We start from the raw sequence: 72,089 nt of genomic DNA on the forward strand, positions 1-72,089 counted from the left end.
TATAGGGTGGGGCAAAAGTAGGTTTACAGTTGTGAGTGCGGGAAACACAGAGTTTATTCTTGCATTATTATTTATTATTGTGTTATTTTCCATATGAACAACTGTAAACCCACTTTTTCCCCCCTCTGTATAGTTTTACATTTCTGAACTTGAGTGCACATTAAAGATTTTCATAACAACAAAACAAAAATCACATCATTTTAAGTATGTATAATAATCGCTTGGTGTATTCATATTTTCCTCATCGGTATCAGTCAATTCAGTGAGAGATTTCAAAAATTAAAAAAAGAAAAAGAAAATTGGAAACCACAACACTGTTATGGCTACAATGAAGAGAGTGTTTTTGGTAAGGGATTAGCATAACCCTGGGTTGTAGGTAGGTTTCATTAAATGATTTGGGAAATATAAGCCAAAATAAAATAATTTTTATTTAGTATGCATTTAAAAAGATGGAATGTGGGTGGACACTTTCTTATGAGCAAAACTTTAGCATTAAAGTGACCCATATGCCAAGTGGAATGTAATGCCTTTAATGGAGGTATAATGAGTAGTAAAGTCAAGAAATGGATATACTCTATATTATTTCTTAGTAAAGGACAGACTTTTTTCAACAATAAAGATTTTTAAACAGTAGACAAAGAGAGCTAGACTGGGCTTTTATTTTATCAAGTATCATCAAAAAGTATTTAGAAAGTTTCTAATAGGACTGTCTCATTAATACTGCATTTGTTTTTTAGGGACTTTGAAGGTTGGGAGGTGTTCTCTTTTGTTAGTGAATTATCTCCCCTGTATGTTTATGCTCACCCTACTAAAGCTTGTTCCTGGCAGGAGCAGACATCCTCTGTTTGAGCTGCACAGAGCTGGACCTGTGCACTCTTTGTCTAAGGAAATGATCACTGGGGCCAACGGGTTTCTACAATGATGTGTCTCTGCTCACAGCAAGAGAGGAAATAGGAAATGACTCAGAGCAAGTCTTGCTAATCTGGAAAAATGAATTAGACGAACTCCTAAATAGAATCGGAAGGCATTATAGTCAGAAAAAGGATATGAGAAAGGTTGCTTACCATTCCTTGGGAACTGGAAAACAGTGTAGTACCTCCTAACAGCTCCAAGTTTCTTTTCAGTCATGTTAACTAGAAAAGGGAATCACCATGGAAGATATATTTTTATTATTTCCATTGGTTCTGCCTCTTTTATTTTAAAAATATTACTAGTTATGAAAGAAGGACTGTATAGCAGAAACCAAAATTAGTGAGTTTGACTGAAGTAGCATTTCCCACTTAAAATGTTGGGAAATTAAACATGGCTCTGACCTCAGAGGCACCATCCTTTATTATATCCAGTGTAAACTTGGGCTGCTCCATCTAACATCAGATTTATGAAAACAGAAATTTCTACAATTGAGTTGAAGGGTATATGTTCTTAAATCATATTATTATTTTGTTAAGGCAGTGGAAGGGAAGCTAGAAAAGCAACTTTTATCTTCTAGAAAAAAATAAATCTCTGTATAGTAGCTTCTGCTGGTCTTCATGTTACTCTAGTATATTTGTCCATTTTATTCCTTTTTAATTTTAATTTTTAAAAGTTACCTTTATTGTTGAAAATATTATCGATGTTAACCCCCCTTTTCCCCATTGACCCTCTTCACCCTGCACCCGCCCCTCCCAGGTCTTCACCACGCTATTGTCTGTGTCCATGGGGTTATGCATATCCTATCCTATATAATAAAAGCCTAATATGCTAAGTGTCCATTCATTCAACCAATCAAAGCATAATATGCTAATGATATGCTAAGGCCGCTCAACCACTTGCTATGATGTGCATTGACCACCACAGGCAGATGCTCCAACCAGTAGGTGAGCTTGCTGCTGGGATCCGGGCCATCCGGACTGAGCGAGACATGCCAGTCACGCCCTGGAGCCCTCCTGTGGTCCCTCCCCAGCTGGCCAACCTCCCGTGTCCCTGGTCCTGATCATGCATCTTTGGGGTCCCTCAGCCTGGCCTGCACCCTCTCACAATCTGGGACCCCCTTGGGGGATGTTGGATAGCTGGTTTTGGCCCAATCCCACAAGCCAGGCTGAGGGACCTCACTGGTGCATGAATTCATGCACCGGGCTTCAAGTCCTAGATAATAAAAGTCTAATATGCAAATTTACCGAACAGGGGAAACACTGGTTGCTATGACAAGCACTGGGGCAGCCAACCACCAAATCTGCCCCATAAGCCCCTCCCCCTGGCCGGAGGCCCCCCTGGGATACCCCACACCTCAGGCTCAGGCTTTGAGTATCTGCCTTCCCCCAGCTGCATGGTCTCCAAGCTGAGGCCACTCCAGTGGGTGAGCTGCACCTACATCTACAACGCCCTGGGCCAGACAACCTGCAAGATCAACCTGGCCAAGTTTACCCATGGCAAGTGCTCCACCCTCATCATGACTGACCTGGCCGCCTGGGGCCTGGACATCCTGCTGCTGGACAATGTCATCAATTTCAGCTTCCCCACCAAGGGCAAGCTCTTCCTGCACCACGTGGGTCGTGTGGCCCAGGCTGGCCCAGATAGCACGGTCTACTCCTTCACGGCCCCAGATGAGGTCCCCTACCTGCTGGACCTGCACCTTTTCTGGGCCGTGCCCTTACCCTCGCTCCCCCCACGAGGAGCCCTCAGATGTGGTCAGCGTGGACGGCATGCTAGGCCGGGTGCCACAGAGCATGGTGGATGACGAGGACTGTGGCTTGTGGAGCACCCTGGAGGCATCGCTGGAGCTGCGGGCCTGGGTTGTGTGGGGACAACACCCAGCAGTAGTATGTGTGCTCGCCAGAGTCCATCAAGTGGGCCAAGGAGCTGGACCTTGTGGGCTGGGCCTGCACCCCCTCTTCAATTTGAGCTTCAAGGAGGAGGAGCTGCAGTTGCCGAGGCTGGTGGACAGCATCAAGCAGTACCCCTCGCAGGCGACCATCTTTGAGATCAATGCCTCCAGCCGGGACCTGAGCAGTCAGGTGATGCAAGCCAAGGGGCAGCTTCTGGTAGGAGCGGCAGGAGGGCCTGGCTGGCCCATACCTGAGCTGCCCATCGCCGTAGGTGGAGCAGCCTGGGAAAGAGGAGGAGGAGGAGGTGGTAGGAGAGAGCGTGGAGGACATCTTCACAGAGGTCGTAGGCCTGACTGTTTCAGCAGCCAGGACCTGAGTGGGGAGCCAAGAGGTGGAAGGAGAAGGCCTGGCCACTGGACCAGGATTTCTATGTTCGCTCTCGGTCCAAGGACTTCGACAGTGAACGGGACCTGGGCGTTGGTGGGGACAGGGGCGCCTTTGAGCAGCAGGTGGCTGGCGCTGTCCTGGACCTGATGGGGGACGAGGCCCAGAACCTGACCAGGGGGTGGCAGCAGCTCAAGTGGGACTGGAAGAAGAAGCAGTTTGTGGAACAGTCAGGACAGGACAAGAAGATCAAGACAGAAAGTGGTCGCTACATCAGCAGCTCCTACAAGCGGGACCTCTACAGAAGTGGAAGCAGAAACAGAAAATCGCCATACGCTCAACGCCTGAGCCTGGGGGCTGCCAGCAGTCAGCCCTGTCGGTGGTGCTGTTGGTGATGCTGTTTTGGCCTGAACTAGTCAGGGCATGTGCAGGAGGTAACCAATTGATGTGTCTTTCCCAATCCATGTTTCTCTCTCTGTCTCTCACCTTCCCTCCTACTCTAAAAATCAGTGAAAAATGTCCTCAGGTGAGGATTAAAAAAAAACACACAAAATATGCATACATACACACATATAAAAAAATACATGAATATTGGGGGGCTGGAGGCCAGGGCCCCACAGGTGCACCAGGCCTCTAATATGTATATAAGTTCCCTGGTTAATCTTCCCCACCTACCCACCGACCCCCACCTTCCCTCTAAGATTTGACAGTCTATTCCATGCTTCTGTGTCTCTGGATCTATTTTGTTCTTCAGTTTATTTTGTTCATTAGATTCCATGTATGAATGGGATCATGTGATCTTTATCTTTGATTGGTTTATTTTGCTTAGCATAATACTCTCCCAAGTCCCTCCATGCTGTCTCAAAGTGTAAGAAATCTTTCTTTTTCACAGCTGTGTAGTGTTACATTTTGGAATAATACTGTAAAATACTAAACCTGAGAGACAGGTAAATGTTCCACGGCCTTTTTAGCCACTCATCTGATGGGCATTTGGGCTGTTTCTAGATCTTAGCTATTGTAAATTATGCTGCTATGAACACAGGGGTGCATATATTTTTTCTGATTGGCGCTTCGGGTTTCTTAGGATATAGTCCTAGAAGTTGGATCACTGGGTCAAATGACAGTTCCATTTTTAATTTTTTGAGGAAACTCCATACTGTTTTCCATAATGGCTGCACCAGTGTGCATTGCCACCAGCAATGTACTAGGGTTCTCTTTTCTCCACATCCTAACCAGCTCGTGTCTTAGTTGTTTTGTTGAAGATAGCCATTCTGACAGGTGTGACGTGATACCTCATTGTAGTTTTAATTTGCATCTATCTGATGATTAGTGACTTTGAGCATTCTTTCATGTATCTCTTGGCCTTCTGGATGTCCACTCTGGAGAAGTGTCTATTTAGGTCCTTTGCTCATTTTTTAATTGGATTGCTTGTCTTTTGTTAAGTTGTATGAGTTCCTTACATATTTTGGAAATTAACCCCTTATCAGATGTATCATTGGCAAATACGTTCTCCCATACAGTGGCCTTTATTTTCATTTTGTTGATGGTTTCTTTTGCTGAGTAAAAGCTTGTTATTTTAATGTAGTCCCATTTGTTTATTTTCTTCTTAGTTTCCCTTGCCCTATGAGATGTATTAGCAAACATATTGGTTTGAGAGATGTCTGAGATTTTGCTGCCTATGTTTTCTTCTAGGATTTTCATAGTTTCATGACTTATATGTAAGTCTTTTGTCCATTTCAAGTTTATTGTTGTGTAAGGTATAAATTGGTCATCATTCCGTTTTTTTTCCTGAACCTGTCCAATTTCCCATCACCATTTATTGAAGAGACTTTTAAAAAAGTGATTGAGTTTGAAAGTCTAAAACTCAATGCCAATTATACATCCTCTCATTTAATGAATTCTTAGTTTTTGTTTAACCAAATTCAGTAAGGATATTTAAGAAATCACTTCCTAAGCCTCTTTGGGTATTTACTTTTATTCTAAATACCAGAAATTCAAAAAACAGGATGAAATGCTTATGCTCAGGAAGGTGTAGAGTCTGAAAGTTTACATGTTAGAGTAAACTACAACACAGCTAAGAAAAATAGAATGTGAGATGAGGGAAACAAACAGAAAAAAAAATCCCAACATCTTGGGATAAAGCAGTCATTAGTGTTTACATTGATGATTAGGGCATGTGAGTGGGGAAGGCTTATGGGCAATTTACTTTCTTCATAATGATCTCTTCCCTTTCTCTTCCATCTTCTCCTTTTCCCTTATAATGATAATTCTAGAAATTCATGCAGACAAGAAAGTTGACAAACCTAAATGAATATCAACCACCTTATAATAATATTTTTGGACACTGTAGAGATATAGGCATCATGGGAATATTCTCACTGAGAGCTCTCTCTCTGACCCTGTTTTATGGGAATATAATTAGCACTTGTGTTATAGCCATTTATTAAGCTTGATGCTTTGACATGAGTTCTAAAAAAATTTAGAAATTATATCAATTTCTAAGCAAAAGTACTGCATTTTTATTATTGAAACAAAAAAATTCTTACCCGAAGATATTTTTTTTCATTAATTTTTAGAGAGAGTGGAAGGAAGGGGGAGAGACAAACAGAGAGAAACATTAATGTGAGAGAAACACATTGATTGATTACCTCTTCCACAGGCCCTCCCTCATTAGGGCCTGGGGCCGGGGGATTGAACCTGCAACCCAGGTATGTGCCCTGGACTAGAAATCAAACCTGAGACTCTTCAGTCTACAGAGTGACACTCTAACCACTGAGCAAAACTGGCTAGGGCTATTATTGAACATTTCTTAATCCTGTTTACCACCATCAACCTTCCAAAGGAATCAATAAAGCAGTGCTGAGTTGCAATGTGTACATTTTTTCATCTCCTTTAATAGGTTATTTGTCTTTAAAAGGTTTTCAAAGATTTTTGTTTGAGCATTTCAGGTTGAAAAGTATTATCTAGTATTTACACATGTCTGTGTTTACTTTCTTTAATTGTGAGTCAGATTTAACACACAAGATAGCAGACATTTGTGCAGTCATGATTCTCAGGGTGTAGAATGCATTGTTTTTCTTAGGCTATAACCCAGTGAGTGATGCAGGACTCCAAACGCAATGGTTGACCACACAACAAGTTTCGGCACCATTGCTTTTGAAAACCTTTTTGGTCAAGTGTAGAACTTTTCAAAGATTAAAACAGATTTGAGGTATCAAAAGGTATTTTGATGGTCTGCCAAAAATCCCATGAAGATAAGCTTATGCACCGTAAAATTTATCTTTTCCCCCCAACGATTTTAAGATATGACTTTTAGAGATAGATTAAATGTTGATTTCCTTTCTATTTGTAATGCATATTCCGAATTACTGCAATAGGTTTACTATGGAGTTTTGCTTGAACACCAGGGATCTTAAGGCTGGCTTGGTCAAATGACTTCCAAAAGTGGCCTGGTTATTAACATGCTTAATGTTGTAAGCCAGATGAAATAGGGAAGCTAGCAGAAAAGCTCAGCTTTCTTGGAAAGAGTGCACTATATTTTGGTCTAATTCACTCCTTGGAGTCTTTGCATGCTATTGGTTATATAGGTAAGACAAGGTCACAAAAATATCCTTGTGCTATTTCTCCAAGGCAGGGTCTCTGTTTTATACTGAATTCCATAAATCTGGATTTCCTTAAATTGTCTTAAATTCACAAAAATATTACATTTCACTCTGTACTAAAGGTTTACAATCTCCCATCCAAAAACTCTTGAGGCCAAAATACTTAAGAATTCAGATTCCCACCCACCCCTCAATTTTAGAAAGATATATTGTCCACATACTATACATTATGTAGTACTTTCAGCAAGGGCTCAGGCAAACACCATGATCAAACAAATTATTTTCCCTACAGACATATGAATGACCATAATGACCTGTCTTCAGTTCAGTTTCGATTTTTTTTTTTTACCAAAAATATGAAAACCCCTGCAGTTTTTCGAAGTTTTTATTTTGTATTTTAAAATTTCAGGTAAAGAATTGTTCTATTGTTCTATATCAGTTTTGTTTTTCTGATATAGCTTGGTAGAATTTTTGAAGCTTTTAAATATTTATCAATAAAAGGAAGCATAATAAAGTTGTTCTAAAATATTAAATGCTTATACTATTTTTTTTTAAATTTAGAAACTTTTATTATTCTAGTGTTGTTGTCATAGATGGTAAAATATTACTTAGAACCAGTGTTCATGGACATAGCATCAGTATTTGCTTCATAATTATAAAAAATGAGATAAAATTACATATTTAAATTTTTATAAATTTCCACTGGGAACATTGCTTGCTGTCATACTGGACATACACATCATCACATCCCTCCTCCAGAACTCTTGATTCCATCTCTTTTCCTATGCCAGGAATTACTCCTTTCTTTCTTGGATCATTTTGTATTATTTTCCTTCTTGATTATTCACCTGTGAGCTTGTTTTATATTGTTCTATGTTTTTTTAAAAAACTGCAATAATATTGAAATTTGCAATTTCAACTGAGCCCCGCAATAAAATAGATGCTGAATTTCAGAGTAGGTGCTAAACCCTGTGCAGAATTTCCAAAGGAGTTTTAGAAAAAGCGGTTGCATGACTCTTACATTCTGCACTCACATTATGAATATAAAAAGGTCAGATTAAAAAGCAGAGTTTGGAGATTTCTTTGAAGAGAGCAGCCCATGTGAGATAAGCCTTTTTCCTTCCTCTGCTTCCTCTCATCTCAGGTGTGTGAGAAGACCTTCAAAGCGACCACATGGAGAGCACAATGGGTGTCTTAACAAATCCAGATGTGCAACCCCATACTGAAAAATTTAATGGGGAGACAATGATGGTTCAGAAAACCAAGTGAAGAAAAGTAGCTGCTGCTGCGGAAGGTCTAACTATGTTCCCGGGGTCTGTCTGGGCAAAGAATGCAGGAGTGTTTTCAGTGAGTTTGTTGAGGGTCATAAGTGAGAAAAGGCTGCTCTGGGATCACTGTTGATTTGACCTAATATGATCATCTGCAGAGGACTGAAAAGGCTTCAACGGAGAAGAACCTGGAGATGGCCAGGTGAGAGATTAAGGAACCGTTAGAAGAGAGCACATTCATCTGGTCAGGCACATGCATGTGAGAGGCCGCAAGTGTCGTGAATCAAAAAGGAAAAAGTTCCACAGAAGAGACAGCTAAACCTCCACTGAGCCAAAGAGCACAAATCCAGCTTCCAACAGTGTCAGTCATATAAGCCCTTTCCTGTGCTCCTTATCTCTGTTCTTGTCTCCCCCCTTCTTCCCTTCTAACCCAGAAAAGATAAGTAAGAGCAGTCCTCGATGGGAGGGGAGGAGAGTGAGAGAGCATGAACTCACTTCATTTTCCCCAACATTTCTATGTTGCCCAGGGAATTCACAGGATATTAATTCTATGGGCAGTATTGGATTTGAGGTTAGACCTCTATCTATACATTTTTTCATAAGTCCATAATTTATGTCTTTCTTTTGAATGAAATTGGGCGCTTTGACTCTTACATGGTACTGGACATTCTAATTACCAAACTGCCCCTTCTGTGCATGCCAGGTGACTGCATTTGGGCTCATTGCTTTATGTCATCTATAGGTTGAAGACATCCAAATTTATACCCCAGCCCTGACCTTTTCCCTGAGTTGTGGTACCAACTGTGTATTTAATTGTCTACTTGACCATATTGTTACATTTGGATGGCCAGCGGATGTCCCAGAATAGGCAGTTAATAAATGTCCATAGCCCGTTTTCCCTCAGATCTGTGCTCTCTGTCTTTCCTGTGTCAGTAAATGGCACTTCCATTCACTCTCTGTCTTGGGTCAGGAAGCAAATTGTTACTGCTTCCTTTCCTTTGTATCCCATATCCAAGCCATCATGTCTTATCAGTTTTATCTTCAATATTTATTGTGAATATAGACTCTATCTGTGCTGCATCAATCCAGGTGAGAGATGCTATTTTTGGATCATTCGGACAGATGTATGAGAAATAGATGGGTGGGACAAGACTGGAAAATTCCCACTGCACTCCTACAAAGATCAGAGCCCTACCTCAGATATTGTCACCTAGTATACTCCCTTTGACTGACTCTGTCCTGGGTAGACTTGCCTCCTCTTGTTCTTGACACATACCTGAGTCTTCACTGACTCAGGCCTTTGAATTTGTTGCTCCTTTTGTCTAGACATTTCCTTGTTTATATATTGGTTTACTTGTTGATTTCTCTTTTCTTGATCCCATGCTCCTGTAGATAATGTATGAGTTCTTTCCTGCTCAATCCTGTATTCCAAACAGTAGAGGACCAGTATACAGTAATTGCCTGTAAATATTTCTTGGTTGAATGAAATAATGTAAGTAACTAAAGCTTCAAATTTAAATAGATAAAAAAATCATGCTGTGATAGAGCACTGGGAGTCTTGATGTCCACTCCTGAGTCCTGACTCAGCCACTTTGGCAAACTCATTTAAAAAACGTCTCCATATATTCTTTTCTTACTTCCAAATATGCAGCTTCTCGTGCCCATTAAACAAAAGCAAATGACAGCCCACAGAAATAAAAATGTGGGACATATATTTCCACATTGAGTTCAATATAGTAAGAAACACATAATTTCAAGCAAATGGTTTCTTCTTAGTAACAGTGTCCTTTTGATAAGATTTCACACCACAGGAAATCCATTACAATAAATATCTGTTCCAGTATCTGTCCATTTAGCAATAATTCTCTTTATGCTTGATGCTTCTTCCCTAATGGCCTGTCCTAGGGACCCTCCTTTCATTCCCTCTGAGATTTCTGGAGTTTATGCTCTGCCTCTGAGTACTGGGTTGTTGTCATGGTAGCCTTGCTAATTTTGCTTATATATTTTTTTCCTCCATATTTTCCCACAACCTTTGAAAAGACCAAGTTAAATATGTGCCAAAGGCTATTTCTGACTTAATGTTGTAGGCATGAAAATATTTCTTTTCTTAGTCTCTTGAAAAATGTTAAATGGTGGTCCCAGTGTCATTGATTGAGACTATTTGTTTATTCCCAGGGCTGAAAGTTAAGGCCATTCTATTTTGATAGAACTATTTATTTAAAACAAGCTTGAAATCAAAGACATCTTATACAGTATGCAGAGAATGCTGTTTAACACAAGTAATCCCAAAGTAAATAATTTATTGGATTACTTGGCAGGTTGAGAAATGAAGGTAGGATTTGGGTGTATTTGGCTTGCCTTTTTCTTTTTAATTACTCACTAAATAAGTGCATGTGTTGTGTGAGTTTAGGAGAAAACAAAATCTTAGTGAAAAGAAGATATTACCCTGGTAGTGACCTTAGGTGGTCCCAAGAAAGAACAGATCCTATCCATACCCTGTAGCATGCTCAGCCCTGCTGTCATGGTTGCATGGTTGCATGGTGGCGGTCAATTTTGTATCTCACAGATAGCTTTGCCAATAGAAAACTAGCAGTTACAGATTACAAACAGGAAGTTTTGTTCTTTATTACTACTTTTCAATGAGTTTTTGGATTGCTATTTTGTTGTTGTCGTCAATTAAAAATACATCTTCACAAGCCCAGCTGCTCATGGACCCATGTCGGCTGCATATCCTGCTTCCTTGGAGTGTAGGTTCCTGTTGTTAAGCCCTGAGAAACAATACTTATTCATTTATTTACTTTTTTTGTGTGAGAGAATCCAGATACTTTTCTCTTCCTGGTAAAAGGAAGGAAGTAGGCTAACCAACAGGAATTATTTAAGTAGACCATAAGAAGGAACGCATTGACCCTGGGCAATATAATGCTGACAAAAAATTCTAGGAGTTGTAGATGGATAATTGGTAACCACCTGTTTGGGAAGGATTTGAACATTTAATCAACACAGTATGGAGACCTCACTTAGGCAGAGTCACAGTTACGGGTCTACCAATTCTAAGCATATTTCAACAGGAAACCTTTGGAAATGTGAAGCAGGTAGGTTAGGTCAAATGAAGGGAAACAGATTTATAGAGCTCATTATATGACAAGTAGTACATGATTAAAATATCATCATATGGGTTTAAATGAATTTATGGGTGAAGATTCATTGTATATCAATAAAGGAAACCATGGACATTTGAAATAGATACCTGGTCTAAGAAACACACTTGCTCATAGCCTCAGATATTTTGGAATTGACAACATGCACAAAATGTACCTTGTTGCCACTCTCAGAAAAAGCATATCAGACTAACTGGCTCATTAACTTGACCTATTATGGCATTTCTTATGTTATGTTCCTATGACCTCCTTGAAAGCTCATTTGGCCTTGAAGCACCACAAGGTGAAAAAAAAAATCTCAAAATTAATAGGGAAGTTACCAGAGTGTGTTTCCACAGGCTTAGCAAATTGTCAGTTTATCATTGAAAGAATAGCCTCTACCAGAATCTTTTCCCCTAGACCAGTGGCAAAGGGGCAGAGAAGGGGATTTTGAAATTACTGCCATAGGCTGGGTTTCCTCCCTAATTCTTGCCTATCATTCATCCAGGCACAGAGTAATCTTCAGTTCAAATATTTATATAATCTCAGATGAAGAAATAGAGATTGCATTTCTTAAGAGTTTCAGGGTAAGGCCTGACTAACCAGACACAATAGGCAACTCAGGTGTCTTTCATTTCTAGTAAGAAAATCAAAACTGACTCAGCCTAAGGCAAATAAATCCACTTGAAGCAATTAAGAAAACACAAAATGCATCTTTTTATTTTTAATATATATTTTTATTGTTGATAGTATTACAGATGTCTCCCATTCCTCTCCCCACTTTTAATCCCCTTCTTCCAGCTCCTCCCCCCATCCCCCCCAGGTCTTCACCATCCTATTGCTCATGTCCATGGGCTATGCATATAAGTATATACATTCTTTGGTTTATTTCTTCTCATCCCCTCATCCCCACAAAGCAGTATGTGTCTATTCCATGTTTCCCTGCTTTGGGTCTTACTTTGTTGGTCAATTCATTTTGTTCGTTAGATTCCACAAATAAGTGAAATCATGTGATACTTGTCTTTAAAGGCAAATGCATCTTTATTTCAAAATATTGTAATAATCTTAAAGGTTTTCTCTTTTGAATGTAAAAGTAATTAGTTACCTAAGTATGATTACTTCAACTTATGTCTATGATGTATAACATTTTATGGCCAGAAGAAATAGGATGGGACAGAAATAATGTGTGAATAGATCTATTTTGATGCATAACACCAGTACATGAAATGTTTTTCCAGAAGGTGGGTACTTGCTCCAGAGGTGGTTGTCTTTCACCTGGTTGTTATGCCTGAAAAAATTAATGCTTGTTCTGCAACTATAAACCAGCCTGTAAGGGAAAGCATCCCTGCCAACAATGTTTGAGTCATTAGAAGAGTCGACTAGTTGTTCCCCTGTCCTTTCTGCGCGGCTGAATTCCCTTAATGACCAATTCATTGTGTGTCTTCAAGCATGACACCTGAAAAGCTGTGATCTCTTTAATGAAGGATCCATTAGTTTTTCAAGAATGTGAACATGTGAAGTTGAAAAACCTATTCAATAAAGTATCTCCTTGAAAGAACTCTAATCATGCTGTGAAGTACATTTACACAAAATATAACTTATTCATGCATGTTTAACTGAGCAGAATGGCTTTTTGGAGTCACATTAGCTGACCCTGGAAAGAACCCGGGCTCAGTTTACTAAATACTTTCCAGTTTCATACAATTGCTAAGATGCCATTTATCTCTTCAGTCCACATTTATATATAGCAGAGCATTCTTTTTGGGAGAAGAAGCTATTGTACAGTACTCTTTCTGATTTCTTTGAACCTTGGAAGCACCCTGTCTCCAAGATTCCATGATCATAGGCAGCCACCCTGCTGTTGTGTGCAATGATGTATAGTGGCTTTATACAAATCTTTCTGGTGCCATCGGAAGTGACTCCAGGGAGACAAAACCCAGCAACGACCCTGAGCATTACCTCTTTGTATATTCACCTCTGCATTTTATCTTTGCAGCTCTAAACCTATTCAAAGGTTTTTCTGTTTGAGCTTCTAAAATTTAGCATATCCTCTGCTGAATCGAGGGAGAAAAAGATGTAATTATAATACATGAACTGCTCTTGCTCTGCACATTAATAGAGTAATAGAAAATATGAGTTTTTCAATACAAAAATAGGATTTTGCTGTTATTTCACATATTTAAAAATAATGCAATATATCAGGAATTAATTTTAAGGTAGTCATCTGTGATCCATCACCATTAAGTCACTTTTACCAAGGAAAATAACTTGATATACTTTCTATATTATTGAAGGAGAAATAAAGTATATTTCATTTTAACACAGAAATCCAATTTTGTCCCACAGTATAATTGAATTAGTAATATAGGAAGGTATCTCATAATTGGTTTTTATTGTATTTTTCCCCCCTAAAGTTGCATAATAAGTATCAGCTCTTATAAAGGCACTTACCTGCAAGATCATCTGAATAGTTGTTTTTCTGAGCATATTCCATAGTTTCCATTGACTATGTTCACTTGGGAGTTTTCTAGTTTAGTATTTTTAAAAAATAGAATTAAATATTTGAACAGTAATTGTTTAAAAAGAATTGGAGTTAATAAAGAGTTTGGTGAGCAAAGAGTTGGTCTATTACCCAATTTTTCCAAGTTAGAAAGGGTTGGAGTTAATGGTTTTGATGATCTGCCTGATGACAGTACTATATACAGTTACAGCAAGGGCTTTGCTTGAGTTGAACACCTTGGATGTAGACATGTGTGGGCATATCTGTCACCCTGTCAGGCACTGCCTACTCATTGCATGAAGGACAGAGGAAGTTTCCGGGGGAGAAAATGCCTTCTGAGGAAAGGAGAAGGGAGGCAGCCAAGCTTGACCAAAGCACAAAGACTTAATCTTCAGAAGGAAGTAGGGAATTTGAGTCCAGCATGGAGTCTGGCTCTTTATTGATGATTTGTTTTCCAGTCTAGACCCCTGTGGACTCCTTCCCATGGGTTCCTTATCTGGTGAAGAGTGTGTGTAAGGAGCTTGGGAGGGCGTGTGAGAAAGAAGGACTTTGAGTAAAAGCTGAAAGAGCTAAATGACCAGGGATTCTCTCAGACATAGATGTAACACAAAAAGTAGAAATAGGAGTATCCCCTTGCTTCCCCTGAAACCGAACCAAAACAGAAAACAAAAAAAATACTCCAAATCAAAAAACGCTGCTGTTTTGATTGCCTGTTAAAGGGCTTGTTCATCTGTAGTGTGTGAAATTGTGGGGCCAAGTGGGAAGGAATGTAGCTCAGCAGAAATGCACCATTGTCATTCCAACTCTGTTATTGAAATGGCAGGCTGAATGAAAAGGCTAACTTTGTATTTAACCTACTTTTAAAACTCAATGCAGTACTTACTGAAAAAGGAGAAAATTCCAATGGGAGAAACAGATTATTTTTTATGAAACTAGTGAATTTGTGGAAATAAATATGCATTAATAGCATATGGAAAACAATTTAAAAATCATAATTATGATATCTACCTAAATAGTCCTTTATAATGGGGGACCAAATAGCGAAGATCAGGTTACTCAACTTCTGGGCCGATGCTATATGAGGGATTCATGAGATGGTTGTGCCCTAAAGTCGTATTTTGTAAAGGGGACTAACATTATCTACTAGTAAAAATGGTAGAGACAAATATAATCCAAATTTTAGAGAGGTCTCCCTTCCTCCTTCCCTTCTAAAATATAGACTAAAGTGGAATTGGCTTGATTAACTCCAAGCCATATGTCCTTGGATGCTAGTATCCTTTTCAGGTCTCTGGAGAGTCTGAGGAGTGGCTGATGTTTTTGTAGTCATCTCTGGCTTCAACTGGTCAATTGCAACCATCAGCTTCATGAGTCATTTCACTATTCCCAGGGTGCTGTCCTCTTGTATGCCTTGGTGTCCCGATGTGACAAGGTTTATTTTCCTTGATTCCCTCCCCACATACCCTGGTAAACAAGTTCACATATATAGTGAACTGTGGAGGCATTGTAACACAAACAGCTTAAATTATTATACAATTCATACATTCTCTAGAGCAGTGTTTCTCAACCTTCCTAATGCCGAGACCCTTTAATACAGTTCCTCATGATGTGGTGACCCCCAATTTCATTGTTACAAATTGAACATAATTAAAGCATAGTGATTAATCACAAAAACTTATATATGTGTTTTCCGATGGTCTTAGGCGGCCCCTGTGAAAGGTCGTTTGACTCCCAAAGGGGTCGCGACCCACAGGTTGAGAACCGCTGCTCTAGAGGGTAAGTTTCCTCTGAAGTCTCCAGTCCCTGAAGATATTTGTCTCTCACCCAATCTCTCTCCTTTCTCCTGGCCCCAGGAAACACTGCCTCACCCCCCCAAATCTCTTCCACTTTATTAAAAAGAGCATTCTGTGTCCTTTCATGCTTAGTCCTGTTTATGGAAAACTTGCTCACACCCTCTGCTTGACAATAGCCTGTCTGCTCTGGCTCTTAGCAATTTTTCCTCCTTCACCATCTAGAAGGGGAATTCAAGTGAGTGCCTACTCCCTGATAGGAATTAATTAACTTTTCTTAGACAGCAGAAGCAAATACTTTTCTTTAATTAAAACAAAAACAAAAAACCCTACTAAATCTTCATAATGCATTCTAACTTTGAAAACTATAGCACCCCAAAAGTTTAAAGTTTATCCATTTTGTTTGTTTTATTTTATTCAGTTGTTTGTTGCCTTCCCCTGGCCAGCTATGCAAAGATGATAAGGTTCTGTTTACCATGAAGTAGGAGAGAAGGGCCATGGGACAGCTAGGAAACCCCTTTTCCAAAATTTTTGTTTGGGATTATACTCCTGGCAAGGTATAGACATAATTACAAATTTTGGATTTATTTTTGAAACTATTCTTCCAAGCTATAAAAAATTGTGTTTTATTTATAGGAATTTACCCTTTCCTTCTCCTTCTTCTTTTGCCACATCCTTAGTTGAAAGTGAATAATTAAGCACTTAATTGGATAATTTAGGTCTCTAATCCCCTTTAATTTAAATTGTACATATAAGATCATCCGTGTCTTACTTAATTTTACCTTTTGAAGATTCAATCATAAAGAACAGGTGGGGAAAATTTTCCCCCCAAGAATAATGACATGGATAGAGAACTGCTACTAGTGTGTTTAATTCCTGAGACACTGATTGAGATAATTGCAGCAGAATTGAGAAAAAGCAGACGTTGCTCTTGGTGTTACAGGGAGATTTTCTTCAACAGTTTTGATATTCATTATAGGAACCAGCTAAGAGCAACAACTCAGGCTAAAGTCGTAAAGAAATATGTGGTTATATCAATAGTGTTAGACCTGAAAGTATTTGTACAATTCAATCAAGTGAGTTCTGGAAAAAAAAAGACAGAATATTTTGCCTTTTATAAAAGCCTATTTTAAGGAAATTATGTACATCATGGCCTAAGGAACCTTAACTACATTTTTTTGAATAAAAAGCTACATTCCTACAATGTTGATGTTATGGAAACGTATAGAGGAGAAATTCTGATTAAAATTAATTCCTGCTGCTATGAAAGTAAAAGGCAGCCAGCCAAAGTAAGGGCAAAATGAAGTATATGCCTTGAGGAAGAGCAGTTTCAGACGATAAAATTGTGAGTCTAGAAGAGGAGGGAATTGAGATGATTTATTTAACTCAGTAATGAAACTTAAATATAACCGAAGTAATGGTCTCTAAAGTAACCTAAAGTTACTTTAAATCGTCCAACTGCAAAAATTTAATTCTGAATGTATTTTAATTTTTAACAAGAAGGTATATCTCAACACATTGAATAGCAAAAGGTGTTCACAAACATAAATTCCAGAGGATAAATCCATAGAGTGAAGTGGATGGCAGATACATACTCTAAGGCACTTTTGAAATTATTTAGTATTTTAATGTGTCAAATTTTGTGATTAGTACGGAATTGAAATAGCCAACGAAGCTCTTAGTAAGGTGAGATCAAGATTTTTTAAATGTAAAATTCAGTCCAATTCAATTCAGTCCCTGAATATTTTTGAGGGTTAGATGATCTCTTGGGGCCTTTTACACACAGTTGCATCCTGAGTCGTAGAAGACAGATTTATTTGCTGTGTATCGGTTGTGAAGAGGTATGATCAGAGCATTTGGATACATTTTTAAAATGATTGCTGCCTCTCTTCTCTTTTTCTTGACTTTCCAAAAACCTTTCTTGGATATTATTATTTGCTATTTTTCTCTTAGCATTTCCAGGTTCATTATAGCATTTTAATCTCGATTCTAATGTGGTGAGTTGCATTCTTTATGGAACCAAGGCTCTTTCATGGAATAGTCTTACCTTAAATGACATTATATATGATGCCCTATTTTAATAAGGATCCTGAGAATGGTGGTGGTTTCTGAGAATTTCAGTGTAGAGACTATGTCTAAATTTTAATGGTTTGCATCATGAAAGTGTATATAGGAGTGAGAGGTGAAATTTCTCTCCCTGTGTGCATTTTCTGCTTTATTCTTGGTGCATTTATACAAGGATGTGCTGCACACATCACATTTTATATGGCATAATTTTACCTCACCCTGTGACCAGCTACATCATCTATTATCACCATGTAATAAAGCTCTTGCCACTGTCACTCTAGCCCAGTGATGGCGAACCTTTTGAGCTCGGCGTGTCAGCATTTTGAAAAACCCTAACTTAACTCTGGTGCCGTGTCACATATAGACATTTTTTGATATTTGCAACCATAGTAAAACAAAGACTTATATTTTTGATATTTATTTTATATATTTAAATGCCATTTAACAAAGAAAAATCAACCAAAAAAAATGAGTTCATGTGTCACCTCTGACACGCGTGTCATAGGTTTGCCATCACTGCTCTAGTCTAACTTAATGTCATCTCCTTTGGCTACCAAAGTAGCTTTCTCATTGGTCTCTCTTCTGCCACTCTTGCTTCCCTGAGGTTCACGATTCACTTGACACTCAGAATGGTCTTTTGAAAGCCTGGGCCACATTTGCCTGAATACAATAAAGGTTTTTTATAATCTATAATAATAAAAGGGTAATATGCTAATTAGACCGGACATCTTCCAGACATCCTTCCTGACCAAGCCAGGGCCCAAGGGAAGCCAGCCTGGATCCCGGGTGCCTGTGGGCATCCAGAGGAGGGAAGCAGCCTACGTCCTGGGTGTCGGAGGGAAGCAGCCCAGGTCCTGGGTGTCGGAGGGAAGTCAGTGCTGGCAGCTGGGGGAAGGAAGGCCTGCTGTTGCACGAATTTTCGTGCACCAGGCCTCTAGTATTTAAAATAAAATTCAAACATAATTTTGTCCCTGAATCCTCCTTGATCTCATCTCGCACTGCTCTGCCTCTTGTCACCACACTCCGGGATCACCAGCTTTCTCCCAGCCACTCCGAAGGCCTGTTCTTGCTGGGCAATGCTCTCCTCTGGTCATTAAGGGCTGCCCATTATAGCTACCCAGTTGTTGGCCACATTGTCCCATCTGCAGATAGGCTCTTGGCAACCAATCCATTGGAAGCAGCCACATAAAACCATCCATCATATCACCTCTTTTAACTCTCTGCATGCACTCACACTATTTAACATTCATCTCCTTTATTTAATTTTGTTGTGTTTTGGCCATCTTGGCCTGATAAAATAAAAGTCTTTTTGCTTGAGGGCCATGCTTGACTTGCTCATCTGCTTCCTCAGAGCTTACGATAGTGTTTGCTATGTAGTGAGTACTCAATAAATAATTACTGAATGAATACTAGCCTTCCTTACATTTTCCACCTTGGATGTAAGACTATAACTAAATTATTGCAAATCTAGATCTATCCCCTGTGTAAATAATGATACGATGTATCTTTCCTGTAAGAACACAGAATATAATTTACTTCTATTTTTTTGACAATGAATTTCTACTGTCCTTGAACTGAAAGTAATTTGATATCCCTCTCATTGTGAATGTTACACATTTGAGTATGTATTCAATTTTCAGAATCAAAACAGATTATTTTATCTTTACCTTCTATCTCCCTAATTTTATTTTCAATTTGATACATAGAAATCTAGGATCCTAAGGCCAAATGTTTTAAAGATCTTCCAACCTTTAAGATGGTCTGATTTTGAGTTTGTGCTGACTCACAAGGAAAGGAACAGAAAACCAGGGGCACCATTTTTTGTTGTTGTTGTTGTTTGTTTTTTTTTAAGTTGATCCTAAGTAACAATACTGAGGCTGTTGTGGAAACCAGATATCAAAATATATTTTGCCTAATGAAACTTCAGTGTTAATATTAGAAGTTAGAAGTAGTGCCCAGAAAGTAGTGAGGTTGGGAAAACAGACTTCTGACCCACTCAAGCTGAAAGTACAGGGTGCATGTGGTTTTAGGATGATTCAAGCAAATAACTATGACCTGTGTTCACAGGTGCTTATGAAGCCAACTCATATTTTTACAGACCCTGTCAGAAAACCAGTAGTAATTTCTTTAAGGGGAGTGTGACCCTTAAATCCATGACCTATTCAAAGGAAAGACCTAGTCTCAGGTGGTGTTCAGCCTGTAGCAGGACGACCATTAGTGGCTCATATATTCAATTCAATGGGTCATGACCAGCGGTTTTTTTGAAAAGGAAGTATAGTAGAATGGAGTCAAATAGGAGATATCAGAGGGCATCATACATTGTAAAATTTATAACAGTTTCATTAAAATTATCTATCAGTTTTATGACTGTAGTATGTTTGGCATCATGATTTAAAATACATTTCTCACTGTGATTGGGGTCAACAATTTGTGAAAGCCAGCAGAGAATATTGGATTGAGTTGGATCAAGTTCACCTGACATAAAATGAAGAAGAATTTACAGAAAATTTTCCCAAGGGTATGAGAACCAGGCCCCAAAGAAAGGCAACATCAAATTGTCACTGAACTCCAGTAAGTAGAAAATTGCTGAAATACAGAAGAGAACCCATATTTCACAATTCCCTGAAACATAGTCTGGTGTACTTTGCCCATTGATGCTTCATAACTTGCCTGAACTTCCCAGCAAGGAGTTAAGCTCCCTGAAGTAGAAGCGGTAATATAATTCTTCTGCGTGTCTTGTAATGCTGAGAACATAGTAGTCACATAAAACATGAATTGAAAAATAAAAATGTGAGTAACTAAAGGTCAGATATAATCTGCATCATTTTAGCTGGCCCAGCAGTATAACCCAGTAGTTTTGCCCGCTAGGTTTGTCTGTCAGTAGCATATATGTAAATTTTCTATCTGCACATGTTTTCAAGCTAAATCTGTTTTGAATTTTTTTAAAAATAAGACATGCGCCTTGGCTGGTGTGGCTCAGTTGCTCAGTTGGTGGGAGTATTGTCCCGTACACCTAAAGGTGGTGGGTTCAATTCCTGGTCAGGGCACATACACAGGTGGTGGGTTCAATCCCCTCTGGCAGGGTGCGTACAGGAGGCAGCTGATCGATGTTTCTCTCTCACATCCATGTTTCTCTCTATCTCTTCCTCTTTCTCTCTAAAATATATATATATATATATATATATATATATATATATATATATATATATATATATATATATATATATATATATATATATATCAAATTTTTATAAAAAGGACCTGTAATAGTTACCAAATTTCAAAAACACTTAAAAAATCCCAAATAGCTTATCATAACCCATTCCATTTTTAAAAACCTTTAAATCTGTGATTCTATTAAGGAAAGATGTCACATTATCCTAGTTTGGTTTGTTTCTTTTCATTATGGTGAGGTCAGAACCCAAAAGAGATTTAGATTCCTTTGTCTAACTCAGGTTTAGGGTCAGTTCCTCCTTCACTACCCAAAGTCACTGAGTTAAATTAAACAAGAGATTGCTGAGATGAAGCCAAGCATGACTAACATCTTGTCTCAGACACATGTCAAGCTTGGTTAAGAATTAGACTCCCCTTTGTTATTGCGGGGACATAGGAAAGTCCCTTATAGTAGGACCCAGCATGAGTGAGCAGGTCTCATGTTAGTTTGAAGCAATTTACTTTTGTATTTCTCTATGGTAGTTCACAGCAGGTTCTTTTAGTAGGAATAAAAGGGCTTGCTCTGCAATCTGCTTTTATTGTTTCACTGAAGAGTAGAAGCAAAACATATTTCAATCAGAAGAATTATACCTGAGTGCTACAATCGGTGCCAGAGCCAACAGAGAGAGCCTTGATACATTTAAGGTCAGGGCTGATGTTTTAAGAGAAAAATGTTGGTGGTGAACCCAGGGGGAAATAAAATCCTAGGCTAGCCTAAGTGAGCTATCTCATTGGGTAGTAATCAGGAGATAAGGCCAGAAATTCCTGAGATTAGCTAAAATAGATAAGATTCCAGATTTGGAAAGAGAAAAAGACATTGCTAGGATACGCAGTGACTTCTATGGAACTCAAGTGCCGCTGTTTTATAGTGAAGCCATCTTTCTATTGATTAGTGTTAATGAGATGAGGGGGCCCCACAGTGATGGATTATCAAAGTCTACCTAATCTTGTTTTTTTAGTATTTAATCTTTCTTGTTGCTATGGTTAGAAATATGTGCAAACGAAATCCTTGTTTCTTCTTCCACTTGACCTCATTCTGATTCATCAAATTGATTCTCTTACACTCTGAACTATGCCAATTATTGTGTCTGTCAAGCCATACATTCATTAGAATATTGGGGCTAATGGACATGCTCTAAGAGCACATTCATCTTCAGAGATACGGTAAAAGCTAATTCTTCTGGCTCAGCAAACCTTAGGTTGACGTCTTGCCGCTCTTCTGCTGCCAGGAATATCTGGTGACTTAATGAAGCAAAGATCTTAAACACACAACTCAGTGGATTATTCAATATTAAGGTTTGCACTAGAGTCTGTGAAAAAGGATTAATTAACGCTTTCAGTCCTACAGAGGCACAGGCGATGAATGAAAACACAGAAGGACTACCAGGAGGGACGGTGTGTCAGAAGGATTACAGAGTAACTTGTACCTCAAGAGCCCATTGATCTTCCTTTTCATATGGCATTTAAAAAATAATCTTTTATATGCCCGTGGTAAGGCAGCTGGATTAGTGGAGCCAACGGGCTGTGACTGTTTAAATATTAATTGGGACAGCAATGTCTAAATCAGTTGGCTTTAACCCTGACTGCATATTAGAATCATCTAGAGAGTTTTTAAAATTTGCAGATGCCTAGTTCCCACCTGCAGAGTTACTGCTTTATTTGGTTGGGGCCGGTGCCGTGACATCAGAATATCTTAAAAGCCCTGTCAGTGACTTGCATGTATAGGCAGCACTGAGGATCACTAGTAAATACATGCTAAAGCAGCATAGCTTTTTGTTACCAGAGTGTCTGACTAAATATCCTATTCTTTTAAAGAACATGTATCTTGTTCAAAGAGTAGAGCCAGCATTTCATTTTGTTCAATCCCAATTCCTTTGGCCTTTGACACATGAGCATATTATGAGCTGGGCTGAATGCAATGAAAACATTATGATCATTTTCAGGAAAGCTTCTTTAATTTTCAGATTATACTCAATATGAAATTTTAGTTATAGAAAATCTCTTGCTTTTTGCAGCGTCATGGAATTTGTTTATTAAAGCAAAAAATGCAAAATATACCCAGAGGCTCTTTGTCAGTCCAATAAACAAATGGACAAAATCATAAAACCTGTTTTGTTTAGTTAGTTCAATGGACTACAAATGAAAGGGACAATTAGTTACTCATCAATTTGTGGCAGAAAAAAAATCAGCGTTATTTTACATTATCACACACACACATGCACACACGCACACAAATGAAAGCAAGAGACCCACCATTAATTGTGGAGTTTGACCAAGTCCTCAGCCTTTCTGGGCCTTGTGGTCACACAGCGGTGGAGCTGTGATGGACATCGGCGACTTGTCTCACACCTTGACTTGTCTGCTATTTGGGAAAGAAATGGGTTTCAAGTAGCTAGAGAAGGTGACGAGGGTAACTGATATGAGGCCCTTCCTTAGAAATTAGTATGATTTCTGCATTCCTCGTCAGCCTCCTCCCAGAACCATGTGTGCTGAGTGTGCATGTGTGCACTAGTGCACTAGTGTGAGTCCTTGTGGAAAGGCTGGTGTTAAGCCTCGGTTCTGTTCAGGAATCCATGCAGATGATCATTCTGCCAAGGGTCTTCTCAGCAGCGATGCTGATTGCAGAACGGGTGACCTGCATCCTCATTGGGACCCCAATTCCTCTTCTGTCTGCTCCCTATGACCTTCTGTTTCATCACAAATCCCAGCTAACGGTTTCTCTACCCTCCCAACGACGTAGCACCAATCAGAGCAATGCTTTCGCCCCTTGAGTTAGTGCCTTTCAGATGGTTTCTCAGTAAAATGCCATGGAAAAGGGGAGAAGCCAAGGCAAACCAGAGGGTGCTAGGAGCAGGACCTCCTGTAGGGAAACCGGAACCTGAGTTGGTCAAACTTTTCCAGTCCTGTCTCTTCTCATGCTCTTGTTTGCAAAAATGCAAATCTTCTACACTTTTGTTTGCTTTCTTTTTTGTTTGCTGTTTTCCTAAAGTATCTTGTTGGCCTATAAACTTTCCTCCAAATCCACTAACTTCACACATGCATGTTCTAGTAATTCTGGTACATGCTCTCCATTCTCAGTTCCCTCTCCAATCAATTTCTGCCTGTGGGGCATCTCCTAACTTGTACATGCCTTCCTGATTTGATTGCTTTGTAAAAAATGATGCCATTTATGACATATTTTTTGGTTGATCTTTGTTTTCCTTTCTTATTTTATAGTGCATTTCACGATGTAATATTAAAAAGGTTAGTATGAATTTTTGTTACTACAGTGCAATTCTTCCATTCTATTCTTCAAAAAGTGACATCTTTTTTTTAAAAAAAAAACTAGGTTTAATTGCTAAGCCCAGAAGCAGTACTTTTCAACCATTATCAATAACTTTATTCTGCTTCCTGCCCCATCTTTAAAATATGTTGGTATTTTCACTACAACTTTTCCTTTCTCCCTAACCCATGACTGTTCTGGTATTTTTAAACAGCACTTTTTGAGCATGCAGAACAGTATAGAAAATAGTAATAAATATCTGCTCACCAGCAAGTTCAGTCAAATCTTGACATTTGCCCGAATCTACTTTAGTTATTTTTTGAGGGAATAAAACACTGCAGGAACAATTAAAGTCACCTATGTACCCCCTTTTCTCTCTTCCCATTCAGCTCCTGGCTTCCTCCAAGGTAAGCACGATCCTAAATGGATGGGTTTTATCATTGTCGAATGCATCGATCCATAAATAAAACCACATTTTACTCAAGTGGCATTTTATGAAGTACTATTCCATAACTCCTTTTTTGGCTCTATATTAAGATATGGAACACATGGCTCAAATTTATGTATTTTAACTCCTATGTCATGCACTATTCAATATTTGTATAATGTATTTAGCCAGTTGATGGAGACTTTCTAGTTCTGAATTAGTATAGACAATGTTTCAGTGAACATCCCTGCACCTGTCTCTTTGTGTAATCAGGCCCCGTTTCTCCTGTGTCCCTAATGCATTATTAGTCATGTAATAACTCCTGCAAAATTAAACTTTCTTGCCACTTGTGCCAGGGGGCTGAAAGGCACATTTCCTGGTTTCTATTTCATTTCAGTAGCCTCTAGGAGTGTCAATAGTAAGGTTCTGACCAGGACAGTGGAAAGAGGTTGTGCTGCCTCTTTAGAATAAAAATAGCCCAGTGTGAAGTCTTTGTGATTCATTGGCTCCTTTAACTGTAAATTTGCACTGCTCTTGCAGTCGATAATTTCTGATATGCCACTTCCCCCGTGCTCCCTCTAATTTAACTTCCCCTGGAACTTAGTGGAAATTTTTCTTTACACCCCTCGAGGATGAAAGGCTTTTCCCTGGGGTCTTTCACACACGTGCCTGATGAGCTGCTTAGCACTATCTGAGATTTAATGTTTAACGTCACTATTCCAACTTTCCCTAAGATGGACTCGTCCTCCTAATGAAACCAGAGACCCAACCACCCATTTCTGATAACTGCACTCAGAACTGGACCACACTTTATACCACCTCTGCCTTCAGCTCATTTCTTTATAGAACAATAGGGAAGTGTTTGCCACAAAACCTCATCCAATCCTTTTAACAATTAAGTAAAGAAAATCTAGCCCATGTAATATCGCATTTTTAAAAAATATTTTTTCAATTATAGATGATATCCAGTATTATGTTAGTTTCAGACATTTATATAATCAAACAGTAACAATGAGTGTTTGAGTCAGTATGGCAGCGCCTGTTTCATAGATTGCTTTCATTTCCCGAGTGGCCTCTCCCACCTGGGCAGGTGCAGCTCCAATTTTGCTTTTTCCTGCAGCCTGAGCTTCTTCGGGTTGGGAAAGGAGACCAGTTTACATTATGCTACTCTTCTTCACTCTGATGCAGTTAAGAAGAGTAGATAAAGCCAGGCTGCATAGACCACCACTCCCTTCACCTAATTTTTTATTTGGGTTGAGATAATGATATTCTAGAGAGCTGTCAACTTCTGTCCCACATGGAGCTCCCCTAGTTTTGCAGCTGAGTAACCTGAATTTTTCTACTTCTATCATATCAAGAATTTCAACTTGAGCCACATTAGTTCCATTAGAGAAGACAGGGCTAGGGCCAACATTAACAGAGGATCCATTCCCTGATTGAACAAGACTCATGGCCCCTCCACTTTCAGTGAACCATATAGCATATGAAACCAGGAAAAGGATGGGTAGTGTTGCCTATTCCAAGTAAATTTCATTCTTCATCTGAGCTGTCATCAGCTGCGCCCAGCTCTGATTATCCCACTATGTGTGAGTTAGGATGATATGCACGGGTAATGCCATTTGGACACCAAAGACTGAATTTACCACAGGAGGAAAGATGAACATGCTTCCCACTATAAACTTTCCCTTGCAGGAAGGGCTACCCTATGCATTCCCAGTCGTTTGTTTCTTGCTGGTATATATAGGCAGTTATCTTTATTGGGGGGGAAAATCACCATAATTCTCTAGAGAAATAGGAAATCTTTGAGTATTCTGATTATCATTAGTAAAAAAATGGAAAAGACAAAAAAAAAAAAAAGGGCAAGATAAAGTTGGGGCCAGTCTTATCCCAGGAGGCTTTGAGGTGGCTTACGAGCTGGCTTGTGTTATATGAAAGCCATACACAGTTACCTAACAAGGTACATGAAAACAAAGTGGTCCGACCACCTTGACTAAGGGAAGAGGAAATGACTGGGTCTGTTCACCATCATTCCCTAAGCTCTGCAGCTTGTTGTGCTGGCATGCTCATGTGTGAGCACGTGCTGTTCCCACTCCTCATGAAGCCAGTTGATTTAAATTCAGGACAATCTGCTGCAGATTCTTCCTACACTGAGCTGTCAGTTCAGTCGCCTCTGGGATGGCACGGTGGTGTCTGGGTGCCCAATGTTTGGTCTTCCATTCTTCCATCCTAGCTGGGCTCCGAGTGCGGAGGAGTGACTGAGCTTTGGCTGCCTTTCCTAGTAAGAAAGCAGCTCCTAAAATTAAACATTTGTTGCTTGGGAGCTTCTAGGCTTTTGCCCATCATTTAAATTATACTGCCTGCAGAGTTTGATTCATGGGTCTTTACTGATGGTAGTTGATCAGTATATATAGATGTTAATCAGTCAACTAGTGTGTATTAGAAATGTACTGTGGGTCTATCTTTAGCATAGGTAATAATAACTTACTGGTATGTGGTTCTTGCTTTTTATTGTAAGTAAATTAGATGGTTCTTACTTTGATGGTAAGTCCATGGATAATTTGAAAGTGTGTGCATGTAGTTCACACCAGTGGGTAGTCTCCAAATGAAACAGATTAGGATGGACAGTGCCTGCCATGTACTCTGGGTAAAAATAATCACATTGAAACTTAAAAACTTATTGCTAGAAATACAAATTAAGACTTATGTGCTCATTTAAGTAATTGACATAGCAATATTAAATGAACCTAGAATTTAAAAAAATAGAAAGTAAATAATCTTTAAACACATGTAGTAGAAATAAGAAATGGGAAAAATAATCAATTGACACAAAGTTTGGTTTCTAACAAGTGGAATTTGTTGACCTGGTAATGGGTTGAAAAGATTTTCAGTACAAAACCTGTAAATCATTCAAAGTAATAAGAAGGAAGTGAGAGTGCATGAAAGGCATTACTACTACTTATAGCAGTGACAAGACAGTAAGTTTAAGTGAAAAAGAGTAATAAAAAAGCATACATTTGGTTATATCTTAAAAATACTAAAACCTTAAAATGGTAAAAGATGGGTAATCTCTAGCAATTAGTAGCTAAAATTTAACAGTAATAGTTGTTCTTATCTGTGCCTCATAGGTAGGCACAGATAAGAACAACTATTACTGTTAAATTTTAGCTACTAATTGCTAGAGATCACATACTAATATTGATATACTACTTTAAAAATTTGTAAAAGAATTTAAAAATTTTTGAAAAGCAGAAATGACATAGAAGAGAATTAGAAGACATCAGCTTAAACCAAAAAGTTTCCATGTGTAATTCTGAAATAAAAATCAGTCAACTGAAAGTTTTCAGAAATCCTCAAGATATCAGAAGTCATCTCATCCTATTATAAGTTACTATGTTATACAAATAGTTGGTTTTTAAAAACAAATATTTTGACAAATGCATTAGTAAATATAGCATCAGTCATTCAGCATATTGACTTTTTGTGAATTGACTAGAATGGTAAGGTACATAGCATAGTTGAATCACTCCTGTTTCCCAGAGAAACTTCATTTCATAGATAAAGAAGCAAAGCTCTTATATGTTTTGTGTGTACAAGGGTATGGTTGCTTGTTCCTTAGAAACATGAAGACTATAGATCAGCCGTGGAAAAACTACAGCCCGCAGGCCGGATCTGGCCCGTTTGAAATGAATAAAACTATTGAAAAAAAAGACCATACCCTTTTATGTAATGATGTTTACTTTGAATTTATATTAGTTCACACAAACACTCCATCCATGCTTTTGTTCCGGCCCTCCGGTCCAGTTTAAGAACCCATTGTGGCCCTCAAGTCAAAAAGTTTGCCCACACCTGCTATAGATGATTTAAGCTCCTGTCTGACATTTGAAAGCTACAACAGAAAGAGTTCACAAAGCATATTCATTAAAACATCCTATCTAATAAAAGAGAAACATGGTAATTAGCTGTACATCTGCTACCCTTCCCATTGGCTAATCAGGGCGATATGCAAATTAACTGCCAGCCAAGATGGCGGCCGGCAGCCAGGCAGCTTGAAGCTAACATGAGGCTTGCTTGCTTCAGTGACGGAGGAAACCAAGGTTCCCCGCCTGCCTTGCCGGCCTCTAGGCTTGCCGTTTGAAACATTGTTACAAATATAGAAGCTAAACAAAACCCCAGAAACCTGCTTTCAGCCAGCCAGGATCTCAGAGCTGGAGTTGATACAGTGTTTTGATTATAGAACCCAAACAAACCAGATACCTGCTTTCAGCAGTAGAGGCCTCAGAGCTGGAGCCAGAGCTAAAGCTGGCCCAGAATAAAAAAGAAAAAAAAAGAAAAAAAGGAGCAGTTAGGAGCTTCAGTCACCCGCCAGCCTGAAAATAGCCCTCAGCCCCTCACCCAGACTGGCCAGGCACCCCAGTGGGGACCCACACATTGAAGGGTGTGTGACCAGCTGCAAACAGCCATCATCCCCTCACCCAGGCTGGCCAGGCACCCCAGTGGGGACCCCCACCCTGATCCAGGACACCCTTCAGGGCAAACCAGCCGGCCCCCACCCATGCACCAGGCCTCTATCCTATATAGTAAAAGGGTAATATGCCTCCCAGCACCGGGATCAGCGGAGCCAAGAGGCCTCCCAACACCGGGATCAGCATGACAGGGGGCAGCGCCCAAACCACCTGATCGCCCTGCAGCTCTGTGTGTGACAGGGGGCGGGGCCACAACCTCCCTATCTGCCCTGCTCTGTTCGTGACAGGGGAAGGCCCCAGAACCCCCTAATCAGCCCTGCTCTGTGCCTTATAGGGGAGAGCTCCTCAACCCCCTGATCGCCCTGCGGCTCTGTGTGTGACAGGGTGCGGCGCCCCAACCACCCTCCCCCCCCCCCCCCCCCCCCCCGCCATGGGCCCTGCTCTGTGTGTGACGAGGTAGAGCCATAACCTCCCCATCGGCCCTGCCCTGAGTGTGAGAGTGGCGGTGCCCCAACCCCTTGATCGGCCCTGTTCTGTGGGTTATAGAGGGCGGCACCCCAACCCCCCCCCCCCCAATGGGCCCTGCTCTGTGTGTGATGGGGTAGAGCCATAATCTCCCCATCGGCCCTGCCCTGAGTGTGACAGTGGCGGCACCCCAACCCCCTGATCCGCCCTGCTCTGTGTGTGACAGGGGGTGGTGCCCCAATTCCCCTATTGGCCCTACTCTGTGAGTGACAGGGGGGAGCTCCTCAACCCCCTGATGGGCCCTGCTCTGTGCATGACAGGGGGGAGCTCCCCAACCCCCTGATGGGCCCTGCTCTGTGCATGACAGGGGGGAGCTCCCCAACCCCCTGATGGGCCCTGCTCTGTGAGTGACGGGGGCAGTGCCCCAACCCCCTGATTGTCCCTGCTCTGTGTGTGACAAGGTACGGAGCCCCAACCCCCCGATGGGCCCTGCTCTGTGCGTGACAGGGGGCAGCACCCCAACCCCCTGATTGGCCCTGCTCTGTGCATGACAGGGTACGGAGCCCCAACCCCCCGATGGGCCCTGCTCTGTGCGTGACAGGGGGCAGCGCCCCAACTCCCCAATCGGCCCTACTCTGAGCCCGACCAGGGGCTGCATCTAGGGATTGGGCCTGCCCTCTGCCACCCGGGAGCAGGCCTAAGCCAGCAGGTCATTATCTCCTGAGGGGTCCCAGACTGCGAGAGGGCACAGACCGGGCTGAGGGACCCCCCCTCCCCCCGAGTGCACAAATTTTTGTACACTGGGCCTCTAGTTTTATATAATAAAAGCCTAATATGCTAAGTGTCAGATCATCCAGTTGGCCGTTCAACCAATCAAAGCATAATATGCTAATGGTAAGCTAAGACCACTCAACTGCTCGCTATGACGTGCACTGACCACCAGGGGGCAGACCTCCAACCAGTAGGTTAGCTTGCTGCTGGGGTCTGGCTGATTGGGACTGAACAAGATGAGCTGGACATGCCCTGGAGCCCTCCCGCGGTCTCTCCCTGGCTGGCCAACCTCCTGCGTCCCTCCCTGGCCCCGATTGTGCACCCGTTGGGTCCCTCGGCCTGGCCTGTGCCCTTTTGCAATCCAGGAACCCGCAGGGGATGTTTGAGAGCTTGTTTCAGTCTGATCCTGCAGACCAGGCTGAGGGACAGCACCGGTGCATGAATTCATGCGCTGGACCTCTAGTATCAGATAAGAAATATAATATGTAATACAGCTAATTGCCAGAAAACCTCCTACCAAGCTTTTCAGAAACACACATTATGTCACTTGAGCTCTTATGGAGAAGAATTAAATCCAAAGCAAGAGAGCTCAGAGTGCCAGTATATATGAGAAAATTGTCACTTCCAGATCTGGAATGGTATTTGGCACATGGTATGACATATGTCATCTTCACTGCAAGCACTTTCTTATGCATATGGTCCCTCCAGCTAGAGGAGCCCATCCACAGTCTATTTTATCAATAGTGAAGACACCCAGACTGAAAATAATATTTCTTTAATAGAATCAACTTATATTTGACCAAGAAAGCAGTATATATTTTATAAATACACTTTTTTCCTTAAGCCATTATTGTAAAAAAACACTGTGTACTGACGATATAGAATAGTTCCATGCCTACATGCTAAACATTAATTGTGTTGTAGCAAAAGTTTAAGAGTGTTCATTAAATATAAAGGGATTTGCTATGGATTCTATCATCTCATCTGGCTAACTTTAAACAAAAATCCCCCTTTTTAAAATTAAAAATGGTTTATAATTTTGATATCTTGTTTTGATACATAGTATTCATTGGGTGTTTTATTAGTCAGTAGAATATTTAATGATGTAACTTTCAAAAGGAAGTCTTAGCACAAATGCTTTTATTATGTCTGACTGTTTCAATAAAGTAAAAATGATGGTTAGCAGCTAATATGTAAATGCAATATGTTAAATAAAACCAAGTTCATTCTCTTTTGATAGTTTTTAAATGAAAAATAATGCAGCACATAATTTTTTAGTTCTATTTTGATTGTTTACTTTCTTTAAAAAAATACAGGAACATGTTTACTTTCTTTAAAAAAATACAGGAACATAATTTTAGAAACTGAAAAAGACAATGATTTCAATACTCCTTTTAATAGTAGGAAAACACTTTTTTTTAAGAAAAGCACATTTTACCCAATGTGACGAGTAAATTTCTAAACATTAAGAGAACTCACAACTGAACTTCAACTGCTATTTTTAAATTATTGAGAAGGACCAAGGAACTATATTGAATATAAATAAATGGAGTTTGGAAATGTCCAAGAGTCCATAAAACTAAAAGTAACAGTTTAGTTAAATATTTTCTCACACTCTAAAGAAACTTTTGTCATAGGATTTTCACAAATTGCTTAGCACTTTTACCAAAACTTTATGAATTTAGAGCCATAGAATCTAGACTTCTGTAAATCAGTGGAATTACAGTGCTGTATTTGATGCAGAGTCTCCACAGGCAGGAGGCAGTTAGCTCCATCTCTCAGATTGTGTTTGGCAGTTACAATGACTGTTATAAGAGCCTATCTCAGATATTCTAGCTTTCCTGCTTCTGGGATTGTGGTAGAATTGCACCACCCTACTCCCCTTAAATTAGACATGATCTCTTGACTTGCTTTGAGGATGGAAATGTGATTCCAGGGGATGTGTCATTTCTGGGTGGAAGTTTTTAAAAGACAATGTGCTATATGCTATATTCTCTTTCCCCCTGTTACACTGATGGGCACTTCTCTGCATGGAGTAGTCTCTGTCAGCTTGGTTCCCAGATTGAGGGCACATGCACATGGAGTCCCCAGTTGACCCAGGCGATATAAGAAATGAGCCTTTATTGTTAAAAATCATGAAGATTTGGGGGATTCTTTATTACTGCAGCATAATGTTGCCTATCCTTACTCAACCAAACAATAATAAAAGCTACAGCAAATTAGCTACTATCCCAGAAAAGAAAACCAACAACAACAAAAATATTGCAAACTAATTGCTAAGGAGACATTACTTTTTTTCTAGAACATGTGAAAAATTAATCAGTTAAACTGTGTTTTATAAAATTTTATTTGATTTTAATGTGTAATATAGAATTTATCACTGGTTCTGTATTGCTTTATGTTATAGATAGGGGTCAGGACACTTCTATTTATGGACTGACAGTAAATATTTTAGGGTTTGCAGGTCATATGATCTCTGTCACAACTACTCAACTCTGTCACTATAGCCTGTAATTAATCATAGACAATATGTAAATAAATGGACATGGCTGTGTTCCAACAAAACTTTATTTATAAAAATGGGCGGTGGGCCTGATTTGCCCTAGAGGCTCTATATTAGATAACATATTAATGAGACCTAGTATGTTTATGTTGACATTGCTTTTATTTTTTTACACGATCCAGTAAAGTATATTTTCTTAAAAGTGAATTCCCATTTTTTTTCTTTTTACCATGTTCCAACTCTTTTTGTAGTATAGGTGGTATAATCAACATAAAGGGAGAAGTTATTTACTATACAGTGAGAAAAATGCATATTCAATTTCTGGTTTACTAAATAATATGATTTTTGACTAATTTAAAAATTTTAACAGATAAGGCTGTTGAAACACATTGAGACTGAAGGTGTGGTTGAAGTCATGGAAGCAGTTTGTAGAAGAGCAGGGCCTACAACCCTGGGCTCCTTTCTACCTATTTCCCCTTCCACTATACGCTGACTTCCAAATGGTCAGAACAAGTTCAGAAGGATTAGGCCAAACATTTTAAACAGGGTTTCTCTGACTTTAAAGACTGTAGAGACTGGTTTTATTTAATGATGAATAAAGTATTAAAGTTAATAAAGAATAAAGGTATTAAATGAGTTTGTCTGAGTGTACACAGAGTGTCTTAAGCTTCTGTTTAAGGTTTTTTCAAGGTGGGAGGAAAAGGAAGATGTAGAGTACTGCCTTTAACCTAATTTATGATGTTTACTTATTTCTACCTCTCTGACTAATGCTTCTTTTGTTCTCTTTATAATTCTTAGTTTCTATCTACTACTTCTTTCCCCCCCAAGAACGGCAAACATTAGCTGATTAATCCTCAGTGTTCTCAGCTGCTGTGATCAGTGGAGGTAATCTCTCATAGCACATTGATATCTAAATCAACATAATATATCTAAATCACCTTTGCTAATCTACTGGAATTTGCTTAATGTTTCCTGAGCTAATATCTCTACTACAACAGTGTGTTTAGAAAAAGAAATACCCAGGACATAAAGATATGAGAATTCAATTCTGTGAAAAAGTGGGTTTCACTTTGTAGTGTGAAATGTTTCATCTGTCTTTTAGAAAGTTTTACTTTCTTTTCTTCCTTTCTTGTTTTTCTTTCTTTTTGGTTTAGGCCATACTGAAGATATTTTTTTCCACATACAAATCATCAGCTTAGATGACACGTATTTCTTATATTTCCCAATCTATTTCTCTATACCTAACTGAATGTATGAGAAGAAGAAATAAACATTCTTTGAATTGTTTTTTAGAAAAAAACACGACAGTAATCTGAAGTTCAGCTGCGTGTTACCTTGCAATTTAGAGTGTCATTTAATTTGCTTTTTTGAAGATCTAGAATGTTAGTCCAAAATATAGATCTTTAAGCCATATCTTGATTGCTTGTACATTGTAAGGATTCTCTGTATATGTGCTTGGTCATAGATTGAAAGTGGTTGCTATGAAAGCCTGAATAACTACCCTCAAAGACAGTCAAGTCCTAGCCCCTGGATCCTGTGACTGTTATTTTACATGACAAAAGGGACTTTGCAGATGTGACTATAATTTAACGCTCTTGAGATAAGAGTGTTATCTAGGTGAGTCCAGTGTGATCACCACAGTTCCCATAAGAGGGGAGTATAGTCAGAGAGAAAGAGATGTGAAGATGGGACCAGTGTTTGGAGTGAGGTGCTTTTAAGACAGAAGTGACCATGAGCCAAGGAAAGCAGGCAGACTCTAGTCTAGAAGCTGGAAAATATAGGGAAACCGATTCTTTCCTAAAGTCTCCAGCAGGAACACAGTCCTGCCAGTGCCTGGATTTTTAAATTTCAGACTTCTGGCCCTAGATGGTTTGGTTCAGTGGATAGAGCATCACTCTGAGGACTGAAGGGTCCCTTTTGATTCCCCTCCAAGGTTGCAGGCTCAATCCCCAGTAGAGGGTGTGCAGGAGGCAGCTGATCAATGATTATCTCTTATTATTGATGTTTCTATTTCTCTCTCCCTCTCCATTCTTCTCTGAAATCAATAAAAATGTATTAAAAAATAAATTTTACACTTCTCTCCAGAACTGTAAGAGAATACATTGGTGTTGTTCTAAGTCACTATATTTGAGGCAATTTCTCACAGTAACAATAGGACACTATTACAGTTTTCTTTTTGGATTATCAAGGAATGCAAATTTTAATTTTACAATGAGCATCTGCAAGAGAAATAACCAGCTTCTGTTTCTCTATTACTAGAACACATGTTTTAGTAAAATACAATTTTGTTCTAGATTATTCATCATTTTATCTGTTTGTTTGTTCTTCCCTTTTGGGATAATTGTGAGCTCTTAGAAATACCATGGATTTTAGACGGCTCTTCCAAAGGTTAGAATTGCTCTGCAGTTTATTCTGGGGATATTGTGGGGTTTTTTTGTTTTGTTTTTTTCTTTCTATAAAATTTAAGGAATACCACTGGGAAGTAAGAAGCTGGCCTACGCTAGACTAGTTAGCCTTCCAAAGCTGGTAGGAGGAGTGGGTGTGTGGGTTCACTTTGCAATTAGGCACAGAAAGTGTTCTGTCTTTTCCAAGGGCCACTTCACCTGCATGGCCTGAGGTAGGGCCAGGGGCCAAAACAAAACAAGGGAAGCAAAAATCTCCTCTTATAATTTAATTGGAAGAGAAGATGGACAAAAAGAAGCTTCTCCACCCCTTCTCTTTACTCAAGTGGCTTGTGAACTCTCATTGTGAGAGGGAGACTTAAATTCCATTTTATACTCAAGCATTCATTTAACCTTGGTCAGGGCCCAGTTGCAAAGGACTTTTAAAGAAATAGTAGTCCTAGAATTTTCTATGACTTTTAACAATAAGCCTGGAGAAGTGCTTAGTCACTCGCTGGAGGGACCACAGATCTCACATCCTGTTGCCATGCTCTTTGAAGAAGCAGCCTGCAATTCCAGGGGTTTAATCATACCATAACTCATGGCTGGTTTCAGATTTTTATTAAGCTCAGAAGAAATACATTCTCTAAAATATGCAAAGTTTAAAATGTAGATTCCAGTAAATGCTTTGTTTTTGTATGTCTTTCTCCCTCCAACTATTCATTGTGGGTTGATTTGTTCCCCTTTCCTTCCTGATTTCAGAAAATAATTGTTTTGGAAAGTGGTTATATGATTTATTGCCCAATGAAAAGAAATTTGTTTATATTGGGGTGGTAAATTTAAAAACTTTATGATGATTCTTTTTTTTAAAATTCTTTATTATTTAAAGTATTACATATGTCTCCTTTTTCCCCCTTGACCTCTTCCTGTTTGTTCCCACCCGCCCAGCACATGCCCTCACCCCCCCTACTATCTGTGTCCACGGGTTATGCTTATATGCATGCATACAAGTACTTTGGTTGATCTCTCACCCCCTACCTTCGCCTTTCCTCAGAGGTTGGATGGTCTGTTCGATGCTTCTGTGTCTCTGGATCTATTTTGATTCATCAGTTTATGTTGTTCATTATATTCCAAAAATGAGTGAGATCATGTTATATTTGTCTTTCTATGACTGGCTTGTTTGGTTTAGCATAATGCTCTCCAGGTCAATCCATGCTGTTGCAAATGGTAAGAGTTCCTTCTTTTTTACAGCAGCATAGTATTCCATTGTGTAGATGTACCACTGTTTTGTAATTTATTCATCTGATGATGGGCACCTAGGCGGTTTCCAAATCTTAGCTATGGTGAATTGTGCTGCTATGAACATAGGGGTACATATATCCTTTCTGATGGGTGTTTCTGGTTTCTTGGGATATATTCCTAGAAGTGGAATTACTGGGTCAAATGGGAGTTCCATTTTTAATTTTTTGAGGAAACTCCATACTGTTCTCCACAGTGGCTGCACCAGTCTGCATTCCTACCAGTAGTGCACGAAGGTTCCTTTTTCTCCACACCCTTGCCAGCACTAGTCCTTTGTTGATTTGTTGATGATAGCCATTATGACAGGTGTGAGATTGTACCTCATTTTTGTTTTGATTTGCATCTCTCGGATGATTAGTGACTTTGAGCATGTTTTCTCTTGGATTTCTGTATGCCCTCTTTCAAAAGGGGTCTATTTAGGTCCTTTGCCCATTTTTGGATTGGATTGGTTATCTTCCTTTTGTTGAGTTGTATGAGATCCCTATAAATTTTGGAGATTAAACTCTTATCAGAAATAACATTGGCAAATATGTTCTCTCATGTAGTGGGTTCTCATGTTGTTTTGATGGTTTCTTTTGCTGTGCAGAAGCTTTTAATTTTGATGTAGTCCTATTTGTTTATTTTCTCCTTAGTTTCCAATGCCCTAGGAGCTGTATTGGTAAAGATATTGGTACAACATATGTCTAATATTTTGCTGCCTATGGATTCTTCTAAAATTTTTTGGTTTCTTGTCTTATGTTTAAGTCCTTTATCCATTTTGAGTTTATTTATGTGAATGTTGTAAGTTGGTGGTCTAAAAAAACAATCCAATTTACCATTGTAATAAAAAAATTAAGATACCTAGGAATAAACTTAACAAAGGAGGCAAAAGACCTATACTCAGAAAGCTATAGGACATTGAAAAAAGAGATAGAGGAAGACATAAACAAATGAAAGAACATACCATGCTCATGGATTGGAAGAATCAACATCATTAAAATGTCCATACTACCCAAAGCAATCTATAGATTCAATGCAATCTCCTTTAAAATACCAATGGCATATTTCATAGTCCTAGAACAAACTCCCCCCAAAATCACATGGAATAAAAAAAGACCCCGAATAGCTGCAGCAATGCTGAGAAAGAAGAACTAAGTTGAAGGGATCACAATACCAGATATTAAGCTATATTACAAAGCCACTGTTCTCAAAGCAGCCATATAGACCAAAGGAACAGAACAGAGAACACCGAAATCAACCCAAGCCATTATGCTCAATTAATATTTGATAAAGGAGGTGAGAGCATATAATGGAGTGAAGACAGTTTCTTCCATAAATGATGTTGGGAAAATTGGACAGATACATGCAAAAAAATGAAACTATGGATGATTCTTTATAAATTGATGTGTTCTTAGAAAAGAGAAATCAGTGGCATTTCTATACAGCAACGATAAACTATCAGAAAGAGAAACTAAGAAAACAATCCCATTAACTATTACAACAAAATGTAATTAGGTACCTAGGTATGAATTTAACCAAGGAGGTAAAAAACCTGTACTCAGGAAACTCTAGGACATTGAAGAAAATAATTCAGAAAGATACAAATAAGTTGACACATATACCATGTTTAGATTGGAAGAATTAACATAATTAAAATGTCCATACTACCCAAAGCAATCTATAGATTCAACCTAATTTCTATTAAAATATCAATGACAAATTTCACAGATACAGAACAAATATTCCAAAAATTTATGTGGAACATAAAAAGACCCCAAATAGCCTTGAGAAAGAAGAACAAAATTGGAGATATCAATACCTGGTATCAAAATATACTACAAAGCCATTGTAATGAAAACAGCCCGGTATTGGCATGAGAAGAGGCATATAGATTAATGAAATAGAACAGAGTGCCCAAAAGTAATCCACACTAAATGGGTAATTAATATTTTACAAAGGAGGCAAGAAGATACAATGGGCTAAAGACAGTCTTCTCAATAAATGGAATTGGGAAAATTGGACAGGTGCATGCAAAAAATAAAACCAGACAACAAACATACCATATAAAAGAATAAACTCAAAATGAATGAAATATTTATTTTAATATTTTTATTTTTTTAAATATATTTTTGTTGATTTTTTACAGAGAGGAAGGGAGAGGGATAGAGAGTTAGAAACATCAATGAGGGAGAAGCTTTGATCAGCTGCCTCCTGCACACCCCTCACTGGGGATGTGCCCACAACCAAGGTACATGCCCTTGACCAGAATCAAACCTGGGACCCTTCAGTCTGCAGGCCTATGCTCTATCCACTGAGCCAGATTGGTCAGGGCTGAATAAAATATTTAAATGTAAGTTGCAAAACCATAAAAATTCTAGAAAAAAACATATGGTCAATAGACCTATGAAAAAAATGTTCCATGTCACTAATTATCAGAGAGATGTAAATTAAAACTATAATGAGATATGAGATATCGTCTCACACCTGCCAGAATGGCTACTATCAATAAATCAACAGATGGGATTGTGGAGAAAAGAGACTCTTGTACAATGTTGGTGGGAATGCAGACTGGTACAGCCACTGTGGAAAACAGTACAGGGTTCCCTTAAAAAACTAAAAATGGAGCCCTGGCAAGTTTGACTAAGTGGTTAGAGCATTAGTCCATGCACCAAGGGGTTGTGGGTTCATATCTGGTCAAGAGCATGTACCTGGGTTGTAGCTTTGATCCTGGTCCTGGTTGGGGTGAGTGTGGAAGGCACTCAATTGATGTATGTCACACTGGATGGATGTTTCTTTTCTTCTCTCTCTCTCTCTCCTCCACCCCATCCCACTCTCTCTAAAAAGCAGTGGGAAAAATATCGTCAGGTGAGGCTTAACAAAATAATTAAAATGGAACTGCCTTTTGACCCAGCGATCCCACTTCTGCGAATATATCCCAAGAATCCCAAAACACTATTTTGAAAGAATATATGCACTACCATGTTTATGGCAGCATTATTTACAATAGCCAAGATCTGGAAATAACCCAAGAGCCCATTAGTAGATGAGTGGATAAAAAAGCAGTGGTTCATTTACACAATGGAATGCTATGTAGTCATATAAAGGAAATCTTACCTTTTGAGACAGCGTGGAGATTATTGTACTAAATGAAATAAGCCAGTCAGAGAAAGACACATACCATATGATCTCACTTATATGTGGGATGTAATGAACAAAATAAACTGACAAACAAAATAGAAACAGAGGCATGGGTAGATGGAGCAGCAGACTGAGCAGTTGCAGGGGAGAGGGGAGAGAGGAATTGGATGAAAGAAGATGAATGGATTAGCCAAGAACATATATGCATAGCCCATGGACACAGGCAACAGTGTGGTGATGGGCAAAGGGGACATCTGCAATCATACCAACAATAAAAATACTTAAAAAAAAAAGAGGTTAAGAAATTGAGCACTTAATGCTCACTGGGCTGTTGGTATTGTATGCAATAAGACAGGATACTATTATTTCCCTCAAGCAATTTCAGACCTTACTGGGAGGCAAAATGTAAATGCATTGGAAAGGCTAGTTCATAAAGCACAAGTACAAGTGGTCTGAAACCTGGTGCGTGATGAAAAGTTAAAGAAGCAAGAGAAGAGAGTGGGCTGGATGGCGAGGATGAAACATACCTGCCTAGATGAGACGGGGCTGAGTTAGACTCTGCAGTATGGGGAGGATGTATAGTAAGAATGTGAGGCGGTGCAATGAGGGAGGAAAGAGTCCAAGACACCAGGAGATGTCAACAGCAATTATGAGCACATCATGTCCCAGCGATTGAGAGGCGTCCTGATTCGTGCTGCTGAAAATGTGCATTTATAATATAATTGGAGGGCAGGTCACAGCAGTGTTTTTCTTTTCTCTGGGATTCTAAAGAGAAAGGCACTTCTCATTTCCAGGTGGGGCCCAGCTCTCCCTCCTTCGTGCCAGCTCAGCTGGTGAAGTATGTCTGAGCCGGAATAACAGACTCTTCTCCAGCAGGCACAGGCTTTTCTTAGAAGGCGTAGCATCCTGTCACTTTTCACTTAGCATTTGCTTCACACAGATGAAAAAAAAAATACAATCTAGCAATTGGAAATTTTGCAGTATCAACAAAGCCTGTGTTGGAGCTAGTCCTTTACTGTGTATATAGTTCCCGTGTTAAGGTCCAGCGATATCCTCTATCCCTCATCATAGTCCACAATTAGGCATAATTTTGATGCTATCACAACTTTGTCTTGTCTTTAATGTATTTGTGAATCGTTTGGAGGTGGGTGACATGAGAAATAAAATGCCCCACCATTTGTGGTCCCTATCCAGAAATTTGAAAATTATTTTTTGCCTTCACAGTTTGAAAATATGACAAACTCTGAAAAACCACCCTTTGAAAGCAGAAACAAAGTGGGTTACGTCAGATTCTGTTTTGAGACACGGCTTCCTAATTATCTTGTAGGACTCAAAAACCTTTCGGGTGAAAAGCCCAATTTTGGAAATAAACTTCTTTCCAAGAATGAGAACGTGCCACATGGCTGAGTGCTGTTATTAAACCGAGAAGAGCCCACAGGCTGCGCAGAGGGCCAGCGCCGTGGCACCTTCTGCACTTGTTTTAATATGCATACTCGCAGACTACTCCCAGGCCCACCTTCTTCCAGCTCCTAGTGTTTGTCTGTCCTCCAACTGTCACACCCAAATACTGTATCCGATGCCTCCTGTAATGAAAATACAAGCTCTTTAAGACAACAAAGAGCCCTTCACATTTAAACAAAGTTTTCAACAACATTTTCCAAAGCTTCCCCGCTGGGTACCGTTTTTATTTATTTGCTAGAGGTTGGTGCACGAATTCGTGCATGGGTGGGGTCCCTCCCCACTGATCAGGGCCGGCTGGCCAGCCGGGGGCAGGGACTGTGGGAGGTTGACTGTGGCAGCGCACTGACCACCAGGGGGCAGCTCCTGTGTTGAGCCATAGTGACCAGTCATAATGGTCGCTTAGGCTTTTATCAATATAGATTTCTTTAAAAAAATATATTCTCACTAGAGGCCCGGTGCACAAAATTCATGCACAGGTAGGGTCCCTAGGCCTGGCGGTTGATCAGGGCAGAGCTGGGCCTTTAGCTGCTGGCTGGGACCTTCCTTTGTTCCGAGCTGCCCCCTGGTGGTCAGCATACATCATAGCAAGTGATCAAACTCCAGGTCTCCTGGTCAAACACCTGAGAGGGCACATTGCATATTAGCCATTTATATATAGAGAGATTGATTTCAGAGAGGAAGGGGGAGGGAGAAAGAGATAGGAACATCAATGATGAGAGAGAATCATTGATCTGCTGCCTCCTGCATACCCCGCACTGCAGATTGAGACTGCAACCTGGGCATGTGCCCTGACCAGAAATTGAACCCATGATCTCCTGGTTCACAGGTTGATGCTCAACCACTGAACCACACTAGCCAGACTTAGAGCCAAGTATATTGCTCCTTGTTGCCTGTGTATCACAGCACCCCTAAGTGATGACTCCAGAATTTATCAATTTCTATTTGGTCCAGCAGGTTCAGCTTCCATATTTCCAACAACCAACGGGGATGAAGGCCCCTAATTCAATAAATTTAAAGCCAAACTGATGAATTTTCTCCCTCAATTGCTTAAATCTCCTACTTCAGCTAATTACATAGCCATTCATTCTGATGCTCAAACTAAGACCCTTAAACTCATTCATAACCCCCTCTTCTTCACCACCTTTTATCCTTTCCAGTGTCTCCATTTCCACAGGGACTCTGGTTCATTTCAGGCCCCAATTTCTTACCCAATTAACACCACAGACACCTCTTTCTCTCTGCTGTCTCAAATATATTCTTTGTGCTGCCTCAAATAAACACGTCCCCAAACACAAATCTGTTCGTTATACTGTCTTTTCAAAATCTTTCACCCAAACAAAAAATAGATAAATTTCTTGGCATGGGTTATGCGTTCCTACATAATCTGGCTCCAAGCTACTATATTTTACTAATTTCCCACCCAACATTATTGCTGGTTCCTTCTCAAAGACATTGTTCTCTGTCAAGCCTTTTGTTGTTCCTCACTTTTTCAGGACATTTTCACACATGTTAAAACTCTGCCATTTAAGACAGTTAAAATGTCACCACATCAGTAACCTATCTTTGATCTTGCCCTTTCAACTCTCATTACCCTTTAGCTTCTCTTGTCTGTAACATATCGAATTCTAACATGTAGCATAATTTAATAGAAGAAAGTTTGGAATTGTCATAACAAGTTTAGGTTGAGGTCTAGGTTTTTCCTTATCTATGATCTTGGACAGGATATTTAATTCCTCTTGATCCGTAAGAAATAGATACCATTCCTCACTTTTAAGGGGTAAGGTATGTGGCTATCCATATGAAATTATGAAGTGCAACGAATGTGATCTGTTAGCATTTGAGAAACCAGAAGATGGTTATGATTGTAAAGCTAAGCCTGAAGGTTCAGTGGGGCAGGAATATTGAAAATATAACTTTTGGTTGAACTAGTCAGAAGTATATTTAAGCATAATTGGCAGAGAGAAGTTGAATCTTTGAATTACCAATGTTCACCTCTACGTTCATAGATTTCTAATTGCCACCATTGTGTAAGTCAAAATGTATAGTTTTTGGAAATAGGAAAATCTGGATTTAGATGCTGAGCCAACAGTTAAGCTATCTTACCTATTTAAGATTCCGTTCCTCATAGTCAATAAAATAATTCACTGGTAAATATTTACATGAACTTGTGATAAAAGGCACGAACACTGTGAAGCATTACTCCTTTTAAATGGCACAATTGTAGGAAATTTAGAGGCAAAGGATACTGATTTCTGTTGACGGAAGAACCGGTTTCCTCAGTATCCTGAAAAAGTGTTTTCAGCAGTTAGTCCAGTCCTAGAGCTTATTTTCTTATTTTGGAGCAATTTCAGGAAGCAGTACCAATAAAGAGTAGTGCTTCCCATAAAAACTGAGGTTCTATGAGTAGTAATCAGGAGGGGTTGGAAGACTTATGAGGCTAACACGTTAATTGGGGTATTTTCTTACTTCCTTACCGTCTTTATCTCTTCACTTGGCCCATAGACCAAGGATGGCCACATATCCTTACAGGCACCACAGTGGTGTTGCTTGTTTCACCTTTGTTGAATGGGGGCTGCATACTCCTTCTCTAAAGTCTTCCTTCTCTTTTTTGCCAGCTTTTTAATATGTGAGATAACTGCTAAGGGACGGGCATGCTTTTAAAAATCATGTTTCAAAACATATTTTCTATTATATATATATATATAAAATAAAGCTAATTTATATTGTAACTAGAGGCCTGGTGCACAAAATTCATGCACAGGGGTGGGGGTGGGGGGTGTCCCTCAGCCTGGCCTTCACCCTCTCCAATCTGGGACCCCTCTCTGGGACAAAGTTCCTAACTGCTTGCCTGCCTGCCTAATCGCCCCTAACTGTCTCTGCCTGCCTGCCTGATTGCACCTAACTGTCTCTGCCTGCCTGCCTGATTGCATCTAACTGCCTCTGCCTGCTGGCCTGATTGCCACCTAACTGCTCCCCTGCCGGCCTGATTGCCCCCAACTGCCCTCCACTGCCAGCCTGATTGCCCCTAATCGCCTCTGCCTCAGCCCCCACCACTGTGGCTTTGTCCGGAAGGAAGTTGGACATCCGGAAAATGTCTGGTTGACCTGGTCTAATTAGCATATTACCCTTTTATTAGTATAGATAACTCCATGGCGGAGGGGTCCTAGGAATATGCATATACATGACTTTGAATTACTGTTCTTGGCCTTTGACCTGTTGGTAAATTGAGAATTAAAAGTTTGTGAGAGTTAAATAAGATTACATTTTAGCCGAAACCGGTTTGGCTCAGTGGATAGAGCGTCGGCCTGTGGACTGAAAGGTCCCAGGTTCGATTCCGGTCAAGGGCATGTACGGGGGTTGCGGGCATATCCCCAGTAGGAGATGTGCAGGAGGCAGCTGATCGATGTTTCTCTCTCATCGATGTTTCTAACTCTCTATCTCTCTCCCTTCCTCTCTGTAAAAAATCAATAAAATATATTAAAAAAAAAGATTACATTTTAAAATAAAACATTACTCATTGATACTTAAAGTATGGTAAGGAAGACTTTATTCAAGTGTAGGGGGCTATTGCAATAGGTAAAGGGACCGCTGCAATGGAATTTTGGAATGAGGGAAAGAGGTAGGACTAAATTCTTAACACAGAATGAACAAGTGGAAATTTATAGCCAAGGAGAAGGTTGGGGGTCAGTGGATGGAAAGTCACTAAGGGGAAACATCAGGGGTAGAGGGGGGTGCATAAGATTGATGTATAGGATTCTTGCTGAAGATGTTACCAGGAGGATGGTAGAGGATGAAGAACCTGACCAGATATATTGGGGTTGGAAGTTATGGTTAAACTGACTTAGCAGGGTTCTTGCTAAAACTGAATTTTACAAGGAAGTACACAGATGGGCTTAGGCCAGCGGTTCTCAACCTGTGAGTTGCGACCCCTTTGGGGGTCGAACGACCCTTTTACAGGGATAGCCTAAGACCATCAGAAAACACATATATAATTACATATTGTTTTTGTGATTAATCACTATGCTTTAATTATGTTCAATTTGTAACAATGAAAATACATCCTGCATATCAGATATTTACATTACGATTCATAACAGTAGCAAAATTACAGTTATGAAGTAGTAACGAAAATAATTTTATGGTTGGGGGTCACCACAACATGAGGAACTGTATTAAAGGGTCGCAGCATTAGGAAGGTTGAGAACCACTGGCTTAGGCGAAGGTTTAGGAGCCTGATTAAAATTTGGTCAAGCAAAAAATCTTTGTCAATATATACAGAGTATACATTCTATGTATAACAGGCACTAAATAATTCCCTCTCTCCCTCCTTTCCTCCCTCCTTCCCTCCCTCCCTTCCTTCCTTCCTTCCTTCCTTCCTTCCTTCCTTCCTTCCTTCCTTCCTTCCTTCCTTCCTTCCTTCTTTCCTTCCTTCCTTCCTTCCTCTCATCTAAAATATTTTCCCTAGAATATAAAATATCTCCCACAAAGTCCTAAACAGGATATTAAATAAGTTTAACTCCCTTCCCCCTCCCCCAGACAATGATTATAAGTGGCTGTGTTAAAGAGATTGTGAAGCTCTGTTTGAGTTCATTGAAAATAGGGCCTAGTAAATAATGTTTGCCATGGACATGCCACGGGACGGGGGCAGCAGGCAAGCAATGTGTTTTCCATCCTCAATGCATGGAGATGGCATGTGGCTGTTCAGTTCGAACAAATGTTCTTGGAATGGTTCAGAGGCAGCGCTCTGTTAAATACATACCTAAGAGTTTACAGTCTAATCTCAAGCCCAAGGATACGTTCCTAACTTTGAAATCATGGGGTTTTGACCATGCATATACAATTTCACTTTTGTTATTGAGTAAAAATTCTATTAACCAAAAATTTTAAGAAAATAAAGCCACCAAAATACTAAACCCACATTGGGTTGTCATTGCCCATCACAGGATGAACTCTGTTTTTTAAAAGTATACATTGTCTCATTTTCCTACTTGTTCAGTTCCTCATCTGAACAAACTAAATGGGTAATGCGTCTGAAAGGCAACTGCTACGTAAGTAAAATGGCCAACTAGTAGCATTAATTTAGATTAATTAGATTAATCTACAGACCATTGTAGCATTAATTTTTTGAAGTATAAAATATACTTTTTAGGTATGGGCTTTTCATGATTTGGGACCACTTCCACTTTAACCTGTAGTAATATTTACAGTGAATCTCAGCCTTCCCTCTCTGTCTGGATCAAAGCTTCTAACTCTTCTTGTGCTCTTCTTCCTAGGGTTGATCCAAAGGCTGAGGCTGATAAATGTAGGGATTCTTTCTGCCAGTCTACTCCACAGATCCCTGTAAGTTTATGGTTTCTCTGTGTCAGGAGCAGATTTCATGTATCTGAGTTACTCAGGAAAAACTCTCTCTCTCTCTCTCTCTCTCTCTCTCTCTCTCTCCTAGAGAAGGAGAGAGTATTTAAATTTTCTGAACAGTTATGTTAATTCTTTTCTGTATCTGCCCTAAAAGCTAGGCTGAAGTTGTTTGAGAGTGACGGTGTATGGAGATTTTAGTTACTTCCAGGTGAGACTTGATCTCATCTCATTGTTCAGGACCTCAGGGGATATGCTGCTACATTGCTCAAATGCCCTCTCAGTTCCTCTACATTTGTTAAACGGAGGCCCAGAGATTACATTTCCGCCGAGCAGTGCATGCTGCTCTAATGCCGATCATTAGCTGCCTGTCCAGATGGTCCCTGCTCTCAGTGACAGGGAGTGAGTCTAAATTGTTCATCTCCAGTGTTTCTAGTGGACTGCCCAATATGTTCACTGTGGTCCATTGACAGGAGGGTGATGTTAAGCAGATCTGATGCTTACACATGATGCGAAAAATGGCAGATCTGGGGAGGAAAGGGGAGGACGGCAAAGGAGTAAGTTACACTCGAAAGCGCCAGCATTTCGAGGGTATCTGACTATTCAGTCATCTGTGAAAGACAGGTAGGAATTCAGGCTTAGTGCTCCCTTCACACTGGCCTGGAGATTAGCAGTGCAGCAACGGTCACCTCAAACTACTTTCCTTTAAGTCCTGGAAACAGCAAGCAACAAAAAAAACACCAGCCTCACACCTCCCTTAAGGTCATTCTCATAAATGTCAATCATGCTGAGATGAGTGGGGTTTCTGGAGACATGCATCACAAGAGGCAACTCCATTGCGGTAATGCTTAAAAGTTGCATTCCTCCTTTTAAGGTTTGTGCTAATGTCCACTTGATCTCACAGTTCTGCTACCTTCACCTTTCTCCTAGTTCAGCTATCCACTCAGAGAATGCCAGCATTTATTTTCTGGTCTGGGAGCTGTAAATGCCAATGCCAGAAGTAACTTTCCTCATTTTTTTTTTTTTTTTGAAATAACTAGCAGAGACCACGTGGAGGTGTAGAATGCATAGGCATGTTCCGAGTGGTGATACCAATACTCTTTAAAGACGGACTAAAGGTCAATTATGTACAAGGCATTTGGCTTCATGATATCATGGATCCAAAAGACTACCATCAAATTCCTGCTATTAAACAACTTACACGAAAACCACCAGGACTGTTAATCAAATACATTGTGGGTTATTCTTTTGAAATCCTACCATGGCTGCACAGTTTCTAGAAAGCCATTAATTGCTTGATAGTCAATTTGAAACCATTAATTATAAAGATGTGCAATTTAAATAATTTTGGCTGTCTTTAAAAAGGTGGGCTGCAAAGTGCAGGAGGAGGACTCGGAAGATCTGTTAAAAACCTGGCACAATGCGGTGGGTGGGACGCACACAGCCCAGTGCATTGTGGGCTGGGGAAAAGGATAATGGCAGGGTGATACTATTACTGGGGCCTTTTATAACACTCCCGATAACTAGTAACTTTCCAGCTCTCTTGGCTTTAAAATACACATAATTATCTTTCTGTTGGAAACACAACAACACAAACTATTTCAGCTTCTCCAGATGTATGGAATAACGGTGTTTTGCACTTACTCATTTTTATGACTTGAATACGTTTTAGGGCAATGAACATGGGCCTTACATATTGGGAAAGAATTAGAATTTGAGAGGGAGCAAATCTAGATATGAAAGCAGCAAGATAATTTTCCTGTAAGGTTTTTTGAAGTTTCATTCAGCCTCGCTCTTTGATAGCAGCAGCGATGGGAAGAAAGAGTGGTGTGTGTGTGCTGCAAACCCCTGAAATGATCCTCCTTTCTCTGGACTTCAAAGTACAGAAATTGTTCCATCCTGCTTTTATATTTCAAACCACACAGTTTGGTGGTCAGACTTTGAACTCTGGGTGAGAATAGAATTAGCCTTCAGGAACTTTGGGGGAGATTTATAAAACAAGCAATGAACGTTTCTCTGCTTTCTAAAGACTTTTTGCTACCATTCCAATAACATCCCTGGTGGGCTATAATAAGCATACTTAAAAAAAAGCCCTCTTGGATCTCTCCTGCCCCACTTTTCGGTTTTGAAGCGCTACCCAGGAAACTATTATCTCTCTAACTGTTGCCAGGCTTATTGAAGAAGGCAAATACAGGAAGGCTCCCCCCGATTTCTCTAAAGGTAGGATTAGAATTGGAGAAGATAAGAGTGAAGAGACATGTTGGGCATGTTAGGGCTTTTCAGCCAATTTCATCTTTGTAACTTGACTCTGAGTATTTGGATAACATTATTTCCTTTAATGGTAGGAAGTATATACTTATGCATGATTCCCCCTCTCCCCCCCCTCCCCCCCTCGCCTCTTTTTAGCATCTTGGACTCTTAGGATGACCAAGGTACATTTCCAGTAGTTCTTGATAATCATTTTACGCATTTTTTAATAGAATGGTTGTAAGAAGCTTACAGCAATAGAAGGAGACATTTGTTATTGAAAGGAACTTCAACCTGAAACCTCTCCTCAGAATTCTAGACTCTCTGGAGTTGCTGCTCGAATACCTATGAGCACATCAAGTTAAGCAAATTCAAAAATAAGCGCCCGGGTATCTGCATCCAACCTCCTCTTCTTCCTCCACCACCTTTCTTGCTGGGCGGTGCCCACATCTCCTCCGTCTCCAGCGGAGGAGCATGCCGGAGCATGCCGAACAGCCTTCATCGTTTATGGCCGCTCACTACTCTCCGTATCTAACATTCCAAGCCCCGTTGATCCTGTTTTCTGGGCCTTTCTGATCTGTCTCCCCTTCTCAAAACCTTCTACAAATCCATTAGTTGAACTGATGGAACGACTGCAGTAGCTTTATTTCTCCAGGCTTCTCTACAGCATGTTACTCTTCTCCTGGTACCAGAGCGATTCAGACATGCACATTTGATTACATGAGGCAGCACCATGCTCTTTATTAAGGGTCCTCTATTACCTAAAGCCTGGAGTCCACGGTGCCAGTATGTGGCCTAAAATCCCTCAAAGATCTGGACCCTAACTTCTGTTCAGCCTCTTCTATGTCCAGTCATTCTTCATATCTGACATCCCAACTATAACAAACTATGCATGATTACCTTAAAAAGTTAAGCTATTTTATTTATCATACTAGAGGCCCAGCACGCACAAAATCGTGTGCGGTTAGGGTTCCTAGGCCTTGCCTGGCCTCCGTCGCATGGCCTTTGCTGCCCTGCAATGCTACGTGGAGCTCCCTGCCCAGGACGCTCCGCCAGGCTCCCCCCTCCCCTCGACTGCTCCACGAAGCTTGCTGCCGCCCCCTGAAGCTTGCTACTGGACGCTCCATGAAACTCCCCCCACCCCCACCACCACCCCAAAACTGCTCTGCAAAACTCCCCCGCCCAAACTCGCTGCTGCCCGGCTGACTGCTCCTAAGTTCACGGCCACTCCGTGAAGCAGCCCGCCACCGCTGCTCAACAGTCCCCAGCCCCAACCCACCGCCAGCCACCCCCACCCTTCCCCCGTCATGGTGAGCAGCTTGGGGGCCATGGGGGGAGGAGGGGGACTGAGAGGTGCTCCATGCACTTCGTGGTGCCCGGTCGCCCGTCAGGTCGTGATGGCACCTAGCTCTTTATATATATTAGAATTCTTCTCAAATGCTGTTCCCTCAGTGTGGAGATATTTCATGCACTATACTAAAGGAAAATATTATTATACCTATTTTATAGATAATAAGACAGGCTTAGCGAGGTTAAATAGCTTTCATCATTATTTATTATTATTATTAATTATCCTAGTAAACATTTTTGGTTTTAGTCACCATGTACTTTTGATTCTACTTATATTTTTTTAATTTACGTTTCCCTTTCTCTTTCTTATCCCATAAGCATTTGTTTCTTCATTCATTCAACAGATGTTTGTTTATTATGCATTTGATGTGTGTCAGTCACTTGCAGGTGATACAGTGGTGCTATCTCAAGGTCAGTGTGTTCTGAAGCTGGCTCATATAACAGTGAGCATCTCTTCCCTACACACTGTTCAGTGACATCATTTTGAAGCTAAAAGTGGCTACAAATTAGAGTTTCCTTCCCTAGGAAATTCATCACACCTCTTAATCCAACACCTCTTCTCTTAGAACATCCTGATAGTTGGTTTTCCCATTTCATGATTACCTCCTACACAAAAACAACAGGACTGTGGTCTTTTTAAAACATAGACTTGATTTTCCTCTTGCTTCTTCCTGTCATCAACAGGTTAAAATAAAAACTTCTTATTGGGGTTCATAAGACATTTTTTGAACTAGTCATGACTTCATATTCATTTCCCATTAATATTATATTTTATACTGTCAATACTCAATGGTGTCTAGATTCTGAATACACCCACTTGTTTCTGATCTCCTGGGTTTTGTGTATATTGCTTCTTGTGTTTAGAATTCCTGCTTGCAGCCATTCCTTCCTTCCTTCCTTCCTTCCTTCCTTCCTTCCTTCCTTCCTTCCTTCCTTCCTTCCTTCCTCCCTCCCTCCCTCCCTTCCTTCCTTCCTTATGGTAAACTCTATCCAAAATGTAACAACTAGTTCAGTGTTTGGCACAAATCAAGTGAACTTCATATTTTATCATTGGATTGAATGAACATTTACTTAGTGTGACTTCCTTTGGTAAGCTTTTCTGGGGTCTCTCCCCTTTTCCATTATAGAGATACTAAGTGCTCTCTCAGATTATTCCTTTTATTATCACACTAGAGGCCCAGTGCACAAAATTCATGCACTGGTAGGGTCCCCAGCAGCTCCCTCTCTTCCCCTGGCCGGCCCCGCCCCCACCTCCTGGTCAAACTCCTGGAAGAACTCTGGTTGTGGGGACAATTTGCATACTATGTTTTTATTATATAGGATGTATACATCTATGGCCATGTATCACATTGCATGATCAGTCCATTTATTTGTAAATTTGTCTCCTTAGGTTAGATCCTTGAGGACAAGAATTGAGCTCTCCATTTCTGTTAAAGTTTTGAAATTGAGTACATTGCAGAATAACTAACTGCAAATTTGTGCAGTATCTATCACACACTTCTATTAGTGAGGATAGGCAAGGTTATGCTGTGACAATAAACACATCTCTAAATGTAGCAAATTTATATGATAAAGCGTATTCCAACTCACATGAGCCAGCACATGTTGGGCTATTTTCTAGGACGTTTCCTCTGTGCAGGTTTCCAGGATACAGCCTGTTTCTCTTTTGAGGAAACTCCATCTGTGGCTTCCAAGGTAGGTTATCATATCACTTCTCAGAATCCATTGATTTTAACTCTGAAGAAAGATTGGAAATATAGGGATGAATTTCAATATTTGGAGAACATTACCAATCTCAGCCCCAACACAGTGAAAAACTGAGTGTGAAATGAAAATGTCATTATGGGGTAGCAGAGTTGGGGGAAGTCTCATGACAGAAAAGGGGCTTAAGTTGAACTTGAACTAAGTTTAGAATTTAGATAGTGAAAGAGAGAAGAGATTCCATTTTTTTTTTGGTTTGCTTTATGTTTTTTGACCTAGAGTATAATCAGACTCTGGCTTAATTCCAGATGAGTTTCTAGTTTCTATTTAACTTTCGGATTCATAATTGTACTATACTGCTTGATTTAAAACAAATTAATAAAAAGCCATTTAGTTTAGAATTCTCATTAAAAATTCAGCAGGGATTTATGGCTACTAATCTAAGATTATTAGAACAGTTTAGGCAACACTAATGCTTGGAAGTTTGGAAAAATGTCATTTGGTGGAAAACCAGTTATGTCAGTCATGGAAAGTTCTGGATCTTCTACATAAATAGTCCAAGACACATTTAACTAGAGGTCATCTTGCATAAGAAAGATTGTCTGATTCCTCATGGAGTCTTGACTCTCCACTTTCACTGATTAAACTAATTAAGCTTTGGTTCTCCCAACTAGATCATTTTCCAAATGGTAACAAATAACAATGCCTCATGCTTGCATGGTACTTTTAAATTTGGAAAGCAATTTCATATTCACCATTTACTTTGATTTTTCACTTACCTCTTGTTGTGGATTGGGCAGATATTATTAAGCTCCATTTGCAAATTAAATAGTTAATGTTACTTGAGTTTCCCAAAGTAACAGAAATCATCAGTTTGGGATCCAAGCCCAGTGTTTATTTTTTTACATATCACATACCTATCGCTTCTATTATCTTTTTGATGTTGATAAAATCAAAAGATGTCCTGATTTAATTTATTATTGAAGATACCCAATGAAAACTGAACTCTTTAGGATCAAATATTACACTCAAGTCAATATAACATTGTATGTTGATCACATTAAAAATGTAACAAAACTGCTAATTGATAGAGGAAAGTAATCACATGTTAAAATGATTCCTCAAATTAAGTCTTTATTCCTTCTTATCCTAGAGTTTCTGAAAACAGTTTATATGATTTATATTGTATCTGAATTATAAATCTCATAACTATATCTGCTTGCTTATAGTATACTAGAGGCCCGATGCACGAAATTTGTGCAAGAGTAGGCCTTCCTTCCCCCAGCTGCCAGCACCGGCTTTTCTCTGGCACCAGGCACTCGGGCCTAACAGGCACCCGGGACCTGGGCTTCCCTTGCAGCCCCAGCTTCATCTGGAAGGTCGTCCAGTCTAATTAGCATATTATGCTTTTATTAGTGTAGATGGCATTATTTATTTATTCATTAAATACATATTCTTCACTTATAACATGTTAAGTTATAAACCAGCAGTCGGACATCTCTCTTGCAATCTGGATGCTGCATGCACCAGTGACCATACTTTTCCTACAGGTGAAAGGCATCTTGCTGTTGTATGGGGGGCAGCTATATTTTTTTGCCCTGATAATAAAAAGTACTGCATAACATGATCCTTCTGAGGCAGTAGTACCATTTTCCCCATCTTATGGGTGGAAAAACTGAAGCAGAGAGAAGTTAAGTCATTGTCTTTGTCACACAGTTATAAGTGTCAGAATCAGGGCTGACCACAAAATGTGCAAGCCAGAGTCCATGCATGTCATCGCTGCAACATCCTATTTTTTCAGTGTTAGAATAGCCTTGCCAGGTTTTAATTTTTAAATCTAAGAGACTGTTCCCAATATATAGGGTAGGGTCCCTAGGCCTGGCCAGCAATTTGTGGGGCGACCAGTGGGCAGGGTGATCGGGGGCCCTCTCTGGCACCCGCCTTGGCTGGTGGCCTGGTGCCGCCTGCTGGCCGGCCCTGCCACCACCGCTGCCGGTCGCCTCCCTCTTGGGGGTCAGTGCGCGTCATAGTGACCAGTCGTTCCCCTGGTTGTTCTGCTGTTCATTCGATTTGCATATTAGGGTTTATTATATAGGATGCAGGAGGTCCAATGGGGGGTTTGTACCTTCACAGAGAAGTTACCAGAAAGTGCAGTAATGGCCAAGATGGGATCAATACAGGCATGTAAGAGAATTTAGGGGGCAGTTGACTCCATCAGGGTTAAGAACACCTCCTTGGAAGGGTCCAGACAGGTGGGCAAGGGTAGGTATGTGAAAAGGCTATTCTTGCAGAGTGGGCTTTATGCTGTGTTGGTTCTACCTGGAGGCCAGAGAAGTATGTAAACCTTTATATAGTTCAATTCTGATAATGTGCAGGTGTATTTATCATGTAGATATAAGGCTATTAAGAGCAAAATACTTAAAAAAATTTAATTTAAATTCTTTAATGTTGAAAGTATTACATATGTCTCCTTTTCCCCCAATTGACCTTTTCCAAGCTGTTCCCATCCCACAGCACATGCCCTCACCCGCTTCCTGTCTATGTCCCTGGATTATGCTTATATGCATGCATACAAGTTCTTTGGTTGATCTCTTATCTCCCCCTTCCTCCCCTGCCTTCCCTCTGAGGTTTGACCATCTGTTCGATGCTTCTATGTCTCTGGATTTATTTTTGAACATCAGTTTATTTTGTTCATTATATTCTACAAATGAGTGAGATCATGTGATACTTACCCTTCTCTGACTGGCTTATTTAGCTTAGGATAATGCTCTTCAGGTCCATCCATGCTGTTGCGAATGGTAAAAGTTCTTTTTTACAGCAGCATAATATTCCATTGTATTGATATACCACAGTTTTTTAATCTACTCAACTACTGATGGGCACTTAGGCAGTTTCCAAATCTTAGCTATTGTAAATTGTGCTGCTATGAGCATAGGGGTACATATATCCTTTCTGATTGGTGTTTCTGATTTCTTGGGATATAGTCCTAGAAGTGGGATTACTGGGTGAAATGGAAGTTCCATTTTTTAATTTTTTGAGGAAACTCCATACTGTTCTCCACAGTGGCTGCAGCAGTCTACATTCCCACCAGCAGTACACAAGGGTTCCTTTTTCTTCACATCCTCGCCAGCACTTGTCCTTTGTTGATTTGTTGATGATAGCCATTGTGACATGTGTGAGATGGTACCTCATTGTTGTTTTGATTTGCATCTCTTGGATGATTAGTGACTTTGAGCATTTTTTCATATGTCTCTTGGCCTTCTGTATGTCCTCTATCGAGAAGTCCATATAAAAGCAAAATACCTTTAATACGGAAAAAATCTTAGAGCAGTGGTTCTGAAATTTTGGTGTGCATCAGAATCACCTGGAGGTCTTCACTAAAGCAGATTGCTCCTTCCCACCCCTAGAGTTTCTCTGATTCAGTAGGTCTGAGCTGGGCCCTAAGACTTTGCTTTACTGACAGGTTCCCAAGTGATTGATGCTGCAAGCCTGGGGAGCATGTCATGGAGTGAAAGGATTAGAATTTTTGTGTTAGTGACTTTCAGCTGTACCTATGCATTTGGCCTTCGCCTACTTCTGATGGCAATTAGTATTTATTAGAAAGTTTTGTATGACACTGAATAAATAAGTCAAGGAATCTAATTTTCCTCCATTAGTTATAGCATTTATGTGGATTTATGATTATTTTGGATTCACAAAGAATACATAAGCTGTAAAGAAATGTTATCTGAAAAACTGCAACTGGAGGAATTTACTAGATTTGCTGGCTTTGTACCTTGACTATATTTTTAGGGCAACTGATTGGAAAAAAATTCATTTAAAAATAGAGAAGAGCTCACTTGGATATTTATAACTTGACAGGTTAGAACTAGCACAACATCTGAATGGGAAATTGTGCCTCTTAAAACCTACATAGGCTTTTTCTGAAAAACTCAATGAGCTAATTCATAGGAAATTCTACTAAGAAATATGTAGTTCTGGACAAGAACTCTTACAGCAGACAGATCTTCCTACAAGGGTTAACATGCTAAATTATCTGCCCTTCCCTCCTAGAAAAAAATTTAATTCTATTAGAGGAAAGGTGCATTTTCTTGATTAAATCCTACAGAAACTCCTTCCCCTAGGTATTTCCTGGCACCAAATGGAAGCAGATGGAGGGCGGGGAAATAAAAAGTCTTGGCCTTTACCCAGACTCTGACTGCTGCCTTTAGCACTTTCCCCCTAAGGTCACTTGTTTAAAGGGCCCAGTTGGGCTGGGAGGAGTCCAGAGAATGAACCACCTCCTTTGATTCAAAGGCAGAGCTGTAGTTTACAGAGTTCTGACTGGTTTGCTGGGGAAGGAATGTCTGTGGTTCTAGGTGCTGATTGACTTAATTGAGCAAAGCCTTATGGCCTGAAATGAGTACAATTTGGGGGATTGTTTTAAATGTAGGAGGGCAAGTCTTGGAAAGATGCCGAAATGGTAGGAAATACCAACTTAGAACAAGGATGGAGGCACCAAAGAGAAGAGACAGATGAGGGAGGGAAGAGAAGTTTCTGGGTGCTTTTTGTCTAGAGGACAAAGAGTTTATAAACACGATCTCTAATCCCACCATCAATCCTGTGGAACGATTTCTAATCCAACCAGCCATCTGTGATATCATTAGTGTTCTCTCTTTACACAGGATGGTGCTGAAGCCCTGAGTCTCAACAGAGCAGTAAGCAGCAAAGCTGGGATGAGATTCTAGGTCATTGATCTGCAAAGCCTCATCTTATTTCACCATACCAACCTAACTTTTTAGTAAAAGGCAGGCATGACAATTGTATTGCTCAAAGAAGATATTTACCAGGCAGAGAATGTGGATAAATTATTGAGAGAAATTTGAGCAATTATTATTATAGTCAGACACTGTCATTTAAACCAGAAAAATAATTAAACTATTTCTACATAAGGCTCTGAATTTGTTGGTCTCCTGGAAACTTTCCTTCAGTCATTTCCTCTGCTTTAGTCCTGTGTCTTGTATTAATATCCTGGATCTATTTATTACTCCAAAGGCCTGAACTTGAGTGATCAATTCTCCATCGGTTATTGATTTTTTTTGAAACACACTCATAACCAAGTCATTATCAGCCACCAGCGATCTGCTACTCTCTGGTATCCCACTGCTCCTCCTCCAAGGTTCCTTTTAGCATTGCTCTTTTGGGAATCTCCCTGACCTTCCAACAAAATCTCATTCCTAGCTCATGTCTAATGTCTAGGGCAGAGTGGCAGGACCACTTAAAGATGAACAGTGTAATACAAGAGCAAGATAAACCCTTTCTAATTAACTGCTTCTTCTCTTACCCTGTTCTGCCTTGGACTGCATTTGAACACAAATATTGCTCCTTTGCACTGCATTCCTTATCTCCCAGATGCAATTGTGCCTTATGGAATAAAAATCTTTGACATGTTTCCGAAAGAGTATCTTCTTAGACAATTAACCTTCTAATTCAGGAGGACTCTTATTCTTCCAATTTCCATATTACCAGGTTCAATACCATTTTACAAAGAATGTCACCATAATATAGAGCATGGAGCTTTGTGCATACGCATGTAAATCATTTCTGTAAATAGCTATTTACTAAGGATGAGCAGCAATTTGTGCTGGTGGGAGGTAAAGAACGAGATTTCATCATTTAGTGGTGAGATACACACACTTCTCAATTATCTGTGCTAATGGGGACAGTGATAACAAGGGTAATGGGGTCCATAAGAAATCCATGGTGTAATTTAAATCAGGCATTTTTTTTTTTTTTTTTTGCTTCTTAGTAGTGATGGCAAACATTTTGCTAGAGTGAAATTTCAGATTGTTTATAGCTTTCAATTACTATGCTGTTTCAGTTCCAGTTTTTTCCTCAATAACTAAAAGTTGGATACTTAAAGAAATAAGGGCCTTGTTGGATTTTGAAAATAAAGATACTTTAATCAAACTGTCCATAAATATATAACACCTAAACAATAGCCTGTTTTCCCCTCTCTGTTGAATTGAATAAATGTTAGCATTTGGTGAACAAAGCAAATCAAACACTTTTATTAAAATTTACTAGAAAAAATTCTGTGATGTTATTCAAAAATGAAATGGGTTGAATTTGTTAAGGCTTTCCTCAAATTCCTGTAAAGAATTACAACTGCAGGTTGTAAGGTATTTACCAGTAGGTGGCTCTTTTCCTATTATGTCAAGAATTTCAAGTAAAAGACTCAAAATTGTCGAGATAAAACCATTCCATGGTGCTAATTTTTGCTTTTTCATATACAAAGGTATGACTTTATTGGATAGCATAAGGATTTTAAAAGACTACTAAGAGACTGGTATAGACATTAACAATTTAAAATCGGAACAATAAAATAAAAACCAAGACACAAATGAGCCTCCTCCCCTAATATCACATCTGCCCTCTGTTCCATTCATACTTTAATTTTAATGAAAACACTTCTATTTCAGACTCAGAACCAGAGTCAGAATCCCCTTCACTCAGAATCCAGAGATTCAAAGAGTTTCACTCATGTAACTTGGGCAGAAGGTAGCTTCAAACAACTTTAAATTTGGGAAACCTTGATGCGTGCCATGTGTTCAAAGGCTCTTGTGCTAGCTCCAGTCTGTTCCCTTCGGCAGCAGATCCCTAATTAGGAGCTTACCCCACAAGTGAGCTAACACCTCTCTGGAGAACTGTCTTCTGCTGGTTCCAGCAAGATTTCTAATTTGCCACATATTTTTTTGCCAGCCACATCACTAAATTTTCTTCCTCTTCCAAGTTAGAACAAATAGACGAAGAAAAACAATACAGCTTCCTATCTCTTTTGAGCAGACCAACCCTCTCAGTGTTTTGAATGTTTTGTGGGGAAAAGAAATCTCTTGAGTGACACAGATACTATATTAGACTCATTTTGTTCTTTTGGATTTCTCTCTCTCTTTCTTTTTTTCTAATGACTTCATTAACAGTGAATCAGCTTTCTTTTCTGGAAGTAGAACTCCCAGAAGTGCTTAATATTCACCTAGATTTATACTCTTTGCTAAAAGCAACTCCTATTAACATTTTATTCTATAAACATGTCCCGGGTGCCTAGTGGTACCAGGCAAGTTTATGTAGACTCTACCACGTAGAGACAAGTTGTCCAATATAGTAGCCACTAGTCTCATGTGGCTATGAGCATTTGAAATGTGGCTAGTCTGAATTGAAATGTACTGCCGGGGTCCAACCCCAGCAGGTCCAGGGGTTCCCAAAGGCGTAGACGGAGTCGGCGAAGAAGGAAGGACAGGGAAACAGTGTTCAGTTGATAGCAGCCTAGCCAGGATCTCTAGCCCGGATCTCCAGCCAAGTTCTGGTCTGGATCTCCAGAGAAGTTCTGCTGGTTCTCCAGCCAGGTTCTGTAGCCATGTTCCCTCGCTAGGTTCTCCAGCCAGGTTCTGTCTGAGATCTCCAGCCATGTTCGGTCACCAGGTTCTAGTCAGGTTCTCTTGCCATATTTCTGTAGTCAGGTTCAGTCCAGGATCTTTTGCCATGTTCTCTCCAGCGAAGTTCTTCTGTCTGTAGGTTCTGTGTAGGTTCTGTCTTCTGAGTTCTGACTTCTAAGTTCTGTGTCTTGCTGTCTGTTACATCTGTATTTATACCAGTTGATTCAATCCTATCAATCTCTATTACAAAGGTTAGGGCGTTTCTTATCTCCACTCCAGGGAGTAAAGATTATGTAGCTTAAGCATGCTTTTTCATAGTTAAAGTGATTAACTACCCACCTGGCACTTAGTTGAGGGGTTTTATTCCCTCCCTAACTTCAGGGGAAAATCCCTACCTGGGGATTCAACCTTTCTCGGAGAGGTGACCTTGGTTAAAACACAGCGCCAAGAAGGTGAGCAAACATATTAAGAACCGTATGCCATATATGCCAGGTCCCTTGAAACAGCAAGGATGGACCGGCTCCTGGCAATGTACTATCAATCTAAATACACACTGGGTTTAGAAGATTTGACCGCCCCCCCCCGCCCCAAATCTCACTAATAATTTTTATATTGATTCCATGTTGAAATGGTAATCTTTTGATATATTGGGTCCATAAAATGTTCTAGAAATTAATTTCACCTATTTAATTTTTTTTAATGTGGCTATGAGGGAAAGTAAATTACCTATGCAGCCTGGACTTGTGGCTTGTGTTGTATTTGTCCTGCTCAGCACTGGTACAGACAGCCGACCCAGCACTATGGGAGCCAAGGACAGGATGGGTTGGTTAGAGCACATATTCTGGCCTGAGTAAACCAAGAAAAGTCATGTGGGGAAGGTCCCCTTCAGCTGTTTCTCAGAGGACAAGGAAGAATTACTCACGTGGGGGAATGGGACAGGTATGTTCCCAGCACAGAGAACAATGAGCAGACAGATAAGGTTAAAAGTAGCTCTAACTTAGGGCATGCATTGGAGTCTAGAAGATGATGATGGTAATGAGGTTAATTTTAGAAGAATCTATTCATCCAAATCATGTTTCCTTAAGTGGTGTGTTCATATCACAGAGTTTCTTCTGTAGTCTAGAAAGAACTAATGATACCAAAGAGGAAGCAGAAGCTCACCTTCACCCTGTGTCAGAGTTTGCCAATTCTGAGGATTCGGGGGAGGACAGACGTAAGGGTTGCTCAGCCTCACAGAGCCCCACTTTCATTTGCTTCCTGGGATGCTTAAACTATTTCTAAAAGCGTGAAGAAAGCTGAGACTGTTGGGGTTGGAGAGGCCACTGGCATGCTTCCTCAGCAGCAGTGCCCACAGCTCTGGCATCTCAGGAAGCAGTAGGCTGGCCTTCTAGTTGAGGGAAGTGAGATGGATGAGCCTGAGATGGTGGAGGATCTGGACCAACAAGACCTGGGAGGGCTTAAAATTCCACAGAGTCTGGGCAACTTGCATGGGGCAAGCGGGCAGGACCATGGACCAATAGTGGCTATGTGGGCACTTATGTTCCCTGACCATGTGGTCCAGCCATTTGCTGGCCAACAGTCTTATAATAGACCTGACTAGTCTTTCTCCTGTAGGGACTAGTGAAGATTAGTTATCACCCTCCTCTGCCCCCCAGCCCCATAGGTCTTGGTGCCCTGTTGAAAGGGAACAGGCAAAAGAGAAGGGAAGGAACAGGAACCCAGAGGCCTAAATATTTATCCTCGAGGGATTGCTTTGTGGTACTATAAACTGGCAAATTAAAATTTGTCCCTAGTCCTAACTAACCAGTAGCTTGTGGGATTGATAAACAATGTTATAAGAAAGAAAGAGGTTACGTTTTATTTGAACATCTGAGTAGAGTGTAAGGCTGCCACATGCAGCAGAAGTTAGGGAGAATAATCTACACTAATAAAAGAGAAAAATGGTAATTGGCGTACGACGATACCCTTTTCATTGGCTAATCAGGGCTATATGCAAATTAACTGCCAACTAAGATTGGCAGTTAACTGCCAACAAGATGGCGGTTAATTTGCATATGTAGGCACAATGCAGGGAGGCGAAAGGGAAAGCAGGAAGAAGCCCCCTGCCACTGACAGTGATCGGAAACCCAGGGGGGAGCTAAGAACTGGGGGGCAGGGCAAAGGCGGCCCTGGGGCTGCCTTTGCCCTGCCCCCCAGCCATGATCGGAGAATCAGGCGCCTTTTCCACCCTGGTCAGTGATAGCAGGAAGTAGGGGTGGAGCCAGCGATGGGAGCTGGACATGGTCGAAGCTGGCAGTCCCAGGAGCTAGGGGCCCCTTGCCTGGGCCTAAAGCGGAGCCCACGATCGCGGGGCTGCTGCAGCTGTGGGTCCCCGCTGCCCGGGCCGAACGCCTCAGCCAGAGGCATCCTGCAGGGGCAGGGGCGGAGCCCGCGTGATCGCGGCGCCCCCCGCTGCCACTGCAGGTCCCCGCTGCCCGGGCCAGACGCCTAGGCCAGAGGCATCAGGCCTGGGCTGGGGGCAGAACCAGTGATGGGGGGAAATGAGGGTCCCCTGCCCAGGCCTGACGCCTCTGGCAGAGGCGTCAGGCCTGGGCAAGGGGCCGATCCTGCGATTGGAGGATGATGGGGGTCAACGCCTGAGGGTTCCCAGTATGTGAGAGGGGGCAGGCTGGGCTGAGGGACACTCCCCCCCACCCCACACCCAGTGCACGAATTTCATGCACCGGGCCCCTAGTTAGATAATAATGAAAAGGTGCCAAGTACAGATATATGTACCGTGTATATTGTTATATTGGTATAAGGATATGTATTGTTTAAAGAAAGAAGTCAGCTAAAACATGTGGAACAGAAAATGTTTAGGGGAGCTGAAACTATGAATGAAGAATACAGTTGAAGAGCATAAATAGCATATTTCATTGTTTTCTTGATCTTCATTTCCTCAGTATTTGTGTTAAATCTGACAACATTTCTTCTAATATTCACCATTGTACAGTGTGTGGTCAGGTTGGGGAGGGGAATGTAGAGAAGGATTATTTCTCTATCTATTAAATTTATGTGTGTTTTTACTTTCTGCCCTTTAAGTCTGAGGTGACAAAGGAAAACACCATTTGGAAATAGTGTTACTAAGATGGCAAGAGGAGTATAATGGGCACGTTCTGGGTGGCTTCCCACTTCACAGCAGTTTTAATGGCCCTTCCCAGGATCATAGGGAACTGCACCTGGGGGCGGATGTAATGTTTCTATTTGGAATACCTATAAGTGAGGGCTGCCCTCCTATTGGTCTGCCCGTCTTTTGATTCAGAAAACTATCTTAGCATCCTTCCAGTAATTCCTCTTAACTTCAGTTCCTTCAAACTGGCTTTCAATTCATTGCAACCAAAGAAGTCCTGACTAATTCTTGGTGTAGGTAATAATCACAATAAATACATTTTTTAAGTACTTTGGAAGCAATTACATATGAGCAATGCAACTGACAGATACATGGTGGTCAACAATGCTTCAGATAATGCTGTTATATAGGAAATGTTATTTGTGCATTCTCCCAAAACTTTGCCCAGGAAACACGTCAGTAACCTAGACCAACTTATTAAATAAATGTGAACACAATAATATATTATTGTGTTTTATTATTCAAACTTTACACTCCAGGACTGCCCACAAACTTGGGTGATGAGAATCAGTGAGATTTTATTTAGCTCCATTCTCTCCTCTACTATCTTCATTATGTATAGCAGCATTTCAGCCCCAGAGGATTCTGCTTCTTAAGGTTGAGGGGTCATGTATAGATTAAAAAAAAAAGATTTTGAAGAGAAATCTCAGATATGTTCCAATTTAGAAAATCTTCTAGCACACCCACTCTGGAAAGTTGTCACTGGTTTGCTATGTAAGAATTCTAAGCTAGGGTAGTGCAAGGAATGTAAATACAGGGTGTCCCAAAAATGAATGTACACTTTGAATTATCATTAATTTCAGTGGTTTAAATCTGAAAAGAAAGAAACAACAATTGAGCTATCAGCTTTAAAGTATGTATACATTTTTGAGGAACACCCTATATTTTAAAGCAGTTTGTTTTTTGTGGTCAATATTCTGCTCAAGGATCTACAGCAGCTTTTTCTTTTATTTTTGCTGCTCTTCATTTAGCCATTTAAAAACTACTACAGATATTTGCATGTGTACCAAGGAGCAGTTTAGGATAGATGTTGGATGCAACTAAACCAATCAGACTCTTTTTTTAAAGATATATTTTTATTGATTTCAGAGAGGAAGGGAGAGGGATAGAGAGTTAGAAACATCGATGAGAGAGAAGCATCGATCAACTTCCTCCTGCACACCTCCTACTGGGGATGTGCCCGCAACCAAGGTACATGCCCTTGACCAGAATTGAACCTGGGACCTTTCAGTCCGCAGGCCGACGCTCTATCCACTGAGACAAACCGGTTAGGGCCAGTAAGGATACTTGTATACATTTTAATTCTAGATAATGAATAGACTATTCATATCAGGATTAAATTTAGTTTTTAGAAAGATCACTCTGTTTCTTGTTGGCAAATAGCTATTATGATACACTATTTAGGCCCTTACATTGCCCACAACAAAATCCTAGCTCTAAAAATGAAGCTTTTCAGTGTTCATAGGACACTGATTCAAGTATTTGAAAATAGTGCTGCAAAATTAACAGTCATAGCAAGCTCTTGTGATCAAAATGTTCCAATATCTCCAGGGATTTAATTAAATAACCAAACATATCAAATTGTTATTTAGGCAATGCATCCTGAAGAATTATACATTTTTAGCAGAGTTGGTCTTGAGAACTGTATGTTTCCAAGTCAATAAAACATCTTAGTGTTGTTCACAGCCAATGTTTCACTACAGTTTTCTGCCAAAATATTCAGAATTAACAGAAAATTCATTTTTATAAAGGATTAATTTAGGAATATTGGCTCTTTACCACTTCTCATCTCTACTCTTTTGAGAGATAAAGGATTGTCTTAAAACTGCTGGCTACACACATGGCAAAGTATTAAGACATACAATTAAATTAACACCTATTGTTAAAGGTTTGCCAGATATCAATCAAAAGTAAATGAGATTTTTAAGAAACTGAGTAAAGTTATGATATTTAATTATCTTCAAAGGCTTTGATGTAAACCTCAGTTGATTGAAAGGGAAAATGAATAGAGGAGTTCTGACCAAATGTCAATTATACCATCAGTATAGTAAATATTGTAGAAGTGGTATAGGGCATACAAGTAAAGAAATTAAGAGTGCTCCTGAGTTGAAATTTGAAAATGAAAAGTTTCATTAATTTACCTTCTACCCCAAACAGAACAGGAGATTTAGAAAGGGTAAATGTGACTTAAAAGACCACTGTTAAAAAAGAAATAGCCAATTCATCTTAATCTGATTATTTCCCATGTTCATGTAATACCAAATGGTGGGCCAGTTGATTTCTATAATTTCTTCTCTTCAAAACATTGTGGGAATACCACAAAGACATATTTATCCGTTTAGATTTTTAAATTAGTGAAGGTATATTATTTTAATTCTATAAGAAATGAAAATTTGTGTTACAACAAAAAAATCCAAGGTAGTGAGCGCAAGACTATTCAGTTTAGAATGTTGCCACCATTTATGTCCTAACACCCTAAGAAACTTTCTAATAAAATTTATAAAATTACACTATTGTTCTATTTAATGTCATTGATGTTTAGGCATTTATTCAGTAAACAAGTACACTGCATTAGATAGTTGAGAATGACATGAAAATGAATAAGATATGGTGCCTGCTCTCAAGGAGTTCACAGAATGATAGGGACAATAAGTAAACGAACAAACAAATAATAGTGCACTATTGTGGTTTTACTTACCATTGTCTCAGTAGAATCCAGGCCAGCTCTTGGGATTCATTAAATACTTATACAACAAAATTTGTGCAATAAGAAAGAGCTGCCCAAAATATAATGGTGGCCAAACTCTGCATGGAATATTTGAGTAAGGGTTTAAAGAGTTGATATTGAAGAGGTCCTTGCCTCTTCTACCATGTGAGGACATAGGAAAAGATGGTGGCCATCTGTAAACCAGGAAGCAGGTTCTCACCAGACACAAAATCTGCTGGTGCCTTATCCTGGTCCTCCTAGCCTGCAGAACTGTGCGAAGCACATTTCTGTTGTTGTTAAGCTACACAATTTAGAGCATTTTTTTACAGAAGTTTGAATAGACCGAAAGGGATTACATGGCAGGAAAATGTGGGTGGTTTCTAAAAGCTGAAATCATAGAAGGTTTAGAAACCTTCGTTCAGTCCTATAGCTGAAAGGAGCTGAATTCTATCAGCAACCATATGAGACGGGAAGAGCCTGAGTTCTGGATGAGAATGCAGCCTGGGACACCCCTTGACTGCAGCCCTGTGAGACCCCGAGTAGAGGGATTAGTTGATGGTGCCCAGACACCTGACACACAGAATATATGAGATAATGTTTATTGTTTTAAGCCACTGAGTTTGGGTGATTTGTTACACAGCAACAGAAAAATGATATAACAGGATCAGTGAGGCTATTGTTTTTGGTTTTCTTTCTGTCTTTTTCTTTCTATAGAGTAACTCGAGATGAATGGGTGCACATTATGTTAGTTTGTCAATTTAAAAAGTTTCCCAGGTTCTGTTTCCATAATACCTGTTAATGTTAATTTTCTATCCTGATTTTCTCTCTATCCTTTATAATAAAAGCCTAATATGCTAAGTGTCCGACCTTTCATTTGACTGTTCAACCAGTCGCTATAACACACACTGACCACCAGAGGGGAGATGCTCCGATCAGTAGGTTAGCTAGCTGCTGGGTTCCGGCCGATTGGGACTGGGTGAGATGGGTCAACACACCCTAGACAAATCCATGCACTGGGCCTCTAGTTTATCTATAAAAGATGTTTCTGGGTGTCTTCTGTTTCTTCATTGTCTGATTTTGTGAAAATCTTCACAGGGAATAAATAGATGGTATCTTGCCCTCACTGCCCACAGTACTCTCCAAACACACAACCTGAGTTTGTGGCATTATTTTATGCTTTCATTTTTGCTCTGGGAAAGCAGTATAATAACAATTCTGAATGAAGCATATTCTGATGGTGGATTTGCCCACATGGCTGCCTTTAGTCTTAATGAGAGTGTAAAGGATCGACTCTGTCTTGAGCTGAAAGGTTTTCACTTTCCAGCTGCCTCAGAAAGAGCCAAGGAGAGCTCTTATGTCATTGTCATGCCAACCAAAAGTACAATGTTTTTTACTTAATGATGAGAAATAAATCCCAGCTCTACCCAGCTGGAAGGGAGTGAAAAATGGCTCACCCACTTTCAATCAAGTTCTTTGCATGTCAATAAAAAAAAGTGGATCTTTTAAACAACAGTAACAGGAAAGTAGGACACATGTTTTGATTTCTGTGTTGAGAACACATTAAGAAATTATCTCTTGGACCAAACAAAGGAAGTGAATAAAGAGATTTAAAACAAGATACAGTGGGGGATTCTTCTGTCTGTGTAAATAAAGAGCACGTATCATAGAAAGACACAGTAATCAACTAATCAGCCTGTAATTAGTGTTATTTATTTTGGAGAGCTATTTTGCCACCCCCAAGAATTATGGAGAGATGAAAAATAATATATATTAACTTTTTAGTGGTTTAAAGAGTTCATGTCATTTAAGTGGCTGAGAGATTGCTGTGTAACTAGAGCCGAAGAAATGGAGTGCGGGAATAGGCTGTCAGTCAAGCAGGTGTCATCTTTGCAAAAGCCTGGAACACATCTCTTTTATTATCGAAGAGCATTGTCATGTTGGCAGTTTCAGGGACAGTGTCTGAAATAAAAAATATTCATGCAGGTGGAAGTAACTCATTCCCCATGTCTGCTTAATGCTTTTCCTCCTGAGGCTGGAGGCCTTCTAGGTCATTTCTGGTCATTAGATGCAATTAAAAATTAGGAACAGAAAATTGATCTTCACCAGTCTCCAAATGCATCCACGTTAGGTGGCACATGGATATTAAACTTGTTAATAATTCAAAACTTGGCATAGACATATTTCCTTGAAACTTAACAGTTTGGAGAAAAAAGAATATATCCAGGTTACCCCAGAGGAGAAAACAAATTACCTTTTGCCTCTCTGACATCTTATTCTCCTTCACTGCACCTGGCCAGTCTCCATCAGGCAGTGCTCTCCATCACCCAGATGGAGAGGGAGTTTAGGTGGCTCTTCAAAAACTGATGAGGTTCAGCCTCACTGCTGGTCTAATAGAATGTGCTCTATGGTGGAACAATCTGCATTATATGCATCGGTCTTTCAGGGACCAATAGGCTGCATATATTCTTGTTTTGCACCATAAAGCAAAAAAATATTTTTCTGACTGTTTCCACATTTACTTGCCCATAATATTATCAGTAGATTGCTTTTGTCATTGTGTCTAGTCTCATGAATAATACTTTAGTGCTATAGCTTGCCTAATATAGCATTTAAGTAGCATTTTTTATCTGCTAATATACGTCGATGAGAAATAACAGTTCTTTTTAATGATGTGAATGTTTATTTTACTTCCAATATGTTCAGTGTTTTATAATCAGGATAATAAGAGAGAGTAATATGATGGATATACCACTATGCGTGTGCACAAAATAACAAATTCGCTTATTTTTCTGCATAAAAAATCTTGCAGTTGGTTATTAAAGCTTCTTTAAACTACTGACTCAAATTCATCAAGAGGAGAATAGCATATTTGAACTCTGAAAATATCTCTATTTCTAGTTCTACCCACTGACCAGATAGCTGAATAATGAAAAATTTGAAGAGATCCAGTTACAAAACAGAAATTTCTAGAGAGTAATCATAAATGTTTTTATTTCCATGACAGTCCCTGTGCAGGTTAAGAAAGAAGGATCACAAAGTTAAGAGTCTATTTCTATCTGCATAATTTCAATACATTACCAGAGTTAATTTTCTGTAATGTCCCTAAGACTGTAAGCAGAAACTTTATACTCCCTAGTCTCTTGTGATCAAAAACTTCCAAATCAGACTTGCAAATCGCCCTCTCATCACATCACTGGAGCTGCCAGATAAGAAAGTCTTGTAAGAAAAGGAACAACCAGAGTGCATTCATTAGTGTCATTGCACTTTAATTGAAGAAGTGACTTCATTTGCATCCTACATTGGAAAATCAGTAAGCTTGTGCCTGGGCTCCATATATGTAGCTCCTGGTTGAATAGTGAACAGTACAAACACATGCAAGAAAACCTATGAAAGAAAATGCTATGACAAATGGATTCCACTCTGAAGTTTCCTTTAAGATGGTGATTGCACTTAAGATATACTTTATTAGCCATCGCTTTAAAAGTTATTAGGAAGAGCCTCCACAAAGGGCATTTTCTTTTACTCAGTTTTCTGTCTTGCATGTAGCATTCTTGGTTGTGAAGGCATGAGGAATCATTAAATGTCTTTATGGACCTTATACACACATGCCAAATCCACATTGGTCTCTGTAGAAGCAACTCTTGTGGCATCGGATTTGTCCCCATGGTGCAGTCATACTCTCTGAGCTCTGCAGGTGGAAAGATGTACAAATTCTGGAATCTTCATGAACATCAAAATAAGCAACATTTGCCTCAAACCAGGGCCACATTTTGGAGTGAATGAAGGCAGATCCCAAAGGCATATATTTATCAGATCTTAAACTGTTTTATTACATAGCTTGAAATTTGAAAGACCATTCTATTATTTTGTTTTTTTCCATCACTATTTATTCCCCCACACCCTCTTCCACCTCCACCCTCTAAACCCACAATCACCACACCATTGTCCATCTGTGTCCATGAGTTCTTTCCATTCTTTTGCTCATTCCCCATCCCCCAATAACCCCTACCTACCAACCAGAGCTGGCTGCCTGCTCTCTTTCTATGAGTTTGTCTCTATTTTGCTACATTTATATATTTTTGAGCTTCAATTTTCTCATCTTGAAAGTGGGCTTATAATTTTAGTTAGCATTAGTGTCTTAAGGGTAGAATGGGATAACAGATATAAACACTTTGTAAACTACATAAAGTGCAGTATAAGTGCAAGTTATTTTTACAAGAAATTCTTTTTCACATTTGCTGCTGCTTAGTAATGGAGTAGGTCACCTTACCTAGCAGCTACTGATTCCCTATATATGGGTAAATTAAAGCAGAAATTGTCAGAGTTGTTATATAATGACTAGAGGCCCAGTGCACAAAAATTTGTGCACTTGGGGGGAGGGGAGATCCCTCAGCCCAGCCTGTGCCCTCTCGCAGTCTGGGACCCCTCAGGGGATAACCACCTACTGGCTTAGGCCCACTCCCCGGGGGATTGGGCCTAAGATGACAATCAGACATCCCTCTGGCAGCCCGGCAGCCCTCGGGGGATGTCCATTTGCCAGTGGGGAGCAGGCCTAAACTGCAGTCGGACATCCTTAGCGCTGCTGAGGAGGCAGGAGAGGTTCCCACCACCACTGCTGTACCGGCAGCCATCAGCCTGGCTTGTGGCTGAGCAGAGCTCCTCCCATGTGAGAGCACCCTGACCACCAGAGGGCAGCTCCTGCATTGAGTGTCTGCCCCCTGGTGGTCAGTGTGTGTTATAGTGACCAGTCATTCCCAGTCATTCTGCTGTTAAGGTCAGTTTGCATATTACCCTTTTACTATATAGGATAGAGGCCTGGTGCACAGGTGGGGGCTGGCTGGTTTGCCCTGAAGGGTGTCCTGGATCAGGGTGGGGGTCCCACTTGGGTGCCTGGCCAGCCTGGTTGAGGGGCTGATGGCTGTTTGCAGCTGGCCACACCCCCTTCAGGGTTGGGGTCCCCACTGGAGTGCCTGGCCAGTCTGGGTGAGGGGCTGAGGGCCGTTTTCAGGCTGGCGGGTGACTGAAGCTCCCAACCTCTCCTTTTTTTCTTTCTTTTTTTATTCTGGGATTTATTTACCTTCTATGGCTGTCACTGGAGCTGAGAGCTGGCTTTAGCTCTGAGGCTCAGCTCCAGCTCTGAGACCTCTGCTGCTGAAAGCAGGTATCTGGGTTTGTTTGGCCTCTACAATTGAAACACTGTTGCAGCTCCAGCTCTGAGGCCCGACTGGCTGAAAGCAGGTTTCTGGGGTTTGTTTAGCTTCTATAATTGCAACATTGTTTCTTAGAGTGCAGCTCAGAGGCCGGCAGCGGCAGGCGGGGAACCTTGGCTTCCTCCATCACTGGAGCAAGCAAGCCTCCTGTTCGCTTCAGTTGCCTGGCTGCCGGCCGCCATCTTGGCTGGCAGTTAATTTGCATATCTTGTCGATTAGCCAATGGGAAGCATGTTGGAGGCACAGTTAATTACCATGTTTGTCTATTATTAGATAGGATAGTTACAATGGAGGGGACGATTGGCAAGATGATTACATAGTATCTACCAACTATAAACCTCTATGATCCTTTGATTTCATTCACAATTGCATTTAACTATAAAGTGTTTTGGAGGTAGTGTTGATGGGCTTGTCAAATATGCATATCAAGGAGTATATATCAAAACAATGTTTTAAAAATTGTATAAACGTGGTAAAGATACTTGATTTGTATACTATTAAGAGATGAGCTGACAGGTAACTCATTTAAGGTCACATCTGGTCAATACATCTGTCTTTTAGAAATTGTTATCTATTCAGGGAGACCTCAGGAACTCAACAAATCAATCTGCAATCTCAGAGGCAAAATGAAAAGTCTATTGCCTCCTTTTACTGTGTTATTTTCTTCATAAAAAATTGATTCATTAAATACCCAAAAAAGATACAAGTGAATATTCAGTGCTTAGGCTAGAATAAATGCTGAAGGCACTAACTCTAATTTTTGCCTGTAATGTAATGGCTTGTATGTAAGGACAATTCAGTGTGAGACCCCTGTGCCCTGTTTTTCTCCGATAGTTGGTAACATCCATCAGATAATGACCTGCCAACCTAACCTGACTTACTATGCAGAATAATCAAAGTAGGTGAATACAGCCTCTAGGAGAATCATATTTCCTGCTTCTCAGTTTAATGTGTGTGTGTCATAGGAACTCCCTGCAAAACTGTGCCTAGGGGCTTTAGGATCTAAGTCAAAGCGCTTCATGAAATGGATGCGTTATAAATTTAACCATGGAAGATTGACGTGAAGGCTCCTTAAAGGCTTGCAAAGTCCATTCACGAGCAGGGATGGTACAGTTATCTCCTTTTTAGTAGCCTGATGTTTTATTGCTCTTTAAAGAAATCATTAAAGATATTTGAAGTTGTCAGAATCAGAGAGCTCAAGTTTTGGAGGAATTCCAGGAAAGAAATGTCTTATACAGAAACACTCCCATTTTGATTAGGTAAAGCAAAAGTCTATCCAGTAAAGTAGACAAATTTAGGATCTAAAAAGCACAAATACAGTCACATAGGTTTAACTCATTCATTAATTTATTCACTCATGTATTTATTTGCTGTGTCTTATATGAGTCAAGTACAATTCTAGGTGCCTGGTTCTTAAGAGGAAATAAGCCACATACAGTACCTTCTTTCATGAAGCTTATGGTACAGTCCATTTTTATCTGGTAGAAAAAGATGATGATGATATGTTATCTCATGTCATAGGCAGCACATTAGCATGTTGCACTTTGAGGCTTACTAGCGCTGCTAAAACACACTTCATAAAATTAAGAGTGGCATCTTGTTGAAAAAAGTCACTAAAGTTAAGAGCAAATACTGTTAATGAGAGAACTGCAAAATGATAATGTAGATTTATTCAGAGAATTCAAGAAGTTCACACATACACTGACTGTGCAGTAGGTCAGATTATTGCATGGACGAATACCTTACGATTGCTGTTAATTTTCTTATTTACTGATAACAAACCACATTCCATTCCAGTTTAGTAGAGTAGAACAGTATGTATATAGTTGAAATGATGGGGAATCCAGACCTTAAGGAAACTAGGGAGTGCTCATGTTGGTGTCTCTCTATTTTCATGTTCACAGTCCCCATGCTGCCCCATTGCTGTCTGTCTCTTCAGATTCTTGGGGCAAACCAGATGCTTAATTGGTGGCTTTTAGGGTTTTAAGGGGAGGGTCTTTCCTCACCTATAAATTAACCTGCTTAAACAC

At 40.1% G+C, this 72,089-nt stretch overlaps 1 pseudogene; it reads left to right on the top strand.

Annotated features, from left to right (window-relative positions):
- Window positions 1-2,305: 2,305 nt before the first annotated feature.
- LOC132233862 (ATP-dependent RNA helicase DDX54-like) lies at window positions 2,306-47,739 on the top strand (annotated as a pseudogene).
- Window positions 47,740-72,089: the final 24,350 nt, after the last annotated feature.

Source organism: Myotis daubentonii, chromosome 4, assembly GCF_963259705.1.
Source record: "Myotis daubentonii chromosome 4, mMyoDau2.1, whole genome shotgun sequence".
In the NCBI taxonomy this organism is placed as follows: domain Eukaryota; kingdom Metazoa; phylum Chordata; class Mammalia; order Chiroptera; family Vespertilionidae; genus Myotis; species Myotis daubentonii.